The 64,419-nt window shown below is 42.3% G+C and overlaps 2 protein-coding genes across 10 annotated transcripts; both read right to left on the bottom strand.

Annotated features, from left to right (window-relative positions):
* Nucleotides 1-16,408: 16,408 nt before the first annotated feature.
* ASMT (acetylserotonin O-methyltransferase) lies at nt 16,409-25,688 on the bottom strand. The gene is made up of 8 exons (XM_074858916.1): nt 25,536-25,688; nt 23,604-23,778; nt 21,917-22,046; nt 20,509-20,577; nt 19,865-19,983; nt 18,969-19,109; nt 17,577-17,699; nt 16,409-17,010 (listed from the first exon to the last, which is right to left on the bottom strand). Exons 1-8 carry the CDS (start codon nt 25,605-25,607, stop codon nt 16,796-16,798), a joined length of 1,044 nt encoding a protein of 347 aa, XP_074715017.1. The 5' UTR covers nt 25,608-25,688; the 3' UTR covers nt 16,409-16,795.
* Nucleotides 23,639-46,139, bottom strand: AKAP17A (A-kinase anchoring protein 17A). 9 transcript variants are annotated; one of them, XM_074858910.1, is made up of 7 exons: nt 46,030-46,139; nt 44,469-45,682; nt 42,301-42,449; nt 40,940-41,180; nt 38,591-39,488; nt 26,296-26,449; nt 26,066-26,143 (listed from the first exon to the last, which is right to left on the bottom strand). In XM_074858910.1, the coding sequence occupies exons 2-6, from the start codon at nt 45,228-45,230 to the stop codon at nt 26,337-26,339; spliced, it is 2,163 nt and encodes a 720-aa protein (XP_074715011.1). In that variant the 5' UTR covers nt 45,231-45,682; nt 46,030-46,139; the 3' UTR covers nt 26,066-26,143; nt 26,296-26,336. The 9 variants fall into 9 exon arrangements, 6 of the variants coding, with proteins under 6 accessions (XP_074715015.1, XP_074715011.1, XP_074715012.1 ...); XR_012627561.1 differs by lacking the exon at nt 26,296-26,449 and adding an exon at nt 33,366-34,375 and having other exon boundaries at nt 26,115-26,143; XR_012627560.1 differs by lacking the exon at nt 26,066-26,143 and adding an exon at nt 33,366-34,375 and having other exon boundaries at nt 26,359-26,449.
* Nucleotides 46,140-64,419: the final 18,280 nt, after the last annotated feature.

A 64,419-nucleotide genomic window follows, 5' to 3' on the forward strand; every position in this document is an offset into this window, starting at 1 on the left:
GTACAACCCCTATGTGCTCAACAGTCAGTGATTCTCCTGACAATGCATCAGCTTACAATAGAGTTGACTGCCTTAACAAAAAGCTGTTGATGCCTTATCTCATTTCCTCACTTATGTATGCAAGAGCGCAGAAGAAAGAAGAGGGAATTATTTCCTTTCTCAAACAGCATCATAGAGTTTTCCTGTTCTCTTGACTTAAATCTCTCCAAATCCAGCTGCCTCAAGGAGCTTGCTGTATTCTGTTGCTGTCCTTCTGTCTGGACCAACATATTCATCGAATACAGTTGAGTTTCTAAAGGCCCACTTTTATCTTCATTCAGAAGCGATTCAACCAGCAGCACTCCACCGCCTGGTTGGATAAAGAGAAGTAAAACACACACTGAGCTCTGAGAAGATGAGATATTTTCAGCTGAGGGATTAGATCCTAACCTTTAGTTTCAGGAAGAAGCAGCCTCTACGTTAAGCCATATTTCAGCACCACAGAAGAAGACAATGGAAGAGCAGAAGCGCTGGAGCATGCCTCTGCTTAGCTACCTAGGTACTGATGTACCAGGGCTGAAGGGGATGCTATGGCTGGGATGGAAATTCCCATTTCCCCCAGCTGAAATCCACAGGAGCTTACTGATTTTGCCGAGAACTCAGCTCTGTAAGCAGTGTTTTCAAAGTTCCGAGGGTTCAATGTGATGCTTGATGGGATTTTTACTATGATGTATGCAGTTGTCTAACAGCATAGTGTTATGGCATATATCTGATGTTTCCTTCTGAGAGTAGCTATTTTAAAACAAAATGCCACAAACCATTTGTTCTGGGTTTGTGTGTGTGGCAGGGGTTTTTGGTAGCATGGGAGGGGACTACAGCAGTGTCCCCCTGTGAGAAGATTCTTGAAGCTCCCCCAGCTCCAGGTCAGACCCACCTCTGCACCAAGGCTGGGCCAATTAACGATAGTGGCGGCGTCTCTGTGATAATGTATTTAAGAAGGGGAATCTGGGAGGAGGAATGGGAGTTTTGAGGAGGAGTTGCTTGAGGACACCTGTGCGAACACCGAGGTCAGTGGGAGAGAGGAGGAGGAAGTGGAAGAGGTTTGCTGGAGCAGATATCCACCCAGCAGCCCGTGGTGAGAGGTCAGGCTGTGCCCCTGTCACCCATGGAGGTCCACGATGGAGCAGATGCCCACCTGCAGCCCATGGAGGACCCCATGCTGGAGCAGGTGGCTTCTCCCAAAGAAGGCTGGGACTCTGAGGGAAGACCTGGCTGTTGTAGTTCAGCACTGGAAGGACTGCCACATGCAGGAGTGATCCACGCCAGAGCAGCTCTATAAATGCTGAGGTGCGTGGGAAGGACTGAGGTCAGAGAAAGTTTTTGGAGGAATGTCTCCCATGAGAGGGACATCATGCTGGAGCAGGGAAAGAATGCAAGAAGTTCTCCCCACCCTGCCCCAAGGTGGAAGGAGAGGTGGGACTGACCACACCCCACCATTCCCTACCTCCTACACCACAGAGGGGAGGAGGTAGAGAAATCGCGAGCAAACCCGAGCCCGAGAAGAAGAGAGTGGTGGGGGGAAGGTGTTTTTAAGATGTGGTAATGCTTCTCACTGTCTTACTCTGTCTGTTAACTCTGTTGTTAATGTTTGAATTAAACTGAAATTCTTTTCCTTCCCCTGAGTCTGTCTTTTGCCTGTGACCATAACGGGTGAATCATCCCTCCCTGTCCTTAACTGGATTCCTGAGCCTTTTTTTTAATCCTTCCTTCCCATTCCTGAGGGGGAAGGGGTGAGTGAGTGGCTGCATGGTGCTCAGTTGCCCTCTGAGCTCATACTACAACAATATTTGTTAATCCTTCTGAGAAAAATGCCTTTTAAAGAGCTCATGTAATTGTCTTATACAGAAGGTACGAACACTGGTAGAGACGTTAGATAACCACTCTGTTAGCTTTTATTATCTTGAAAAACATAAGCTCAAAAAATGGCAACTGAACGTGCAGCATGAAGCCGCTGGAGGGTCTCTTCCCTCAGAGAAAGCTGAACCTCAACAGATGTGCACAGGGAGCCCTCACCACCAGACACGCAGACACAGAGTTCATGGGAGGAAAGAGACAAAAGCTAATGAGAGGTAAGGGAACTATATCACCTCCAGCCTAATGGTGACACTCTTAGTGACCCATGGCCCCCAGGAACAAAACATGACTCTGGAGTGTAAAAAGGGCTACTGCAGGCTAGATTTCCTTGGCTTCCTCGTTCCCCAGTTAGAAAGATGGGACATGAAAACCAGAGCCACTAAACCAGGTGCCAGGGAAGCAGTAATGGAGCCCATGAGGGAGCCTGACCCATCCCATGAATTCTGGCTGCGCTCAGCAGCGCTGGGACAAGAGACTGCAGACAGTCTCTCAACCTGACCGAAGGACAGGAGAGAAAGAGTCTGGCACCAGAAGAATGTATCGAGCAAGGCATGAACAGATGTCAAACTTACCACGTACACAAGGGGATAAGCCACTACTCATACAAATGAGACTCTGCAGAGAAAAGCATTCAGCTTCCTAATGCTATCACCACTCTCACATTTCTCTTTTTGACCCAATCAAGACAGTAAAATACTCCCTTTATTGCTGACAAGATTCTGAGATACGTCCTGCTTTCCATTGTTGTACCTGTCATATAATATAGGAGTTACTTTTCTTTTCAGAGCTTGTAAAAGTAGGCAGTTCAGAGGCTTGTTAAAGATCTACTGATGCTCATCTCCCAGGTCATAGATCTGCCTGAAAGAAGAAATGTCAAATGCAGCAAGAACATCTCTGCCACATTTACCCCATATTGAGTTCTGGTCAGCCAATGAATTTTAGCACTTCTTTTCAGCATTTCAGCATTAGTTTAATTTGGACACAATTTTTTATATCCTTCTTATATTATGGACCCCAAAACTGCACACAGTACTCAAGGTGAGGCTGCACCAATGCTGAGTATAGTGACACAATCACTACTTTCAATAGGGTGGCTAATACTGTGCTTAATATGCCCCATGATACAGTTGGTCATTTTGGCCACCAAGGCAAAGTGTAGACTCATATTGAGCTTACCATCAACCAAAACCCCCAGACCCCTTTCTGCAGGGCTGCACTCAAGTCTCTTGTACCCCAGTTTATAAGTGCATCCTCAATTACACCATCCCAGGTGCAGAATCTGGCATTTGTCCTTGTTAAATTTCATACAGTTGGTGATTGTCCAGTGCTCTAATCCATCAAGATCTCTCCGTAAGGCCTCTCCACCCTTGAGGGAATCAATGGTTCCTCCTAATTTAGTATCGTCAGCAAATGATTTGGTAACACCCATGAGAGGGAAGACTCTTTTACCTTCAGTAAGAACATGGTTGAGATTACTTCTCAAAAACATGACATGAATGTGAATTTTGAAAGCACTGCAGATTGTAAATGAGGAAAATTAAAACTGAAATTGAATAGAGGAATTTTATGCAAATGCACATACACACAGGAAAACAGCATCAGCAAACATTAAGGAAATTGAAACCACTGCGTGTCTGCCTTAATGATATGCTGTCTGGAAGAGAGTCATTATAACACACTCTATATTCACAGTCCCTTCCATCTGAAGGGACATAATATACAAACGTCATCAAACTCAGTCTGCTACATGGTAAATTTGGGGAGGGAAGAAGATATTTGTAAAATCTTGTTCTTTTCATGGTATGACAGAGGAGAAAAACGCACTTCAAGTCAGCCCTTTGTTCTCAAACTCCAAAAAAGAAAAGTGGGAAAAAATCCCAACACAGAAGGAACCTTCTACATTTGAGGCAGTCAGACAGCAAGACCTCAGCTATAAACCCCTGTTTCTTTAAAACTTCATGCAGAGACAAGGTCTATTCATCCAAGCCTCCAAAGGTCAGAGGAGTCTCAATAAATGTTAGGTCCATCCTAAGGGCCAGGTCTGCCTTGGTTTTGGTTTTTTCCTTTTAGACTTCTATCATGCCTATTCCAAGTGTAAAGTCAGTGTAGTATTAGGATGCTTTACTGTGAACTGTTTTCTTCTCAGAGACATTAAGCAAGGCCCTTGAGCATTCCAGTCTTAGACATCTATCCAAGACTGAATTCTATTTCTTACCTTTGAGACTAAAAATCCACTGCTGTATTGCAAGATGATTTGAGGATAGTCAAGGTCTTCTGTGGAACTCATTTTCTTTCTGGACTGAGACACAGATTCTCTGGACCTCTTAATTTAAATAAGCTTCTTTCCACCAGGCACAGAGCACACAAGATGATCCACTTAATCTTATTGCTTCTGAGGAACACACTGGTTACAAAATGCGTTAGCTAAGTTATTCGGCTTCAATGGGTCTTTCTACCAGGTTCAGCTGTTTCTTTGGCCCTTCCATCATCAAGTACAAGGCTAAAGAAGCGGTAACAGATTGAAGCTTGTATTGTCGGTTCAGCAGTCAGTTAACATGCTGGTACTTCAGAAGCACTTGAAAGTTTGTAACAAGCAAAACAGAAATCACTGCAGAACAGCACCAGGGACCGGAATTCAGTGAAATGTACCAGGAATTCATAAACCAAAGCAGAGTCTTACTTGGGGCCTGTTCAAAAGGAGCTCTGCTCCACTGGGCTGGCTTTTTGATGCTGGAAGACTTTGCAAAAAGAAACAGATGATAGCAAGGGATAGTGTTTAATAAGAAGAAAAGACAATCTATATTGATTAGACACGCGGCTTGGCCAGACAGGTGTGCTGATCAGCAGCTTTCAAAAAATTACCAATACTTTTTATTTCACCTCCTCTCCCTTTCTCTGGGCTTGTTCTTCCCCTACCTACCTTGAATACTCCCTTTTCTTGCCTTTAACCCTTTCTCTAAATACAGTAACTTTCTCACGAGCCCCACAGCCCGCTTAATTTCCTGTGATGTTTGTTCTCTCTCGTAAGCCCCCATGATAATCTTGTTTCTGCCCTTCTTCTCAGCTACAAAGATCCAGTTGAACCTTTTCATTGCTTTGAGGGCATCCTCCAGTGGTCCTCTACTGAGTGGCCAGGGAGTTCTGATGTTTGGCACTGTTGTCCTCAATGTCTGTTTGATAGCATTTGTGGAACTAGGTATGGTTTCTTAGTGCTTCTGTCTCTTGCCTTTGTCTGTTAGGCTGAATAGCCCTCAACCAGCTATCTCAAAACTCAGGTATCTTTACATTACGGGTACCTACATATTTTTAACATTTAAAATATCCTAATATATGCAACTCAGAGGCAGTACCTGTTCCCGAGGTTCTAACACCAAAGGGTCTCCTGCATCACCTGAGTACTAGTTCTGAACATAGTAAAAAAGTTAGAGCAAACCCCAAACTGTAGAAACACGTAGAGCTCCTCATCCTGGACAACATAGCCTAGAATCTGTGCAGCTTGCATTTAACAAGACACCATTCCTCCAAAGGAAAAGCCTAGACAACAGGTTTCAAGAACACAGCTATGTTCATAACGGTCATCTTCCCCTGCTATCCTCACCTCAAGGAGAGCGCACAAGCTCAGTTTCTATTTAGGAACTTTCATTGCACATGCGCTAAGTGAGAGTCTGCAGAGTGCATTCATTTGCACAAATCTAGACCCACTCTCACTGATCACGCTACAGCTTTTTCAGCTCCTCACACCCATTCCAAAGACGGTTCTACAGGAAAAGAAATATCTAAAACTTTTCACTAACTCTGTGCCTTTTACTAGTTAAAGTAGGAAGCAATGGACATCACTAGTACTTTCTTTTACCAGGGAATTTCTTGGGCCACTAGCTTTTACATGACAACGGTCATCCACAGAATTACAGGGAAGACCTGGTCTGAGGGTGCAAAACCCTTGATTAGGCACTTGGCTGGCAGATGGAGATTGCTGGTGAGGGTAACTCTGGTGCTACCACATCATTATCCCTTCATGTTGTATCACAAATAGCCTAGTTTCAAGGACAGCACTCCTGATCTTCCCATCCAGAGCAGGTAGAGCTCACTTTACAGCTGCCACAGGGCATATGTGACTAGCTTAGCTAACAATAAAAATAGAGTTCCAACCAGGCAGCCTTAGTCCTGCAAAAGATTAACCTACAGCTATGGCAAAGCATTTGGTTGAGCTGATCTACAAATTCATTGAGAGGCAGCAGGAGGTGTACAGAAAGGATAAGGCATGTGAGGGGATATCAGGTCAAATGGATTTTCTGTGCCGTGATTAAAGACAGAATGGTACACACAATTTCAAAAAAGCCTCCAGAGCACAGTACCAGAAGAAGTACAAAAAACAGAGGTACACTTCCTTTTAGCAGTAATAAAAAATACTTACACATATAAGAATACAAGCACTAGAGGGATCCATTCTGCACACCCAGTTCTGAACAAATGCAAGTAGCAAGTAGTTTGGGTTCATTGCTGCTTTACGTTCTCCCTCCAGACATCTCTGCAATGTGATCAAACATGGGCAGCTGCACTAGGCTTATACATAAGTCTACACATTTCACATTCTGCTGCAAAATTGTTTCTACTCACCTGTTGAAGTTGCATTTATGTGTAACTGATCATCTGTGATTTCAGTTTATATCCCTGGGCCCTTTGGTATTAACCTATCCTTGTATTTCAGAGGCCTTTGACAAAATTGGAGGGGCGGGGTTCAGCAGCATTCAGGATGTGACCTCCTGATAACTAATGTTTCATTAACAAAACTAGTCAAGTGTTCACCTCTGGTCTATAGCTGTTGAATAGCTTACACTCCCAAAATAATGATCCATTAGCAGACAGATGCAGATTTAAAGTTTTGATAATCACTTTCTACCAATATTGATTAATTGGGGTGTTGTGACTTGTACATCAGGAAAACTGCTTTATTGCAATGGTATACAGATGGAAGACATCCACAGACCTCACATTTGAGGGACTGGCATTGCTCTCGGGAAAAAAGCTGCTTTCTAAGTTACTTGGTATGAATTTGGACTCATGGGACAAGCTTAATACTTCTAGAGGAATTACTTGTGCTTGAGGATTTCCTGCACCTTCAAGGATTTCTTTATCTATCCTGTACCCCTGGGGAACATGTCTATCCTGTATCCCTGAGGCTGCCATGCCAGGACATGTCAGGACAAATGGTGACTCCAGCTTTTCAAATGTCAGGATACCTGAGAGGAACAGGCTGAGTATGCAGAACACCCAATCATTTCTGGTAAAGTGTGGTTTCCAACTTAGTGTGGCCTTATCATTAAAACGTCACAAGATACAGTACACGAGACAGATACTTTTTTTTTTTTCCATAATGACAAGGTACCTTTTGTATCAGAGTAATTCTTTAGAGCCATGGGTAGCTGCAGACATTTTTCTAGAACAGAAACACTACGATCACAGGTTTCTGAAAATAACCATTTTGCTCCATAATAATAAATGAGCTTCTCTATCAAACTGGTTTATGTTTATATGTGACAGACTCACGGTGTTTTGCTTATTAATATATGCCCACAGCTGAGGAACCTCTGGTTTCCACCAACAGATATTTCCTACCTTTTTTTGAGACAGTTATTTTATAAGAAGTTATTTTAAAATAGTCGTTACCGACCACTGTGCAAATGGCATGGTCTTCCTAACCACAATGTTGCAAAGCTATGCTTACCAGTATGTAATCTTCCAATGTACAGGTTGTCATAGAGGACATTTCCATACTTAATTGATCTGCTTTTATTTTTTTTGAAATAGAGTTTACAATTAGCACATTACATGATGGAGGTAATATTCCAGACAGAATCCTTCACTGTTTGTATAAGTTTGACATTTGTGGGGGCACAACCTTTGACAGCAACAATAATCCACCTCAGTCTGTACTAAAACTTGCACCATTTAATTTTCTGTGTGGAATCTTTAACCAGGTTATTGATCATCAGTGAGAATTTATTCCAGATGGTTGTAGGTCTGTGCTATTCATGATACCCCTCACTATCCCTAAATTGCCATAAAGAACTTAGGCCACTGTCTCTCCCTTTCTTTCCTCCAAAAGTGGAAGACTTTCCAACTCTCTGTAGTGATTTTGAATAGCTGAGTTTCTCCCCACAGAATTAAACTTCCTTCTAAATTTTTAATTGATCATTTTATTCCCTGAACTTTACTGAATCTATTAAAAGATTATGAATATCACATAGTTCACACCAAAATTGTTATCCTTCCTGTAATACAGCAAATAAGGAAAATAAACCCAGGGAATGGCTAGCTGTGGGGACTCCACTTCTGTGAAGTTTAGATAGGCAACATCAAAGCAGTCCCAAAATTTTTATTTTACAGTACCCAGAGTAAAGATTGACCACCCTGTAGTCATTTTACATTTCAGTGGAGTTGGGTTTTTTTATGGTACGTTTGCTAATTTTTACACTCCAGTTAGTACACAAGTCATTCTGAAACAATTCAGGGTATTTCCACCCATACAAACGTTGGGAATCAGTGACACATAAAGATACTGGTGTATTCATAATCCCAACATCATAGCTAAACCACCTGATCCTCTGTCTTGTTAGTCTTCAAATACAACCTCTTGAGTTGTACATGTCCACCTTAGATGAAAAGGCTTCTTAAGGGATCTGGGTATCAGCAGGGGTCTGTGCTAAAACAAAAGCATTTAACTTATGTATTTTTTTTTCTAAAGTGCTCTTCTATGCATGAGTAACCCAAACAGGGGCTTTCCAGGTCAAGACTACTTGGCCGGCTCTCCATGACAGCTTTTACATGCCTGCTTTCCTGTCTTGGTTTCTAACATTACAAAACCTGACTGTATCCCAATTGCTTGCCATCCTCCATAGGAGCCATCCCAGCAGAGCCCACAGTGAGCCCATTTGATCACTTGTTGCCAATGCATTTTAGACAGCTCATAATTCTGCTGTTTGTGCCTCTGCAAAAGGCTGAACCTTACAAGCAATGTAGGTACAACAACCTTTAAATGCACTGCTGCTCTTTCCCCAAGTACCCTTCCTATTAGGGTGGGAACTTGATCAGCCCATGAACTTGAACTATTATCATAAATGACCTCATCCTCTCTACAATTGCAGCCAGTACCTCAGGCATCTTGGCTGCTATAGGAGCCATCTGTGGGGTCACAGCACTTTCGGTTGCCACTGTTGCCCACCATCTGTGGGCTGTGTTTTGCCACCTGCTTTGAGCATAGGCCACACTGGAGATATTGCCATATACACTAGGTCACCGTACTCACCTGTAGCTGAACTCAGCTTTCAAGAGAGGCCACAGTCCTTCCCCAGCCTCCTTTAGTCATCAGCTCCAGTGTGGTGGGGCCGAATCTGGACCAGTAACCAGTACTTTGGCCTGAACTTTCCCTCTCTCTGATTTATATTCAGCCCATACTTGGAGAGATTTCTTTGCCTAGGAACGATCTAAGGTCTCCTTCTGGGTTGGGAGCTTGGTTTGCCCAACATCAATGGACAGTTGAAATCTGATTTTTCCTTCCACCAGTCAAGACACTGCATGAAACTGATTAGCTAAAGGTGAACGCTGAGTTATTTTTCCTTAAAAATGAGCTGCCGGACACATCATGCCTTAAATCCATTCTTATTTGGACACATAGAATCACAGGATGTTTGAGATTGGAAGGGACCTTGAGTTCATCTGATCCAGTCCCCCTGCTCAAGCAGGTCCACTTAGACCTGGTTGCACAAGACCATGTCTAGACAGCCTTTGAATATCTCTGAGGTGAGAGATTCTACCATCTCTCTGGGCAACCTGTGTTAGTGCTCAGTCACCCTCACAGTAAAAATGTGTTTCCTGATGGTCAGAGGTAACCTCCTGTGTTTCAGTTTGTGCCCATTGCCTCTGGTCCTGCCACTGGGCACCACTGAAGAGTCTGGCTCCACCCTCGTTGCACCCTCCCTGCATACAAAATACTTCTTCTTGCTGATTAGACATCCTTGTCTTCAGCAGCTGGAACACTGGGGCCTTAACATTTACTCCTACACATATTAATGCTATCACTTTTGCTGCCTTTTTAGCCTCCTTTGGTGTCCAAGGCTGTTGAATGCCACTTCTGACAGCTAAAGGCCTGAAAGAAATGTTTGTATAGTAGTGTTAGATTATCTAGTCTCCAAATAAAAATTAAATCCTACCAACATTTCAGTGTTTCCATATGAGATTTTATTTTTTTAAAAAAAATATTTTTAATAAGCATTAAGATGTGAACAGTTTTGTTGCACTTTGGCATCCTTAGCATTCATACCACAGCCTGGAACTGCAGTCTCCCTTTTGCACTATAAATGGTGAAAGAAGAAATCAGCAACATGTGCTACTGGCACTGCTGCATTTATCACACCAAAGGTTTATTGATTGAAGACTGTATTCCATTTCAAAAAGCATTACCTGTTTTAAAGCCACAAGAGATGGCACAGGGTAAAGACTAAATATGTGCCTTTCTAACAATGTGAACCTTAAATCATTCTCAAAACCCACCCTGAGACATTGGAAAGAAATACTGAGTTTTATGTGCTTTTAGTAAGCCCCTGACAGTCTGATTGCACTAATATGTAGCAGACAGACATATTTCCTATTTTAAGAAACCTGTTTTATCTTGGTACAATCAAATTGCTTTTGGCAAGCCTGAACATGGATACTGCACCCTTTCAGAGGCTGCAAGGTGTGAGAACATCCAGTTCTTCAGAAACACGCTGACCTTCTGGAAGTCACTCTACTGGCAGCCTTGCAGAAGACATTGTGCTCAAGGAGACAGTGGTCTTGGACAGGACATGTCTGCTCTACTGCACCTCACACTTAGGGCTTGAGAAGCCTGTATGCTAGTAATGTAATCTGTAACGTATAATAACTTTGGGAAAGGTAAGTTGCATGTGGATCAAAGGGTGGAATGTATTGATCCTGGCTGGGAGCCTGTTGAACGTTTAGGAGGTAGTGACCCGCATCACAGCTAAGCTGAGCAGGCTCAAGCCCGTGCTGCACCGTGCTGCATGTCCAGGGTGGTCTTCAGGCCCATGCTGTGCTGCTGACACCCCTGGGCCACGGGATGAGCTCAGCCAGCTCACCGTAACAGAAGAGCCTGCAGGCAGCTCCCTCTCAATGCCAGCGATTACACCGCCTGCATGATCTTGCCTTTATCTAACAAGGTAGCAACAAGTTCTCATAAGAATGTTCTTTTTCTTGCAAGACAATTATATAATAACTAAAATGACCCAAAATGAGGCACTTCCCTCCATGGACGGGATCTGTACAATGTACTGTGGGAAAATCCAACTGGGCTCCATCTAATGCTGTATGAACATGTGTGCCTGGCATCTGAAGGGAGGTAAAATTTACTTGCTATCTATATTCCTCTTCTTACTCTCATTAAAGAAGGTATTTTATTAAATAATTTGTTTTGGGCCTTCTTTACTGAGATCCACAAAGCACCCCCCACCGTCTCTCTCTCACCTCACCCTCCCATCCCCAGTTTAGAACATTCTCCAAAACCCTGCCGGAACTTAATTAAAAATGTTGCTCTTGCCCAAAACTAAGTTGGTTTGCAATAAGGCTTTTTTTTTTTGAGGCACTAGAGCATCAGAAGGGAGATATGTGCAGGATTTGTGGGGAAAAACACACAAACACTTATAGCAGCACATACAGTCCAGGACTACCAGTGGGCAGGTCCCAGGTCCCTCAAGGGGGCTCTAGGAGCACGCAGGTGAAGGGAGAGTCAGACCCTGGAGCCAGCAGGGAGCCTGGGTGCATGTGCCTGGTTACCACTGTCCCGCAATGCTTCTGCAACCACAGCTTCCGTGGTGGCAATTTCCCACCCTTCTCCCCTCTGTTTGAGGTCTACTTTGGCAAGGTGTTTCTAGGCAGCCCTCAGCCCCCAGCTGCTGCCTGATCCAGTTGCATACCGGGCTGTTGTTTTTTCTAGGCAAGGATTCCTTACTCTGCTCCTCCACTGTTTTTTCTTGCCAACTTACTGTTTCTTTTGTTTGCTATATTTGAAGCATTTTTTTCCTGGTGCTCAAGGCTGTGCTTCTTCAATGACCAATGACTGCTGGGGCACCTGTCTTCAGCCTGCAGCCATGCTTTCAAGGCTTATGTTATGATGGAAAAATCTAAGTGTGGGATGACAAACAACAAGAGACACTTGCTATCAAGCTCTGCTTCACATGGTAGTTTCTCAAAACAGCCAGATTAAAAGCCCTGTAGGCCAGAGCTGGATCCTTGTGAAGTCAACACGAGACAAAGTTAGTATAAGGCCAGTGACCCCTCACCAGCAAAGGCAGTTCTCTTCTCACTGACACCAGGAATCACTCTTATGGGCAAGAGCAACACCATGCAGAGCCACGAACCCACCTCAGCCAGTCTAATGAAGTCTTGAGATTTGAATTATTATTAGTCCAGATCTGTTTACCACTGAAAAAGAAACGACTGCTGTCACAGACAAAAATAAATTATACCAACAAAAATAATGATACATTTATTATTGCTGTACACAGATTCTGTAGGGCTATGGCTGGCCCAGCCACCTGGATGCGCTAGTAGATGATGGGGCCTTGGCCGGAGGTGTTGTTGGCTGAGTAGGAGAAGACCCACCTGGTCTGGAAAGACCAGAGGTGAGAGTTGATGACCTGGTGAGGCACAGAGATCAGACAGAATTAGAGGCCATGGTCATATTCAAGGGAGCCATGAATGCATATGTGCTGGTGGGCACTGAAAGCGAAGCTGTGTGCAACTCTCACTGATGCACCTTGGGAGACATTATAGAGCATCCTGGACTTGGCTCCTTTGCAAGCTGTCATGGTTTAACCCCAGCCAGTAACTAAGCCCCACTCAGCTGCTCGCTCACTCCCCTCCGGTGGGATGGGGAAGAGAATCAGAAGGGTAAACGTGAGAAAACTCATGGGTCAAGATAAAGACAGCTTAATAAGTAAAGCAAAAGCCGTGTTCACAAGCAAAGCGAAACAAGGAATTTATTCACCACTTCCCATCGGCAGGCAGGTGTTCAGTCATCTCCAGGAAAGCTGGGCTCCATCACACGTAACGGTGACTTGGGAAGACAAATGCCATCACTCCAAATGTGTCTTCCCCCTTCCTTTTTCTTCTCACAGCTTTATATGTTGAGCATGAGATTATATGGTGTGGAATATCCCTTTGGTCACCTGGGGTCAGCTGTCCCAGCTGTGTCTCCTCCCAACATCTTGTGCACCCCCATCGTCCTCGCTGGTGGGGTGGTGTGAGCAGCAGAAAAGGCCGTGACTCTTTGTAAGCCCTGCTCAGTAGTAACTAAAATATCCCTGTGCTATCTACACTGTTTCCAGCACAAATCCAAAACATAGCTCCATATTAGCTACTATGAAGAAAATTAACTCTATCCCAGTCAAAATCAGCACACAGGTACGTGGAAGGAAATTTCCCCCAGGGACCTGTAGGGTGGAGAGGCCTCCCTTTGAAAGGTAGCAGCCTTCAGCTTCCAGTCAGCATGTTAACAAGGCAAATTCCCTGGCTCCTCCTGCCCTCTGCTCTTTCATATAATTCCCAGGCCATCAGGCCAAGGCCCTGCTAGAAGCTTCTGTCCTACCACACAGAGTGGTCTTGGGGAGAGCTGCACTCACCAGCCCAGCTGGGTACAGCCAGTCTCAGCTCATGGATTATGCTTCCTGTCTGGTGCATTCTACTTCTGCTCTTGGCTGATTCACCCCTGCTATGGCCAGCTGTCATTCATTACTCCCAACTCATATTGGAAGCTAGAAAATTTATCTCAGCCTATATGGCTAAAAACTCCATGAGAATGGGAAAGAACTATGTTGACAAGAGCCATCTGCATCAAACAGAAAACCTGCCACCCCAGCACCATGAAAGGGTCTGAATTTGGGGAACTGCTTTCATTACCCAAAACACGAGTAACTTGGAAACCTCCACCTTATTGCTTTGTTCCTGTACAATCTTTTTTAACATTAAAATATCCAATGACAAGCAAAAAACACAGCTGAAAGACACCCTATATATCAAGATGTGATCAGAAATGCCTGTTGGAGCATGGAAAGCATAGACCAAATAGGGTTTTAATTTGCCTGCATACAGCAAAGCACTTGTTTCAGGTCTTCTTCAGAGTGTTTGTCAGGAAAAAAAAAAAAAAAGAAAAAAGAAAAAAGAAAAAAGAAAAAAGAAAAAAGAAAAAAGAAAAAAGAAAAAAGAAAAAAGAAAAAAGAAAAAAGAAAAAAGAAAAAAGAAAAAAGAAAAAAGAAAAAAGAAAAAAGAAAAAAGAAAAAAGAAAAAAGAAAAAAGAAAAAAGAAAAAAGTCTGATGAGACCAGCTATGCCTCTGCTTTGTCAAGGCAGGTCTTAAGCTCAGAGCATTCTGGGCTTACTCTCTCGCTCTGGCACTGACTTCTGTGCTCATAGAGAAGCCTTCTCTCTTTGGGTCAGGAAGGAAAGACTAAAGGATGGACAAAGGTCAAAGGTACATTGGAGAAAAGAGAGGTTCTGAAGGAAGAGGAGGTTAAACACACTGTGGAGGAAAGGGCACAGGGTGTGAAGAAGAAGAAGAATAGGAAAATCAGAACTGAGTAGATAAATAAATACTCTAATGGAAACAGCACAAGTCCTGTTATTACATTATTTTGTGTTTCCAAAGGTCTGGCCTCTGAAGGTGAATATAGAATGTTAGGATCTTCCTTATGCATATTCCAGTATTTCCTTGGTCATCTAGCATAAGAAAGTAGCCAAGAATGCTTTAGCATGCCCCCAAAAGCTGGATGCTCAAATACCAACTAGCAGATAGGAATGAGCAGCCGAAGCTGGAGGTTCTGCTTCACACAGTGTGATCATGTGTTGGTCTTTAGCTGCTCTGACATGGCATCACATCTGACCCTTAAAAGTAATTTTAATACCAGTGATCTTCAAATTCTGCAATCACCCTTCTGCACTTCATTCATTTCCATCTGTATTCCAGGTAAGGATGAGTCAATCCTGTTCTTTAAAGACCCAGTACCTTTGAACCTTGATGCAGCTAAAAGACATGTTAGAACCAGGTGTGCATCTTGCGAATACAAATTGTGCCCAAGCCACTCACTGGTAAGTTAATGACATGCAGAGTGTGTTGCAAATCAACTCAGTGTGGAAGTACTGTATTTAAGAAGCTTGTTTTGACAAACTAAAACAGCCTGCTCATTTGTTTTTCAAGTCAAGGGCAGATCTACCACTGACACCAGATGAGACAGGAATTCTCTGACTCATCAAGGTTATATGATGTTTCAGTTTATATATGCAGCTGCAGCATGCTGGCCATGACTGGCCTGTCTGCTGGCTCAGGAAACAGCGCGACTACGTGAGCAACCACCAGTCTGTGGGCATGCAACTTTTTTTGGGGGAAAAAGCATATCAGAGAAAGCCCAGACAGGAGTTTGTTTTTTTTCCCCCCAGCATACTTCATTGGCTGCTTGGTACAGTCAAAGCAGCAAAATTTCTCTGAACATTTGGGTTTTTTTGGGGTGTGGGGGGAATTAACAAAGACCGGGTCAGCCTCATTTCATTATTGCGTTCGTGCCTGGCTGCTGCAGAATGTAACACCTTGGTTTGCCTGGAAATCGAGCAAGCATTCAGAACACATTACTCACAGGCTGCAGCTCCTGGCAAAGTCACCTTTGTGCCACATAACTCGCAGGCAGGGAACATTGCACAGTGACTGCAGCTTATGGGAACTCTCCAAAACCACTTGCCCAACTCCTGCAACATCCTGTCAGTATCTACAGGGCAAGATCCTACTTGGACATAAACCCACTACCTGCACAGTGGCTCATGAACTGTGCCCTATTGTTTTTAAGGATGAGAAGGGCTGTTACGGCCTTGTGATTTGATTTTGATATCGCAAAACATGACACAAGGCCAACTTTTCCCTGCTGAAGCTACTTTCTCCCTATTCTCCTCCTACAATCAAGGGAGGGAAAGGCTCCTGTACACAGCTACTGAGAAGACTGTTTCAGGCTCCTCTAGTATTCCGCTTAATGTGCAAATGCAATTAGTGTTCAAGCCACAACTGCAGAGAATGACCTTCTGGTGCCTTCTCCAAATCTTTCTCACTCCAGTAATCTGTAATTCTGCTTCCAAGAAGTGGGTTGGTTATGGCAGGTTGTGCATGATCAAATGATTTAAAGAAACAGCAGGAGGCATCTAATAAGGACTTCCCCGGTATAGAACTGAATGACTTGCATGCATCATTCTCTCTCTCTGCTGTCATCTCAGGGCCTGCCCTGTAAAGAGCGTTCTTGTGCTTCAGCCAGTCATCAAGACACAAAATTCTTTTTCATAACTTAAATCAAAATCTAGATATAATAAAACTTTCATATCATTTTTCATGCCAAATTCTCCAAGGCTCAGACAGGATTTCTCCCGGAACTCTGAAAAGCTTAAGGCTTGTTTATACTATAGCAATTCCTCAGGAATAAAAATTCAGGTAATGGAGCTTAGTACAGCGATCAGTTTTATTTTGCAGGAATTCAAGTAATAATTCAGCTTTGATTTTGTCAGATACAGTGTTAAAATTGGAAAGAATGAAAAAATCTGAAGCAGACACACTGCATATTTCTTTTGTGAGTTACTTCTTGTGGAACAAGTGTTGATTTCTTTCTCTCCCTTCCAGATCCAAGGGCAAGCCCTAGTCAGGCTGCCAGACTCACAATCCATGCATGCTCAAGACCTATCATTAGTGATTCTCCTGACAATGCATCAGCTTACAAAAATATTGGCAACCTTAACTAAAACCTAAGTTGATGATTCCCCTCTAAGAAGAGAATATCACATTTCTCCACTTTTTCTATCTTGTTAGGCACATAAAAGAGGCACTAGTATTTCCTTCCTAAAACAGCATCATAGAGTTTTCCAGTTCTCTTGACTTGAATCTCTCCAAATCCAGCTGCCTCAAGGAGCTTGCTGTATTCTGTTGCTGTTCGCTCTTTTCCTTCTGTCTGGACCAACATATTCATCGAATACAGTTGAGTTTCTAAAGGCCCACTTTTATCTTCATTCAGAAGCGATTCAACCAGCAGCACTCCACCGCCTGGTTGGATAAAGAGAAGTAAAACACACACTGAGCTCTGAGAAGATGGGATATTTTCAGCTGAGGGATTAGATCCTAACCTTTAGTTTCAGGAAGAAGCAGCCTCTACGTTAAGCCATATTTCAGCACCACAGAAGAAGACAATGGAAGAGCAGAAGCGCTGGAGCATGCCTCTGCTTAGCTACCTAGGTACTGATGTACCAGGGCTGAAGGGGATGCTACGGCTGGGATGGAAATTCCCATTTCCCCCAGCTGAAATCCACAGGAGCTTACTGATTTTGCTGAGAACTCAGCTCTGTAAGCAGTGTTTTCAAAGCTCCAAGGGTTCAACCTGATGCTTGATGGGATTTTTACTGTGACGTATACACCTACCTAAACAATACCCCAAATCCCCAATCCTTACACCTAAATGTCTTGAAAGAGGGGTCCATGTAGAGGGGACTAAAACTGGAAGACAGATAAACCCCTGCACTGAAACTCTGCCTCCCAAATTAAGCATTGAGACTGGTGTGCTTCACATTATTGATAGGTGAGAGTTTCCCTGCTCTTCAAGAGCTTGTACCTACCAGGTTTGCAAGCCTTGTAGACTTTTGCCAGCAGTTGCCTGCATTTGTCATCATCCCAATCATGCAGTATCTTAGATAAAATATACAGTTCAGCTTCTGGAATTGAATCATTAAAGAAGTCTCCTGTAAAGCAAGAATACACATATTATACAAACCCCCCAAAACACAGAGGGATGAGTTAAACAAATATTTTCAGTTCTGTCCAGTTCTAAAGACTCTGGGCTTGCCATGTCCATCACCCACATCAGACAGCAACAGAGTTACCAGGTAAAAGTCCTCTGTGGCACTGCAAAGGGGATTTTGTTCTTGTTCAATCTCAAGAAGGTCTGAAATGTTTAAAAGCAGCAGCTCATCTGAAATAGCCTTTGATGCACAGGAACGAATCTGCATCTAAGTTTTCTCCAACAACAAGAATTCAGATTCGTAAAGTGTTAAGAAGAGAAGACAGTTTCTCATGGTTTCTGTCATGGAAAAAATGGAAGAATTTTCCCTTACCTAAGCAAATTTTCAAAGACCTTCAGTAACCATAGAGCTACACCATAAATCCATAAGGAAAAAAATTCATATCTCTCACCTCCTAGCACTAGCTTCGTCATCATGCCTTTTGTTCAGCACCTGGAATACTCCATTCACATTTTTCTCTCTGCGTCTTTATCATTTCCGCTCCCATTTCTTTGCACCACTGGCACACGTAACATTTCCCATGTTTCTCCATCTTTGTTTTTATATACTCCCTTCCTTCCTCAAGGCTTCTTTCCTCTCTCTGGGCTTCAAGTAATATTCTCATTCAACACTTTGAAGGCTTTTGTAAACATTAAAAATTAGATCCCCCTACACTCATTTTCATCATAGATCGTGGAAAGGCCATGCAAGATCTATGGACTGGGCAAGAGGAATATGGGCTAGCTCACCCACATTCAAAACTTGAAATATCTTAGGACTTAAAAGTCAATCAGTCATGACCAGAGAAGGAAAAACCCCTGCTCAGAGCAGTCCTGGCATCCTGAACATCTGCCAGGAGGTCTGCACAGGAGAAAAGGGAGTGTTAGGAAGATTTATAGTATGGCATAGCAGTTTTTAAAAATTGCAGGACTTTTTTGTTAAAGTACCCCTGTTCTGAAAAATCAAATAGTTCTGTTCAGGAGTAAAGAGCTTCTGGGTTGCTGAATAACCAAGTCATGTCTCTGATAGAAGGTAGTTGCAAATGCACAACTGGAACAGCCCTGTGGTAGCAATGAACTGCAGACCAGGGCTGGGGAGGCTGCAATCTGGGACACTCTGCCCACATAAGGGGCAGCTGGAGACCTGAGCCTCCAGTATGGTACCTCTGAGCAGAGACAAGGGGCTCAGGAACAACAGCTGTGACAACACTACACTGCTGTCCACACCTACCTTCATGGAAAGCGATCCGATGTTCCTCGGGGGGAACAAATTGCTCTTTGGCCATCTGCACGACTTCTGACAGGTCATAAATCGTGACTGTGGAATTTGGGTACAAAGAAACACACTCCTGGGCCAAAGCTCCTCCACCTCCTTTGGGGAGAGCAAAAGAAGGTCAGCACTGACACAAAAGCAACCTGTTCAGCAACATCCCCATGAAGCAATGCAGGCAATAGTACATTCAGCTTCATGGAAGCTGGCAAAGTACATCTGCTCCCCATGTGTTGCCGAAAGGGAAGAGAAGGGACAGGAGAGGACACTGTCTCTGTTTCCTCTGCAGGAAGCTCCAGGGCACCCAGGCCTGTGGGGGCAGTCCCAGCCCTTACAGGTCTTACACATCCCCTCGGGCAGTGGCTGCTGGAAGGTGGGAACTGAAAATCAGAGCCACTAAACCAGGTGCTGGGGAAGCAGTGATGGAGACCACGAGGGAGCCTGGCCCATCCTATGAATTCTGGCAGTGCTCAGCAGTGCTGGGACAGCAGGGTGCTGCAGGGTAAGAGGCTGCAGACAATATCTTAATGACACTGACTGAAGGGCAGGAGGGAAAGAGTCTGGCACCAGAAGAATGTATCACACAAGGCACAAAAAAATGCCAAAGCTGCCACGTACACAAAGGGATGGGCCACCACTCACAAAAATGAGACTCTGTAGAGAAAAGCATTCAGCTTCCTAATGCTTTCACCACTCTCACATTTCTCTTTTTAATCCAACCAAATCAGTGAAATGCTCCCTTTATTGCTGAGATATGTCCTGCCCATCATATAACACAGGAGTTGTTTTTTTTTTTTTCAGAGCTTATAAAAGTAAACAGTTCAGAGGCTTGTTAAAGAAGATCTACTGACGCTCACCTCCCAGGTCATAGATGTGCGAGAAAGGGGAAAGGTCAAATGCAGCAAGAACATCTCTGCCACATATACTCCATACCGAGTTCTGGCCAGCCATGAATTTCAGCATTTCTTCTTCTGATCTAGTAATAGTAATACACAGCACATAGAAAAAGTAACTTAAAATATCCTTGCTGATTCCTATCATATAACTGTTATTACAAGTTTTAGTTTAAACACTAATCTCTGTTTTTATTGACACAGAATACATTCTCTTCACACATAAACCTACCTTGAGTCTTACTGTAGCAGAAGGGTACAGCTATGCTTTCATGCATTTAAATAGGGAATTAAGACTAGTGAAGTCCAACAGCATATTATGCTGCTAATTCTCAGGCTTCCAAGGGACACTTTTTCCTTCAGCTACCATTGCCTCTGTGCCAGAGACCTGTGATATATTTTTCAGAATAGGAAATTATATATTTCTGTTCATAGTATCAGACAGTGTCCCAGTAATGGATATTGTTGAGAAAGGAAAACACTGCATGATGGTTCTGATGAGCAGGATTCTTCCATCATCATATTTAATTGTCCTGAGCCATAATTAAAAACATTAATTTTATCTACAATGAGGAGAACAAAATTTCTCTAAATATACCAATAATTACCTGTACATTGCTCCAAAAGGGTCTTTAGATGAAATGCCAAAAGCTCTTTCATATTGGTTTCTTCCTTCTCTAAAATAGCAATGAAAAAAGCATATTGTCGGAGTCACCATTAGCCGGGGTCCTTATTTCTCCGTGCAGGAACAGAAACGACGCAACACCAATGTGATGATCAGGTCGTCCATCTTTTTTATTATATATCATTGTCATCTATTCTATTCCTTTTCTGGTTACATTTATACTCTACTAAGTTCCGTACACGCACTCATCTATCTTCTAATAGGCTACAGGTCACCTACATGCGCTGTTCACGCGCCTCTACAAGCATTTGCATTGGTTAATTGCAATTAGCACGTAAAGCCCAAAACTTGCCAAAACTCCCTTATCTCATACCCTGTTTTGCTCAGACTTGTGTGCTTTTGCTGACCACAGGTGTTTCTCACTTATCTGCTATCTTGTGTGTTTTTGCCAGCCTTATTTTGCTGGCCTTGTCTTCGTCCTTGCATTCTTCTGTCTGCACTAACTTTCCCCCAGCGTGGCCCAGACTCCTACAGCATATGAGTGTGGATTTCTTTTTTCTTTTACCCCAAACACACCTCAGGGCTGTAGTTTCAGCTAGTTCATCGCTGTGAAAGGTGATCAACTTTGTACAGAATATATGCCAGCCTGTTTGTAATGGCTATAAAGGCACTCTCATGTGCCACCCCAAAATATGCCGATATATTTCTCAACCTTTCACAAGAAAGACTGGTTCTTTTGAACGTCAGGTTGGACAGGGTTTTGAGCAACCTGATCTAGTGGAAGGTGTCCCTGCCCATGGCAGGGGGGTTGGAACTAGATGATCGTTAAGGTCCCTTCCAACCCAAACCAATATATGATTTATGGGAACACATCTCAGGTAAAGGTACAACACTGGTGTATGCAGTCATCACCATCACACACGCCATGTTTGATCATCAGTTGTACGGACTGGAACAAGTGAGACTCCAGACCTGTATTAAACAACTCCTATAAACTACCCCTATAAGCCCCCTACTCCTATAAACTACTCCTTTGCAACAGAACTATCCTTAGCCATCATTACTCATCGTTTCCTTTATTGATGCCTCCTCAAGTAAGAGCCACTGTAATGATCAAATGTTTTTCTGAAGGTTATACCCACAGAAATCTGATTTATAGATCATCTCTACCATCAGAAGGGAAAGGAAAACATGAACCCACACAAGTGGAAAACAAGAATAAACAAGAACACATATTGGCCTTGTTAACAGCCCAAATGATCTGTTGTTTTTCTTTCTGAGAACCAGCCACCATCTTCGTGGTGCCCTTCCCCAGAAACACAACACTCAGAGCAGCCACCCAGATGCTGCAAAGCAGTCTGCAACAGACAGCTCACAATACTCCTCCTTACCTCACAGCATCAGCCAGGTAGTGCCAGCACAAGTAGACAGTATCGGAGTAATACATCATAATATGATACTGGGACTTGGGACTTGATTTTGTAAGGTAGATGTTGGAAATTTCTGTGTTTCTGTAGAGGGCTAAAGGGTGAAATAAATATATTTACTAACACGTATGATATACCACTTTGCCAAACCTATTGTACAGCATGGTATTTATCACCAGAAGATGTCTATATGACCAAAGACACAACCGCATTACTTCTACAATCAATCCTTCCACTGCAATGAGGAGTGGGTAAGGGCTGCTGAAATGTGTGTTGCTCCATTCAGTGTGAGTAAACACTACCTACCTACACTTATTCCAGTACCAAACATTCAAGAATAGCAAACATTCAAGAAAAGCCTTACAAGTGTCATTTACCTATAGGCTTCTGCTATCAGAAAAAGCTTTTGCTATGCTCTGTTTAAACGAGAATCTCTTGCAAACAAGTCTTTTTTTCTGATCAACAAGGCCAGCAAGTGGGAGACAAGCCCCCAAATCAGCATGCCAACCACACCTACCATCTCTCAGTTCACTAGGGCAGGACCTTCTGCAGACAGATGAATACCTAAAGGACTCACAGAAACCTCCTCCGCTTCCTCCAATGCATCTGCAGTGGCATCACTCACCCACAGGACTGGCATACAAAAGGAATATAAAAGATAGAACCTTCTTTCCCTAAACTCATTGGGCAACTACTTAAGCCCTAAAACAGGGCAAGGCAACACAAGCCAGAGCAGGGGACACAACCTGCAAGACTGGCTAGTCCTGACCAGCTGTCTGATGGTCGCAGATCCCTTCTGACCATGTGGACTCAACGTCTCTGATGTAAGGGCAAACTCGCATCACATTTCAGTTCAGGTCAGCAACCTAACAAAATACTTCACACGGTGGTAAACCCCAAAGAAAAACAAAACGTGTTTTTAAATCATGCTGTGGCCCATCCACCCTGGCATTTTGTTTTAAGGTTTAAAATCATGCCCATACCTCAGAGTTTTTTTGAGACCAGCTCTGTAGACACCCTGAACATCTTCTGCAAGGTCACATGAGGCTCTTTCACAAAGAAGTTTAGGGATATAGGTCCCTTCACCTGGGTTTTACTTTACACCTTTAACCACCATTGTCCTGGTTTAACCAGGATAGGGTTAAGTTTCCCCAGCAGTGGGGGGGGAGCTCTAGCCGGGTTATTCAGATACCATGCGGATGGACTTCACATCCTGGCAGGTCACATTTTCCTGGCGCGGGAGCCTGGTGCACTCGTGGTTTTGTACATCGTGCTTCAAACTGCTGTATTTGGTAGCTATTTTGCTCTGTTCATTGCTATCACTATTACTGTTATTGTTATTGCTTGTTGTGTTGCTATTGCACTGTTGTATTAAACCTCTCCTTATTTCAGTCTTGGGGCTTTGTATTACACTCCCTTTGTGGGGGAGGGGCAGCGGCCGCGTGGTCTCAGACCCGGGCAGGGGCTAAACCACCACAACCATGCTGACATTTTCTGCTTCTCTTTCAGCTCAAGAGGGGATGACATTCCCAAGTGATTCTGTAACTGGCCTAACACTAGATATCACCTCTCCCCACATACCTTGCCTCACTTTCAAAACCATCAGACGTTTAAGTCTTTTAGTTTCTCTCCCTTCTTCTGTCTTTATTACCTCCTTCTTGTGTCAGCTCTACTGTCAAGAGCTTCAATCCCACACAGGCATCCAGCAGTCTTTCCATCCCCGTGGTGCTGGTACCCAAGCGCACAGCAATAGCATCTGAAGACAGAGGCTCTCCTGACTCCAGCAGAAGATCAAACACTCCCAGCTCACAGGCAGTGAACATAACCTGGGGGTAAAAAAAGGAGGGAGTGAGGGATCAAGTGAAAGCACCACAGCCTACTGCATTTCTAAAGATGCTTTGTTGGAGAAAATATACATATCATAATATTTTTTTCATGTAAAACCAGATTTCATGTAAACAAGTCCAGTGATTAACCTGAAGTTTCTCTGAACACTGATAATACCATACAGTGCTTGCAGTGCACCTTTTTTCATTTGTTTTGCTTTCTGGCAAAGCCAACCAATGCTTTTGACTCACAAAGTTTCACATTTAGAGACCAGGTTTTGGCTGTGAATGATCCTGCCTCTTCCTTAGTTTCAGAGCACATTCTCACAGCCCTCCTTCCTTTTTGCCTGGAAAGCATAAAGGCAAGTCTGTGTGGTGGTGAGTTTTGTTGTTGATTTTGTTCTTTAACTGAGGATCTAATGTATGCTCCAGTGAACCCTGGAGAATCTCCTGTGGCTTCCAGGGCGGATATTCCACTGTATAGCCCCTATTTTCAGGGACTGATGTGCGCAACTACAGTGGTCTCCCTCAGTCAGGGAGCTTTCTCTCATCCAGAACGACTGCCTCATTCAGGCCAGCAGAATTGCCCTGTCTTTTCATAGAGAAGGTATATAACATCTCCTGGAACAACCCTCAACCTTCAGACAGACATACGTAACCATACATGGGAAAAACATCCTTTAGCTGTACAAAGTCAAGTTTACAAGTATTAGCCTATTTCTCCAGTCACACAAACACTCCTAAAACAGTAACAAAGCCATCAACTTAATGGACTGCCTGTATCTACAATGACCTTATAAAGTCCATGGGAAGCTCCTTTAACCCTCAGTAAGAACATGGTTTAACCAAAGTTGAGATCTTTTCTCAAAAACATAGTACCAGTGTTAATTTGGAAAGCATTGGGCACTCTTCTTTCTCACCAAGCAAAAGGTTTTTTCATTATCCATTTCTCTCCTCTCTTTACTATCACCTCTGCCTTCAGGAGCCTTAGGATGCAGCGGTGTTTGCACAACCCAGGGAGCATTCCTCCTGTTACCATGTTGGCTAGAGGTAGAGTAAGGGACAATAGGAAAGGTAACAAAATCATAAATGAGGAAAAAATCTCCGCTGCACTGGATACATAATTTTATGCCCCTGTGCTTACACACAGAAAGATAAATAAAATCAGTAAACAATAAGGAAAGTGAAACTACTAGTTCTACCTTTGTGCCTTAATCAAATGCTGTCTGGAAAAACAGTCATTATACCAGACAGAAGTTCTCAAGCTCAGCCTTCTGCATAATACATACAGACAAACTATGGGAGAGGAAAGGAAATTCTTTGAGAAGATATCTGAAAAATCTTCTTTGCATGGTTTAACAGGGAAGGAAAAAGGTAATTCAAATCAGCTGTTTCTCAAACTCCAAAAATGACAAGTGGGAAGAAATCCCACCACCTTCCACATTTGAGGCAGCCAGACAGCAAGTCCTCAGCTATAAACTCCAGTATTTTTTTATAAAGCCTCATGCAGAGACAAGGTCTAGTCATCCAAGTCCCCAAAGGTCACAAAGGTCTCAATAAATGATAAGTCTATTCTGAGGGGTTAGGTCACTTTAAAATCCTTTTTCTTTTCAAATTTCCTTCCTGCCTAAATGAGCAGACAGGACGCTTTGGATGAGTTTTTGTTCCAAAGACTTATGTTCGGGACCTAAAGTGAGATCCTTGAATATTTCTGCATACCCTGAGACATCTATCCAAGACTGAATTCTATTTCTTACCTTTGAGACTAAAAATCCACTGCTGTATTGCAAGATGATTTGAGGATAGTCAAGGTCTTCTGTGGAACTCATTTTCTTTCTGGACTGAGACACAGATTCTCTGGACCTCTTAATTTAAATAAGCTTCTTTCCACCAGGCACAGAGCACACAAGATGATCCACTTAATCTTATTGCTTCTGAGGAACACACTGGTTACAAAATGCGTTAGCTAAGTTATTCGGCTTCAATGGGTCTTTCTACCAGGTTCAGCTGTTTCTTTGGCCCTTCCATCATCAAGTACAAGGCTAAAGAAGCGGTAACAGATTGAAGCTTGTATTGTCGGTTCAGCAGTCAGTTAACATGCTGGTACTTCAGAAGCACTTGAAAGTTTGTAACAAGCAAAACAGAAATCACTGCAGAACAGCACCAGGGACCGGAACTCAGTGAAATGTACCAGGAATTCATAAACCAAAGCAGAGTCTTACTTGGGGCCTGTTCAAAAGGAGCTCTGCTCCACTGGGCTGGCTTTTTGAAGCTGGAAGTCTTCCCAAGAATAGAAATCCTTACATATCTCAGTCAGCTCAATGATGTGACCCCAGAGGAAAGATGACAACTTGGCAACACAAGTCTTCAAGTGAAACGTGGACATTCCCAGGGGTTTAAGAGTGAAGAAATATCAGCTCAGATCAAAGCAGTCACAGCATACTCCTGGCCAAGCCTGGCATCTCCCACAGCCCTAATTCCACTGACCCCTCACTCAAGCATATGCACAGCACTTACCTTCTTGCTGAAATAGAGACTTGTTCAGCTTCGGGCTCCAGTCATGCACCCAGGGCCTCAGACCTTACCCACGCAAGGAAAATGACAGGCATAACTGCTAGATAGCAGGCAAGAGCTGCCGAGGAAATAATCTGAGCAGAGTCCATACATGGAGCTGAAGGAAAAGAAAGCATCCCACCACAGTCTGTGCCTGCAGTAATTTCCACCCAGGTGTGAAAAACCTGGGTGTGCTTCCTGGTTTGGTTTGCAATCTGTGCCCACAGAAAGGATCAAAGAAACACAGGGGTGTAGCCAGAGGTGAGCTGAAACTTGCTGTGATGGGCACAGGTCCAGGTGACCCTGGGGCTGGCAGCAGCATACACCCCATCCCTAAGAGCAGAAGCAGCCAGTCCAAAGAGAAGCTGTAAGAACCTGTTTGTTGTGCTGCTTTATTGCAGTGACTGGTTTGCTCTGACAATGGTTACTCAGGTGAAGTCTACAAGGAATTAAATCTACTCTTGTTCCTTTTCTGTATTTTGTAGGTCTCCCCACATACTGGTTTAGAAAGCAATGCCTGTTTGATGGTAGCACCACAGCAGGGGCATCCTACTTGTGCTTTACCATGTTTTGGCGGAGCAGGGTGCTGAGGGATGACAAAACACTACATTTTCCAGCTGGTTGCCACAGTCACAGAATCACAGAATCGTCTAGGTTGGAAAAGATCTTGAAGATCATCTAGTCCAACCATTAACCTAACACTGACAGTTCTCAACTACACCATATCCCTAAGCACTATGTCGACCCGACTCTTAAACACCTCCAGGGATGGGGACTCCACCACCTCCCTGGGCAGCCCATTCCAACGCCTAACAACCCGTTCTGTAAAGAAATGCTTCCTAATATCTAGTCTAAACCTTCCCTGGTGCAACTTGAGGCCATTCCCTCTTGTCCTATCGCTTATTACTTGGTTAAAGAGACTCATCCCCAGCTCTCTGCAACCTCCTTTCAGGTAGCTGTAGAGGACGATAAGGTCTCCCCTCAGCCTCCTCTTCTCCAGACTAAACACCCCCAGTTCCCTCAGCCGCTCCTCATACGACATGTGCTCCAGACCCTTCACCAGCTTTGCTGCCCTTCTCTGGACACGCTCGAGTAATTCAATGTCCTTTTTGTAGAGTCTTCCTCCCCTTCTCTGCAAAACTAACCAGGGGCATGCAGAAAGTCCTTGGGAAGAAACAATGAAATGACTGCCAAGTGCCAGATGTGGCACAGATTTCAACTTCACACACAACATACCTCATAGGTCTTTCATCAGAAAATTAAAACCCTGGATTACTTTCCTGAAACATCTCTGCCCCACTGTCTGTTACTCCAGCTTGTAAATGCCTCACATCTTGCCTTTTTTGGCAGATGCTCTCAGGTCAGAAAAGACCCTTTCCATCAAGGAAAGACTCACAGTTTTTATATCACACATTTAGTAACCCTTCAGGCCTGACTTAGATAATACAGTGATGGCAAACTGTTACAAAATAACACTCTTTCAGTGGTAGCTTTCTCCACACTTCAGCGATTAAGTTAATGGGAAAACTTGAGCAATACAGTGATCAACACACAGGTCAACATTTTGTGTGCAGTAGCATGGTGTATGTTTAAAGACTGCACTTTACAATTTTGTCCCAAGCCAACATTTTAATGTTCTCTTCTTTTCATAGGAAGTAGGCTTGTATTTATACGCTGCTGTTGAAGGTTAGTTCTGTTAGTTCTGCCTTATTTTAGAAGAAACAGACCAGTATAAAGTTTTCCACGTTCCCTCTGATCATTTTGTAGATGCATCGAAACTTTCTTAACTGAAAGGTTTCACTGTATAATCCTTCTGTGAATCTGTTTTTTCTGTTCAGATCCTTGCATTTCAACCAGAAGATATTGTATTTCTTTTAGCCAGTAGTGAAATAGCAACCTACTTTAAAAAGGAGTAAGTTGTTAAAGTTAGCTAAGCAGATGTCACAGTTATCAGCCTTTTTCCCCTCTGTAAACAACTCAGAAATAGTACCTGTTCCCCAGGTTCTACCACCATGGGGTCTCCTGTGTTACCAGAACAGTAGATCTGAACATATAAAAGTTACAGCAAACACTTGTAGAAACACTTAGACCTCCTCATCCTGGCCAACATAGCCTGTACATATAGTGCTACTGTCTTGTTAGCGCACTAGACTTCACTGTACAGTACAAGTTAGACACTAATATTCTGTTTATTTTGTACTGTGTAGGCTGGAGATCACAACACACCTCTCTGTCGGAGTGACTGTGAATCTCTGCAGCTTGCATTTAGCAAGACACCGTTTCTCCAAAGGAAAAGCATGGACAATGGGTTTCAAGAACACAGCTACGTTCATAATGGTCATCTTCCCCTGCTATCCTCACCTCAAGGAGAGCGCACGAGCTCAGTTTCTATTTAGGAACTTCCATCTGCACATGCGCTAAGTGAGAGTCTGCAGAGTTCATTCATTTGCACAAGTCTAGACCCACTCTCACTGATCACGCTACAGCTTTTTCAGTTCCTCACACCCATTCCAAAGACAGTTCTATGGGAAAAGAAAGCTCAAAAACTTCTCACTGAGTTTCCATCCATACGGATAACCAGGTCAACTTCTCTCCCTCAACAGCTTTTTCTCTCCTCCGATTAAAAGAGAGAAATAAATTGTACACAGAAAAATATCAGTAGCCAAGGATAAATATTTTTAGCCAAAAGATGAGAAAGGTGTAGGAAAATAAAAATATTTCTCTGGTAAAGGCCAATTCTGCATGCCTGCTACTGAGAAATAAATCATTGCAATTTTGCCCAAGCATAAAGATTTCTTATTCCCAGGATCATGACAGCAATTCAGATCCAGGCAATCAACCACACTGGGAGCAAATTCTTGCCATACTGGTGTATACACTTCTCTTCTGTTGAACTAAAGAAAACAAAACAACCCTGGGAAGAGCTAGCTGCTGCTCACCAGATTACAGACTTACTTTCCTCAAATGACTCAGCCACAGATTGGTAATCAGATATTACAGTGACATTTAGTACAGCTGCATTAAAGATTCATGAGTACAAAAATGCTCAACCCTTGATTCTTGTAGTTTTGACTAAATAACAGTTATGTGCACAACTGTAGAATAGCATGCCCTAATGGGCCATAAATTTACTTTACTTAAGGCAAAGTTATAGGGTACAAGAGGCTCTGGTAATAAAATGGCCACACAGTTAATTAAACCCACTTGAAGTACTTTTTCAATTAGGACTAAATCTGTCTGTAGAGGACACCAGATGTAATCGTCTAATGGGATTACTATGAGTAGCGAGACATAGAGGAGGAGGGTTGCAGATAACCCACACCAGATTGATGCAAAGCCACACACAGTGCACTGCTGTTTCCAAGTAAATTGTTAGTGAGGCTTAAAGTCTAAGCTCTTTTAAGCTACAAATGCATTCATGACGATGAAATTGCAATGGCTTGCTTTCTCTGAAAACCCCATCAGGGTTTTGTCATAGCGCTTAGACCACACACAGGCTAAAGCTGTTACTTTACCCCCATGGTTCTGTTTTGGCGATTAATTTTTCTTTGCCTAAATGACTCACTACAGACATATACTACACAAAAAATAATTGTCATTTTTGTGTAACATTTGAAAGTAAGAAATGATCTATGAACATAGCGGATTTAGTAAAATTAATGTGTCTACCAGTGAGAAATGGCAGATGACACTATTTTCACACATGCAACCTTCCTTATAAGCAACAAGTATAAATCTCAGGGACATGACTATGAAGATGAGCTTCAGTAATGCCAGTATGAAAACAACTGTGCCTCGCTATCATTATTAAGCCTCTAAGTGTGCCCATCTTATATCACATGGCCTGGAAGTGCACTAAGATAATACAGTTTGTGCCCTTCTATTTTTAAAGAATCCTAAAAAAACAAGATAATCAGTATCATACTTTTTTCTTTGAGACAGAACATCCAGTTTTAACAAAATGCTCATTTTCTTCTTTATAACTTAATTCTCATGTTTTATGATAGATGCATTTCCCTAGTAACATGACTATTGCTTCTGTCTGGTTTTGACATCAACTAATTTTTTTTTTTCCTGTTTACATCACATATACTATTGGCAGACATTTGGAGTGGGCAGAAAATTCTGTATACCCAGCTCATTCTCTAAGCAAACCTTCCCTTCTCCTCAGTCTTCCTGATTGTAAAAACTCTGACTGAGAATGTCTTTTGAAGGCCACCACAAACAATCCAGTGTTGTTCTTTGTTTAACTTTCTGGCCTGCAAATAATCTCTCAACAAATAATTCAACCAAATAGTCACTGAGATCTCTGTCAGAGGAAGGTCCCAGCAGATAAGAGACATAGTATCCCTGAGGACAGACAGGTTCACAACCTAAAAATGGGGGAGACGGAAACTTTAAAGAGAGAGAGATTCAAAAAGAAAACCAAGACGGACAGCAGCTGAGGCAGACTCTCATGTCAGAAGTTACTTGTGCTCTGCCAAGCATCACAAGGGCAACCAGTGGGCACAGAACTGCCTTGAAAAGGCCACTTGTTAATCTGATAGTCCTCTCCTCCATTTTTTCAAAAAGAGCTTCAGAAAGAAGCTCCCATGACTTGGCATGGGCAAGCACCCCTGAAGTCCTTTTACCTGGTGGCTCACCTCAAATGTTTTTCACAGCATTATGCTGTTTGCAGGTGTGCTGGTTTTGGCTGGGATAGAGTTAATTTTCTTCATAGTAGCTTGTATGGGGCTGTGTTTTGCATTTGTACTGGAAACAGTGTCAACAATACAGGGATGTTTTTCACCTATTGCTGAGCAGGGCTTACAGACTCAAGGCCTTTTATGCTTCTCACACCACCCCACCAGCAAGGACGATGGGTGTGCACAAGAAGTTGGGAGGAGACACAGCCAGGACAGCTGACCCCAACTGACCAAAGGGATATTCCACACCATATAATCTCATGCTCAACATATAAAGCTCCGAGAAGAAGGAAGGGGGACATTTGGAGTGATGGCATTTGTCTTCCCAAGTCACTGTTATGTGTGATGGAGCCCAGCTTTCCTGGAGATGGCTGAGCACCTGTCTGCCAATGGGAAGTGGTGAATGAATTCCTTGTTTTGCTTTGCTTGTGTGCACGGCTTTTGCTTTACCTATTAAACTGTCTTTATCTCAACCTGTGAGTTTTCTCACTTTTACCCTTCTGATTTTCTCACCCATCCCACCTGGGGGGTGTGAGTGAAGCGGCTGGGTGGCGCTTAGTCACCAGCTGGGGCTAAACCAAGACAGGAAGCTATGCCAGGTGTAGTGAGCAGAAGAGAAAGACTTTGCCAGCCCTTCCCTTTTCCAGTTATGGCAGAAAGTAAGACACCACTAAGTAATTCCTCAGACCACTTACAGACACGTGTCTGGGATCATATGCAGAATTGCAGGGAAGACCTGTTCTGAGGGTGATCAGTTCCGGTTTAAGCCACTTTGTTGGCAGGCTGAGACTGCTATCTGGGAGTGACTGTGGTGCTACCACACCATTATACCTTCATGTTGTCCTACAAATAGTCCAGTTTCAAGGACAGTACTCCTGGGCATCCGGATCATCCAGAGCAGGTAGAGCTCACTTCACAGGTGCCACAGTGCACGTGTGACTAGATTAGTTATCAATTAGAAAATAATTCCAAACAGCCTTCAAAAGTTTTATAACCTACAACTATGGCAAAGCATTTGTTTGAGATAAGCTATGATTTTTTTTTTTTTTTTTGTGAGGCAGCAGGAGATGTATTCAGGCAGCATGTGAGAGAATCAAATCAAATTCATTTTCTGTGCTATGATTAAAGAAGAAAGGATGGTAGTGCATACCATTTCAAACAAGCTTCAGGAGCCTGGTATCAGATTAAATACCAAAAAAAATAGAGGTACACTTCCTATTAACAACAATACTTACAGATGTAGGAATGTAAGACAGTAGAGTGATTCATTCTGCACACCCAGTTCTGAAAGATCAACTGCAACTAGACTGCTGCTTTATATAAACACTAGAGAATACTCTGCAAATTTATTGTGAGGCAGCAAAAGATACATTCTGCAAATAACATGTTCATTGGGCTGGGGAAGGGCCAGATCAACAGAATGCAACATAAGCTTAATGAGATGGGTGTTGTATCCCAACCTCAAAGTCAGTATACCAGATCAAAAAATAGGTAATATATATATTTCCTCTTAATTACGATTAAAAAAACCCCTTAACTTGTATAGCAATACAAGACATCAGTGTTCCATTTTGCTCACCCATTTAGGAATTAGGGGATCTGCCAAACTAGTTTATTTAATTGCTATCTTATATAGAATCTAACATCTCCACTTCTGCTATCAAACATGAGCAGCCACAACAGTCTGTTACACAATCCTATACGTGTTCAAGAACTGCCCTAAAGCCGACAGTGGTGCAATGTCCAGGTAGCACTGATCAGTGATCAACTCTCATTGGTCTGCATTTATAGTCTTGCGGTCCCTGGTACACTCCTGCACTATTTTGGGAGCCACTGTAAAAATTCCCATTCTCTCTAGCAGCTTTCAAGATCATGCTTCCAGGTAACGTATCAAAAGTTTTTTATATGCATACCTAATCACGCATATGCCCTTATTCTAGGTCATTGAATAGATTACTCTACAAAGGCAGAGTCAATTAGAAAAAACCATGGGTATGGTCACAGCTTTGGTATCCACTTCTTATTAATATCAATGATTTCCAGCAATATGATTCATACATGATCAAAATTACCACAGCAGACAGTAAGCAGATGGAAAGCACCTAAACAATCATATTGAAGGGCTTGGCCTTGCCCTTGTGGAGATGCTGTAGTTTCTGTTCATTAAGCTGCTTCCTGAGTCACCTAGTGCAGGCTGAGGCCAGGAGATAAGAAAATTGCAGGCTGAAAGGCTGGTAAGCGCAGAGACTCATCAGCCCTCAGGTAGAAACAGGAGACATTCTTCTTTAAGGATCAGAACAGGACTATGTGGTAACACTGACCATAGCAACAGGAACTTGGATTTCTTACCCTTTCGAGGCTCATGTTCTTCTTTACTTAAGAAGGGCTGCAGGAAAACCACTCTTGGCTGCCAGTGCCAACAGCCGTGGTGAGGCAACATCACATGCAGGGACAGCACGCACAAGCTCCTGCACGGCACAGGCAGGCTCAGGAGCTTTGGTCCACAACCTTCCCACCTGCCTCAGCTCAGATTTGCTGCAGGCGGTCTGTGATAAGCAGTGTCCTCATCCTCAAATGGGAAGAGGTCACACGTTGCTTTGTATCATTAGATAATTAATACACTTCTGAACCCTACAGATCTTCAAAAGCAAGGTGGGCTACCACTGGCTTGATCCTGTTCTCCTGGCACCTCTATGAGGACAAAAGGGAGACACTGTTCTGTGGTGACAGATGTGAAATCTCTCCTGGAGCTGCAAGAAGAAAGGTGCATCCTCACAACTGCAAAAACTGTCCTGTCTCATTGTGTGACTTAAGACCCAAGAACGGAGGCAGAATGTCAGAAGAAACCCTGGGCATTTCTTGGGACTCAGTAAGCGGAATAAGGCTCAGAGGTCTCTCTTGCTTCTGCCAAGACCTTCCAGTAGGCATGAACACAGTGCTGTACTGCGGAGTTGCCCCATCCATGGCTTAATGGGATTAACACCCCATATACCACACCAGTCCTGCTCACTGAGGAAATTTTTCCACTACTGAAGGAAAAAAACATACCAACAAAGAGTAAATCTGACCTTTCCCCAGCTTAAAATTGACAGGTATGACTGCCTGACACAGAGCAGGAAGTTGGAAACTATTTGAGCTCTTGGCTGTGCAATGGCATGTGAAGAGCTCCAGAGTTTAAAAGCAGGACAAAAAAAATGAAGTCAAATTCATGGGATAAGCTTAACACTTCTGGAGGAATGACTTGTACTGAAGGCTTCCATCGTCTTCAAGGATTTCTTTCCCCATCTCTACCCTACTTCTCTGAGGCTGCCATGCGTTCATTCAAGATGAAAACTGACATCCAGGCTCCAAATGATAGTCTAATGGAGAAGAAACAAAGACTTATAGTCTCACTCACCCAGATCCTTGACATTCTGATAAAAACAGTGAATAAATCCATATTCCTGCTTACAACCCAGGGGAACAATGCCACCAAAACAAAACCAAACCCTGAATATTGGCAGACAAATGGAATAAGATATGTCCCATTGCATCAAAGTTACATAAGTAACATGCAACTCATGACAAGCCTAGACAAAGAGAGTCAGGTTACTACTAGTACTTAATCCTCACTGACCAGTTTCAGCAGTAAATAGGCAGGTATCTTTGCAGACATTCTCAATGAATTAGATTTTATCAGCTAAGGGTCTGAAAGTAGAGGCAGCATAGTAGCTAAGTCAGACTCTATCCAATACTCAACCTTATCAACATAAAGTCAATGTTTCAGAAGTATTTATTACTTCGGTACGTCTTTAATAATTTATTAGTTGCTAAATCCTATATTCTTCAATTTCTTTAACACTTATATCAGAGCCTGTGACTACAGTGTGATTTAAGCACTGCAAATTTAATAAAGAACAGTAGTGTGGATTATTGGTACTCCTTCATTAATTCGGCCAAAGTTTGTTGACCAGAATTTGAAGTCCATTTCAAATGGACATTACTTTAAAGCAGCTAAAAGGATAGATATTAAGCAGCAAAGGATAGACATTAAATACTTATCTTTTCATATGAACTCAAGGTTTTTCAACAGACATACACTGAAATGGAAGAAAAAAGACCAACTCATTTTATCTGCTTTTAGATAGATCCTGAAAGTCAGTCTTGCAAATCCAAGCAATCAGGTAAGATTTAAGCAGCATCACAACATTCTTCCAGAGTAGAGAAAAATATCAGTAACTTAAGTACTTCGGCTTCTAGAAGCCATTATAAAGCCTGCTGGTATCCTAGGTTCTTTAATTTGAAACACTTGAGACCCCTAGAAGATACTTGGTAGAAATGTACAGACTTACAATAAATAAAGAACAAAGAGCAACTGTTTACTATCAAAAATTATATTCTTTAAGTTATTGTATCAGCGAGGTTTTTGCAGTAGTACAAGCACGTACCCCAGCCATAATAAAAACCTGGATAAATTATACTGGGTATGGTATAATTTATATTTGTGACCTTATTAAAAGGTTACAGTTTCAACTCTTTTCGAGTTTCCTTGCAGTTCAAAGTCCATCATCAATGAAGACTGCAAGTAAACTGATGCCCAGTCCGTCTTGGAGCAATGGCTACCTCAGTAAGAGAAAAGCCCCCATTTTTATTGTTGAGCATGATGTTACATGGCACAGGATATCCCTTCAGTCAGTTGGGGTCAGCTGTCTCAGCTGTGTCCCCTTCCAACCTCAGCCTACCCATTCGAGGGCTGTGCACAAAATGTGAAATGGAGGCGGCCTTGACGGCGCGCAAGGACTGCTCTGCAATAGGTGAAGCACCAGTGTGCTATCAACACTGCTTGTCACAAATTCGAACACAGCACCATACCAGCAGCTATGAAGAAAGTTAACTCCATCAGTCAGACCCAGAACAAGGACACATGACGTAATATCCATTTCAGAGCATTCAGCACTGGAAAGATTTTGGGAGAGCTTTGATGCAAAACACACACCTGAAGCAACAATATTGCTAAGTGTCAGACTAGACAAAACTCTGAACTGAGCGGTTACTGGGCAATTTTAGGTACTAGGAGTTTTCAGAGATTTTGATCAGGTTCAGATGGCTGACTGAAAGCAGACTTCTTCCACATTCCCTCCGCATTTTGGCAAGTAAGCGTTTGCAAGTAGCTTCAAAGCACTTTCAGGCTTTTCTTCCTGAAGCTGCTGTGAAAAGAAATAACACAAGCACTATAAACAACTGAGTTACTTTACGTTACTGCACTTTTAGGACACTGTATGAAGCCAGTGCTAGATATGGTGTGTTAAGCTGAATGATTATGAAAGCCTGACAGCTGAACATTCTTCCCACAATTATCTTCCCTGGACTCAGAAACTGCCCTAAATATCAGGGGAGCTTACAGAATTTAATCATTTCAGGGTGGGATACAAAACTTGCTCTTGGCACCTTCTCTGGAGCAAAAAAACCTATACAGCACAGTCCTTTCTTGTATCAACTAACAGTATCTGTTGGATTCTTCTAGTATGACTCCAACACTTTTTGGTGACTGCTGTTGCTTTAACTGCTTCCACTCTTGGCAATGACACTGCATTCATAGCTTGATGACTTCCTGAAAGTAGCATTATAAACTAGCATCTCCCCGATTACTTACATAATACATCAAGACCCTCACCCAACATATCAGTCCCAGTGGAAATCCACAGTAGAAATATACTGCAGAAATACTAGTAAGAATCTAATCCTGAGCTCAGAGACACTGGTGCTGACAGCCATCAGTTAAACTTGTCACATAATAGTGACAACAGTCTATCACTGACTGTGTCAGTATTTAAGAGCAGGCTAAGCAGAATTGCATGCATTTACAAACAGGCATCCCACCAGCCTTATCAAATACTTGCAACCAACATCAGATTGGATTTTAGCTAACTCATTACCGAAGATGAACTTATCTTCAGGTAGATAGGTTTTTAATACTTTAACAACGATAGTAGAAAAACGAACTCTCCATGGAAAGCAACTGCTCAGAATTTAAAAGACTGGTGGTGTTGAGATGATTAATCAGTCTTGCTCTTAGCCCTCAAGACAGCGGTGAAACTCAGAAGAGAAGTCACAAAAAGCTGAGAAGTAACAGAATTGGAGATCTTTAAAAACATGAATTGCCAGGAAAATAAGAGTATGTCTACCTTTTCTTTCCACAGCTAGTAACTACAAAGATTTCAACAGCATGGTCTAGTAAGAAGCAAACCTCACATGGATTCACTGGAAGCAATGCAGACAAACTCAGCCAGCCAGGCATCCAGCTGAGTGAGCTGCAGCACCAGTGTGCTCCTCAGGCACTCCAGGAAAGGGATGCACTTTGATTTGATGCATCAGTGTGAGGAAAATGTCATCTGAAGGCTGTACATAAAGAGCACATGTCCCGCTGAATTGACAGTTGACATTGCTGTACGTAACAGGACCATCAAGAAGTGTGGCTGAGCTTCATTATTCAAATGTGTCGACTGCTTTTTTCAACAAATGGGTTCTCATACAACACTCTTCAGATTTTAATACACTGACATATGAAAACAGCAACTTCAGTTCACTGGAAAGTTTTCTTTTTAATTTTACCATAAAAAGGCAAAATAAACTCTTTCACTGTAATATTATAGCTTTTAATATTCCTGAGCTGCATTTTAGAAGCAAAGGTATTTGTAAATGGATTTAACAAGAGACACTGCAGCCTTACTTTCCAACACAAGTAAAAATAATTTAGCAAGAAGGCCCCTTTTTCAAAAGACAATGGCTAGCTCTGTATGTACCTGAAAAAATGCTTCAAGTGGCTCCGTGCCACCTGAAGTAATTACAAAGCCATATATGTCAACAAAATAACAGAACAACTTTTCAACCATTTTACCACTGCTTCCTACTTCCTACATCAGTGTGCCTCTCTTACATGGAAAGTATTATTATACAAATGGCATTACATGCCAGAATAACTTGGGCCACAAAGCTTGGCACCATACAGACATATGAAGGAATCAGCAGTTTAAAAGATATCCTGCATATCTTTATAGTCAGTTTTAAGAACTATATGAAAGTCCTGCTATGCATCTCAATCAGCAAAAACTCTACTTTGTTAAATGTGATTTCATTGAATGCACCAGAAAGCATTTAAAATCAAATCTGTATGTAACAGCTTGTCACGTCTGGAGCTCCTGTAACTGGCACACATGTACTTCTCAAGCCAAATTAGGTGATACAGAGATAAATACTAAATCAACTAAAATTAAGGTTTAGAAAACTGAAAATCAAGAAAACAGGTTGGCTTTTAGCACTGTAGGAACTCAAGCACGAGCACAGGTGGTTATACCTACATTGTGGTAGAAACCTAGAAAGAGACAACAAAGCACGAAGGAACGTCAAAAATCAGGCATCTATTTTCTTGATTTGAGGGACTAGATGCAAGTTAAGCATTGGTTGAAACAAACGTGTTTTCTATAGCAGTCACACCGATGAGGTCTCATTTACAACCTTCCGGCCCTTTTGTCCAACCACAGCTTTTCCAAGGAGCCAATGCCTCCACTACCCACTCCAAGTACTCCTTTGCTTACTCAGTGATCTCCTCCGGTGCCTTCGCCTCCTGCTCACGCTTCTGCGACTCTGACTTCTTTCTCTTCTGTCTCGTTTACGTTCGCTACTTCTTCTGTAGCGTGAACGTCTGGGGCTTACATTTCTTCGACGAGGACTATGGCTTCGTCGAGGACTGTAACTTCTGCTAGAGTGTCTATAATACCTCCTTTCTTTCGTCCGTTTTTCATCCTGATAACTTGCATCTCTTCTGTGTCTGCTCCTCTCTCGTTTACCCTTACTCTCATCAGTGTTTATGCTGCTACACGAACGGCTCTTTCTTCTCCTTGGCTCTGTGCTGCGTTTGCCCTGCTCACAGTGTGAGTCCTTTCTGCAGGTATTCTGGTCATAGCTAGAGAGGTTCTTCTGCTGCTGGTTATTGGCAGGAGCACATGAAAGTACCCCTGAACTTCCTTTCTCAGAACACCTCTCAGAGTTTGTGGTATGAAGTTTCTGACCTTCTCTGACATGAACTTTGTCATGAATGTTGCCATTCAAGTACTTGCATTGAGTGTGTACATTCTCAGGGGATGCTACTTCTCTTTGAGAGTCAGGAGCCAGTTTGCCTGTAACAGCCTGCCCTGAGGTAGAAGTGATGCAGCTGGATGACACAGTGTGTGGAATACTACTCGGGGTTTTCGGCATGTCAGACTGAGATGCTTCAGTTTCTTCTTTGTTTTGATCAACTGCATCCATTTTCTTGCTCAGAAGATTGTTCAGTAGTTTCTCCCTCAGTTCCTTTTCCTTCCTCTGCAAGCCCAGTGCTCTCTCTTTTTCCTCTTCCACACGTTTGAGTTCAGCCTCCTGAAGCTTTCGTCTCTCCTCTAGCTGCTGAAGCCTAATCTTTTCTTCATTATGTTCTTGCTCCAAAAGCTTTACTGTCTGAAAGATGTTCAAAGAACAGGTCAGAGTAAACAAAAAATATTTACAGACCTGCTCATGTTTCCAAGTTATACCATAACACAAAATCAGCAATATGGCAATAGAATAAAATAAAACAAACAGAACTTAACCATCCCAAAATAAAATTGTTGTTTCCCTCTTAAAGCGAAAAAATCCAAAACCAACCCATCGAAAAAAACCCATTAACACACAACTGATCTAAGGTGAAACATTAGCATTAGTCCACAGACTCTTTTGAGTGTTAATTTCTCCTAGCTGTTTCACAAGGCAAAACCAAAGCTTGGTCTTTGTGGCTCCTTAATATGACGAGAGTAACACACAAGCTAAAACAACACATGAAATTTGAAGCATTAGACTACATTTATCAGGGTCAGTACTTGGAAGATTTCAGTCAAATGTAAAACATGCATTTCTCTTAAATTGCAATCTGTGGTTCATAGATGACTTTACAATGAGTCCATAAAACCAGCAAATAACTAAATGCACACATATTATGTGGAAAGTTATTCTTGTCTTGTCAACCACTTTAGAAACTCACGATACTGAAAAAGATGGTTTAAGCTTTTTTTTTTTATTCTGACCAGGACTAACAGTTTAGTGTAGACCTCAAAACTCAGACTGAAAGAAACACACTGGTCTATTTTATCAGACGACTCTTCCATTTCACAGCTGCAAAGTCACAAAGCCTACAAGAAGTATTACTGCCTTCTCCTAGCATATAACTGACCACATAGCACTGTATGGGTTCAAAAACACTCCTGAGGAAAAAAAGGAAAACTGTGCTTTGCCACACAGTTTTTCATTTTTACAGAAAATACTTAACATACGTTACATTACACCCAAACATGGCTTTACTTAAGTCTTAAGCAAATGACATCCTGTTTCAATGAAAAATAACAATACTGTTAGAGAGACAGGATCTAACATTAGAAACCTTAGCTGACAGTGCTTTTTCTACAGAAAAATCATTCTGCACATTTTCAAACATCAAACAATGAAAGCTCATTCTCTGAAACTGCAAATAATAGTTAACAGAACTGCTGAAAGCCAGATGGGAAACAGCATCAAAACTGGAATTAGAAATAAGGAGTCTTAGCATCTTATCCTCTGTGTTTAGTTCACTTTATCTTGCTTACACATTCTTTTACTGGACTTAAGAGCAAGTCTGTCAATTAGTTTACAAGTAAAAAAGTGCTACTCAGGACTACAGGTTCAAGTTCACTCTTGCATTTACCTATATGTGCATATTTTTACCAAGGCTGAACTACTGTTTCATTGCACTTTTTTGAATTTTTAGTTTAAGAAATAGCATCTGGAGAGGTATTAAATCTGTTGGTTAATGAACAGCACTCCCCACTCCCTCTCAAGTCAGTAAAAGGCTTTGTTCTGCTGCGTTTTTCATTAGCTTCTGAAATAAATATTGAAGTTACCTTTGCCCTGCTTAGCAGTTCTGCAATTAGTCTAATGGACTGAAGATTTCTTTGAGCTAACAGGAGCTTCCTTTCTTCTAACTTTATCTTCTCTTGCAGTTTTTTTTGTTCTTCAGCTTGAAGCTTTTCAAGCTGTTTTTTGTTTCGTCGAACTTCACGATCTTTCTGTTTCTGTTCTCTTTTGCGCAACTTTTCTTCTCTTTTTCTCTCTCTCTCATATTCTTCAAGCTCCCTCTGCTTCCTAAAAAGAGATTAATAATTTTTACCTTATCTAGGGCAGGTAAAAGTTTAGACTTCCACTGTATATAAAAATATATTTTGTACTTTGAGTAAATTTGTTTCTAAGTAAGTCTTGTTGATTACTGAAAAACAGAAGTAGAAAACAGTGAACATTTTAACCACTAGTTTTGATAGCAAACAATCATCAGCCTGTCAATACTTAAAATACAAGTTGGAATCCAAACATAAACCATGGCTACAACAAAAACATTTTTTTTAACCAATTCCACCAGAGACAGTAACAATGCATCATGCAGCTGGACAGTAAATCATCACAGTGAGAAGGAAATTACCAAGCCAATTAATGTGTGCAGCGGTTGGTGTCCTTTATTTCAGTCATTAGGACAAAATGGTAGCTTATGTAAAAGGCTGAAGGTTTCTGAGATCAGGTATCTAATGGCATGATTTTTAGGAAATTGAGTATTTTGCAGATTTAATATTTTGAACCAAACACAAGCATTGGTGACAATAACCCTACAGTTTCAGAAACTGTTTAATATCTAAACATTAAGCAATGAGAATTTATACACCATCAAAGCAAATGGACACCATACAGCCTCTAAAACAATTTGATCCATTTGTGTTTATATTCTGAACGGCTGACTTGTGACATCTGCACACCTATATGTTTTCTTAAAATGTCAGTGTTAAGATATGCCTGTATCCCATCCCTTTCCTAGAATAATACTGATGTTAAGAAAAAATTAGATTTATAATATCGAAGTTACTAGTAGTAGAACTAGTGCATTATTTTCTATTCTCCATTTAGTGCATATTTTTCCATCAGAATGACTACACATCATGTAAATTCCCAGCTCTTGGAATTACAGTTCAAGGAAAAAAAAAAAAAAAAAAGTGTACAACACTCTCCTCCAAATCTCATAATCCCTGAACCCTATTTCCTCAAAAACACCACAATATTCTCACTCAGTTTTAAGTGCTCTGCCTTAGCTACAGGAGTAAAACTTTGAAAGGAAACTTGTCTTTAAATATTTTCTATTTATTGATGCTGATATAGTGGAGCAAGCAGTTTTGCTAAGCCTGATTGTTAAAAATATAATTGAGCAATAAACGATAAATACCTTTCTTCCTCTTTTTGTTTTTCCTCAGCTTCCTTCTCTTTACGTTTTTGTTCTTCTCTCTGTTTTTCAAGCTCTTGAAGCTTTTGCCTTTCAAGCTGACGCTTCTTAATTGATGCATCACTGAGGTGTTTTGTTGAGTCAAAAGAAACCTTTACAGGATACAATTGAAAACAGTTTTAAGTGGAAAAAAGAAAAAAACCCTGGACAACCTACACAATCCCCAACCATTTTAGCTTAGCACAAAGGTATCCAAATTACAGTGTAAGTACAATCAGAAATATAAAACCTTTTCCAAAGCAAAGCAAACTTCTCTTTGTGCCTAGAGCAAGCACCAGAGTACTATAACAAGATAACTGGGAACTAAATCCCTGCACACCAGCACAATCACGTACCAGTGTACATTTTGTGAGACATCCAAAAGTAAACCCTAGCGTGGTTTAGGCCCTGACTGTCCAATGTTTTCAACCTGTCGGAACAGAAACATACGGAACTCATTCAACTCACGTATGCTGTTAGGGACTGTACAGGACTAGGTAGAAATGGGCCTAAATAAAGGCCTCCCTTTCTGTCTAAAACTATGATCCTTACGTTCAGCAGAGGAAACAGTTCACAGTTCTGAGCAATGGGACCCAGGAAAACGCTCGGCTCCGAGGACATACGAGCACACCTTGCCCATGTCTAGCTGAATGATGGAACAGGACACCAGCATACATCACATTACACCCCTGGTGTCCTAATCTCCCATCCTAGATACCACCTGTGCACAGGCAGGCAGGGGTCTATAATACATTCCCACAGGTCCATCGTCATGAACCATGGGGCAGAGAATAAGGAGCACATATTCTGCAGTTTAATTACCCTGGGCTCTATGTAAAATGATGTTTCACTAACAGGCTAAAAGAACAGACAGCTAGAAACAGACAAGGTGTTGTGACCTTTTGTATAAAAGAGGTCTGTCCTGACAGCGCAGTCCAAACACAGCCCTCTCTCTTTCCTGTCACTCCCCAGGGCAGCTGCCAGGAAGGGCCAAACTAAATTTGGGAACCCTGATCCCCTCCATGTATGTGACAGTTTGAATTTCACATCCCCTTGAAAACCTTGAGGGTCAAAGTAGAAACAGTTTCTGTGCTCCAACTGAAAAACTCTGATAACAAGATAAAGGATTACAGTATTTCACTTCTAATGACTAAACTACAATTTGAATAAATATTTGCATGTTCCCACATTACACAAAGGAATACTCAAGCTTCTTCCTGAAATACACTTTCTGATTTAATGAATGACTATTGAACATACCAAAATACACCCACAAACATTTCATTCAACTGCTACGTAAATGCACAGACCACCTCCAAACATATCGGAGCAAGTTTTCTTCAGGTCATGCTTTCACAGATACTACATCTGAACAGACTGTCTTGTCCTCTCCTGACTAGCTGTATTTTCTAAGACAATGAGGTTACAGAGAGAGAGATCTGGAAAACTCAGTATGTAAATATTATGAATTAAGTGTACTGCACTCACAGGAAACTGTGCTACAGATTAACATTATCGTTTAAATCTTTGTGAGGCCTTTCTGTAGGTGAAGAATGATTAACTGTGTATTCTCCAGGCCGTACAGGCCACGTGCTACTGAATTTCACAGTTCCGACACTTGTCTGGTGGACCTCATTATCAGTGCAGGGACCAGATACTGAGGCTGTGAAATTCTCCCCCAAAATTTCTATCTGTAGTGAACACAAGAGAGAACAATGCACTTTAAGGTCAGCCTTCTGGTGAAATATGTCTGAACTGGTTCAAAATTAAAATTTTAAGTGAAATGACAAAATTTAGAAATAAATATTAGTTTCTAAAAACTATTTATGTAGGCCATGTTCATATACTTGGTCCTTCTATCAAGTAGTTCTCACTCCTAAAGCGGTCTTGTTAAAAAAAAAAAAAAAAGCAAAACCCCACTCACTTTGTTCACATAGTCTAACAACACCTTTTTCTTCCACCATTTTCCTTTAAAAATTCTACTATGGCTGCTCCATAAAAGTAGTGCTGTTACTGTCACCTGTTGTCATCATGACAGTATACAGATGTAAGTTTTAAGCACAAGGGAAATAACAGTTAGTTGTACTCGGTCTTTCACACAGGTTCCCATAAAAAAGCCTGCAGTTTCTCACCTTTATATTGCAAGCCACTGCTTTGCCATCTTCGCCTTTATACATCAGCTTCATCCCTCGCAGGGCGTTCATGGCTTTAATGAAACCCGCGTACTCTCGATACTGAACATAAGCTTCAAAATTTAAATGGCCTCCAAAACTGAAAGTGTGAAAATTTCTGCCAGTCATTTCTTCTCTGTAAGGGTCCAGCATGGGTATGTCCACATTACGTATTTCTCCAAAGTTCTTGAAAACTTTTATAAGGACTTCTTCGCTTGGCTTTTCCGAGCCAGAGTCCTTTGCTGCAAACCACTTACAAGGTAAGCCCTCTAAGTGAATAGTATCTGGCCTTTCTCCTGGCAAAGTCTCATTCATATCTTTTGCATCACGGAAAAACGAGTCCCAGTCATGTCTGGTAGGAAAGTCAATCTTATATTCCGCAGCACGGACTTTTAAAATGTCAGAGAAGCCGCTCAGCTTTATTGTTTTGCCATCAAGGCACGCCAGAAAAGATTTAACCAAACTTTTGTTTTCAACCTCTCCTTCAAACCGGATGAAATCCATTGTGCTTTTAGAAATTCGCAGAGTGGAAAACTGATGAGTCTGCACCATCCCTTTCAATCTTTCCATCACTTCCCAGTTCGAAATGGATTTTCCCGGTTGTTTCAGCTGAGGAAGTGCCACACTGATGGTCATTTTTGTAATGGGTTTAAGGTATAACCCACAGGGAGCACAGAGCTCTACAGCTTCTGATGTATCATGAACTATTGTTGCAGCAGCCATAACACAGAAAAAGCATAGGATAAAAAAATAAAAGATGCAAGTTTAAGTTGCAGGCCAACAGTAGTCAAATAAAATAGCCCTTATCCGTAAGTAATTTAATTCTTTGGCCATTTAACCATTCCCAAGTTAAAACAATGTTTCGTAATACAAGAGTCAATTAGACAGTTAAAACTGAGTAGTACAAACATCTTAAATTACTTTATAACCACTAGAATCTATAAGTAATTAAACCTCAGTAAGGCCTCAGAAAAAAACCAAGAAGCTGATGACAATCTTAGGAATACATGAAGTTGGTATGTGATGGCTCAGAAAGCAGCTACCCTTTCTCAGGAAGGAAGGGCCTGGCGGAGCGACGTCACACTGCTTTGAAGTCTACTTAACAACCAGTAAACCCCAGCAGGCTAGCGCCGAGGCGGATCCCACGTTCTCCAGCAGGAAGACCTGGAAGGTGTCTGCAACGAGAGAAAAACGCCCCTTTCACTGAAAAGCCTGAAGCCCCACCACCTTCCCTGCGAGCAGCGCTGAGCCGCCCCGGCGGTACGCGGCGGAGGAGCGCCGGCAGCCACTCCGCAGCCGCGACCACCGCCCGCCCGCCCGCGGGAAGGCCGGCAGCGGGAGGGACCCGGCCGGCTGAGCGACGCCCCCAGAAGACGCCAGTGGGGAAGCGCCCCCGTCCCCAACCCCGCCGGGCCGGGCTACCCGCACCCTCCGCCGCCAGCTCCCCGAGGCGCTCCCCGGCGGCCAGAGCCCGGCGGCGCCCCGCCAGCCCCCCGGAGGATCCTCCCGGCGCCCGCCTCACCCGCAGCCGGCGGGCTGGGCTGGGCCGGGCTGGGCTGGACCGGACCAGCCCCGCGCGCCGCCGCCCCGGCCCGTGCCGGACCCTGCCCCTCCGCGCGCCGCCGGGGCCGCTTCCGCTTCCGCGTGGCGAAGCGCTGCCCGGACGGCGGGGAGGCGGCGCGCGCTCGGCGGGGGCGCCTCTCTATGGCCGCGGCGTCACGGCGACGCCTGGCGGCGGGGCGGGAGAGCGGAGGCTGGCGAAATGCTCCTCGGGGCCGCGTTTCTTGCTTGCTCACAGAGACGTACGCTGTATGGCGCGGTTCGTGGGCACACACCCAGGGCGTATGAACAGGTGTGTTTCCCAGTAAGGTCATTTCCATCATTTCCTTCCAACGGCCTGACGCCCGAGCGCACAGACACCCTGCCGAAAGCCACCTCACCGAGTGGAGAGCAGAGCTGGGGTGTCTGAGGTCGCCAACTCCCAAGGAAGATAGCCTCCAACTTGCTGCTTACCACACATTTACAATAGTTTGTGCTTTTTTTGTTGTTTTTTAAAACAAACCCTAAGTCTGTATTTATGAAAGAATGGCACAAATTAACAAGACATAATTTAGTTGCATAAATATGAGTGACTAGTGCTATTTGAGATGCTGTAAGATATCCAGGCTACATACATGGGTCTGGAAAATATGCCACATGTCCTGCGGGAAACCTGGCTACGCTGTCAGCTGGTGGTTATGCTGGATACCGTACAGCATCCCCAATGGCAGTAGGCATGTGAGTCAGACAACTGAATTCAGCCTTCAGTGGCCTCTTAGGGGCTGCGGGTTCTGGGTCCTGCTTGGCTTTCAGCTGCTGCTTTAGGAGGGTGTGAGTCTTCTCAGGTCCTGAGTTGAGCCTACTGCACATTAGCTGCCATCTCAATACCCTAGAGCATCTCGATAGGCTCTAAGTCCCTAAGCCAGGAAGGTGAATTCTGTTTCTAGTTTACAAGCAGCTATCTGCATGCAGACACATGAATTCACAGGTCCAAGTCTTTAACAGGATGATATTCTTGGTGTTCTCAGTATCCAGGAACTGTTTAATCAACTGGCATCTGAATGGGAAAAGATTTCCCTTTCTTCTCCCCATCTGCATGAGGAGAAGAAAGGAAAATATGGAAAGTATTGATGTGTCTTTACATAATTGTTCACCAATAAATATTTAAGGCGTACCAAAGCACATCTCTCAAATATGCTCTCATCCTGCACTGGTCCTCCGTTTATTGCAGTGATAAAAAGGGGTTTAAGTTGCAGTAGTGGGCACAGGAGGCAGATGCCCATTTTATGCTTGTTCCTTTTTATGTCTGCTTCACCCACCGAACAAATGAGGCAAAGTACTTGATAGATCAGCAGATCCTCAAATACAATTCTTACATAATCTTGTACTATTTTGCAGATAACACATCAGAGCTTCTCACTGTAGTTTTACCATCAACAGATTCCTCAGACTTGGGTTTGCTGCAAGTGAAGGATGCAGAAGTTGCCACGTACGCACGGGAGACCTCTGCCTGCCTCCATGCCCTGCACCACCACCCCCCTCCAGATATGTGCTCCCATGTTCTCAGAGGACCCCAGTTTCAACACTGGGACTGTAGTTGCCTGCCCCTGCCTACCTCTCTCAATTTCCTGCTGCTCATCCCTAGCCCACGACCTGTTCCTTCAGCTGCTGCCAACCTCCTGCCCTCATGCAGTGACTCACCCACTACAGCACCTTCCTGCCCCTGCTCCAGTGTTTTAAAACAGGCACCAGGTCCCACCTCGGATAAACTCCCACTGCTTGAGAAACTGGGACTGCGGTAACTTTCAATGACAGACTGCTGGTAACCACTGTGTGGGAATAATGACTTTGCAGCATCAATGAGAACACCCAGCGCAGGAGGTGACGATCAATGCAGCAGCTGCAGCAAGACCACAGCTGTTGTACAGAGGGGCTATTTCACGTTGCAGATGCTGCTGACTGCTGGTCCTACTCTGTTTCTTTTATGGTTTAGTTAAGTACTAGTGTAAAGGGAGAATCGGGAACTACTGTTACCATACAACAGTTTGAAATAGTTTGTGCTTTGTAGTCTGAGAGTCCCTGCATAGTATGTCACAACTTCTTCTACAAACTTCCACTTGGGAGTGCACAAAGCAGATCTAGTTACATTCCAGAAATTTCAGCAGCAGCGCAGTCAGACACTACGTATGGCAAAGATATTGAATCCTGTGCATAATGATAGCCCCACACCCCGAGACTGTGACAGAAATAAATATTCTGTATTTTAAATTAAAAGAGTAAATCAGTGCTCTGAAGTTACAAAATGCCAGAACTGAGGTTACCCATGCTTTGACATCAGCCACAATCGTGACAGCTTTCATAGACTATTTTTCTGATATCCTTGAAAGAACTGTTACAAGCATTACATTTAATAATGTTGTAAAACATACGGGCAAGAAGAAGTAGTGATAATGGACATAACTTTTAAAAGATGTAATCAAGCATCAATACTTCAGTGCGGCAAAGGTAAACAGTATCTCTGCTCAAATGTAGTCCTCTGCGTTGGGCAGATGTGTTGGTTTTATTTTATTTTTTTTTTTCACTGTAGTGAGATACCTAAATGAGTAAATGAAGTGTCTCCCTTTGGGTTTCAGTCTGAAGTGAAGGTCAGTATCATACCTACCAGGAAGACGAAGGGTGAACAGGCAAATTAAACGTCAGTAAGGGACAGTATCCAAGTGTAACAGTGTCTGTAAATCTGTTTTTTACTGTAAGACATTGTCTCTCCCCAACTCTGACAAATACATTGCGCTACCAACCTTGAAAACCATCTAGCATGTCTCAAAGCTTGTACCTTCTTTCTAACTTCAACAGTGTAAGAGATGTCACTTCTATACCTTCACTAGTTACAACAATGAATCACACAGAAGTTCACTAGAGGGAGCGCTTGTTACTTACATACGTATAATAGAGCTATTCATAAACACAACTAAAATAGACTATAAACAGCAGATACTAGGTCTTGTATTCATGCCAGAATACAGACCATTCTTCCTTTTTTGGAAGAGGATATAATTCTCCCAACTAAGCATGGTCTTATCTGTGTACTTCTTCTGCTCTTCCTGAAGTGCACCATTTTCTTGACCTTAATGGTCATTTGCGGTAATGCATGCAAGATGTTTTGTGGGTGTTTACATAAAATAAAACAACAACCCAGTATAATTCCATTTCCTTTCCGTCCATTTTCCTTCCTCTCCAAAATACACCAAAGAAGAAGAAAACCTCTTTTTAGTTTAAAACTTAGCTGTATCTGTTGGAGAATGATTTATCTCCCGTGCTCATCTAAATCTTTTCTACTATATAATATCCAGGAATACTCCTAGTACATATCTTTTTAGAAATAGAGTACATAGCATCCTGTGGTTACTTTCAATGTGATTTTTGTTTTCTGTTGTCACTAAACAGGGGACATCTCTTTATTCTTTCTCACACTGAGATTTCTCACACAAAATAATTCACTGTGCAGTCGAACAGTTTATGAATGGTATTTGGAGGTGGAGGCAGCAGCACAGAAGAATCTCTTGGACGAAGAGATTGCACAACTGTCGAAGAGCCATTATAATGTTGTTTTCAGACTCTATACAGCCTCGTCCCAAAAAGCAAAATTAATCCCTGACGTGGGTAGGAACAGAGGAATGAACCTGGAGTTTATTGTTTCATTTCCCATGGTAAGAAACAGCTCCGCAAATCATTCAGTTTCCTTTTATTGTCTCTTTTTTTTTTTTTTTTAATCTGACTGAATGCTGTGTGTCAGTAACGTGTGTGGGTGTGATGGAATGTCTACCTCGAATACATAACAGAAGTAATACATGTGCTGATAGGGGCCATTTCATTTAACTGAAATTAATCATCGCTTCCTGTGGCTGGTTCTCCACAGGCCTAATTGTTGTATTCTGTTTAAAGCGGTAGAATGTGACAATATACAGAGACAGTTTCACCCTCCCTAACTCATCCTTATGGCAGAGAATTGGTCTTGTTAGCAGAGATAGGAGCACGCAACGCAGAGCAGGCCCTTTCTACTAAATTATCTCAGTGCACTGTGCCCACTGCCATCTATCTTACACTAAACATAAATGGCAAAATTTCTGCTTTTTGCTTTCACCAAGGAGGAATTAGCGTCTGTAGCGGTACTGGTTTATGAACTGTCTGGTCAAACCGTAGTGTGCCATAGCCTATAAAACATAAAAATTAGATTTAAGTTGCAAAGACACATTGTACTATGCTTGCTAGCAAGCTGTATGTTTTAAATAATTGTAGTACCATGCTGTCAGATGCATTACCGATTTATTTTTTTTTATACAGGCACTCATGAGATGCTTTCACATACGTACAGAGTTCAGTAGCTATCACTTAAAATAAGTCCAAATCTAGAAGATTGGGAGTTTTTTCTACTTTCTTTTCTATTAAATGTTTAGGGGGAAATATTTGAATGTGATTCAAATTAACACTTGAAAATTAAGTATTTCCTTCACAGTATTACATGTTACAGATTGATACCAAACATAAAAGCATATCATGTTTTTATGTACACTTTTTAAAAACAAGATTTTTCTTACCAATTTATCAGGTGAAATGCAAGAGCTGTTGGCCTATGTCTTCACCTACTCCTGAAGCAGAGAAAAGCAACAGGTTAATACTGATAACCTTCCTCTGTGGTATATTTTTCTTTTGTCAAAGGGAAGAATTTCACAAGAGTCAGTACTAGTGCAATAGTTAACGCTTTTTTTAAAAGAGGTGAAACTGCATTATTACAATTGTAGAACTATGAATTTCTGAAGAGCTTTTAAGCAGACAAGATCCCCTCTGTAGGTTCAGCCTGCCCTCCCCACTTATGTTTCACCTAATACAGAAAGACCAGAGATATTTTGGTAGATCTGGCATAAGTATAAATGACTGTGGCATCAGTTCCATGTTTCAGCAGCAATGCCTGTAGCCCAGCTTTGCTTTCTAACGCATGCATTGGGGAGGCCAGGGGAATCAGTGGCAGAATGCTGTGCTGAATTTTCATTATTGCTTTTTGCTTCTGGCAATCCTTCCTCCTCATTTTCCAGGGTCTGACTGTGAAATCTGAAAAGCTAAACAGAGGGAGGATGACCAAGCCATATCACATTTGATTTGCTCATAACGCTGCTCTTTTCATACTAACAGATACTGTCAATATGTCTCAGAATGTGCTGCCAGAGATCATTCATTTTAAGCTTTGCATCTTAAAAAATATCTTACTTTGTTGACCTGATAGCGGGTTTATACTAAGATGCAGATTATGACAGCTGAAATAATCATCAGGTGGCCTAAACCACTGACAAAGTTTTATCACAGTTTGTTTCTGGCCCATAATATGTATATACTTCTGTATCTATCTCTATACATCTATCTATATACACACACACATACATGTATGTATACGAACTGTACTATGCAAACTGATTGCCCCCTAAGCTCCCTCTGCAGCCAGCAGAGATATACAAGTTTGTGTAGGGAAAGTCCTCAAATGTTGTGGTGATTCTGTGCTAGGGGATGACAAGCCACCCTAGGATGAATTTGTAAATACTCTCCTCCCTTCTCTCCCCAGATATGTCAGTAGGTAGAGAGAGCACTTCTGAAGTGTTTAGATATGAAAAAAGCCTTGATGGTCAGAACGAAACTCTTAAGTTATGTAGGTACCACATATGGCTAATACTGGACAGCAGTCAACTTCCAGCCAGAGACTAAAAGCTCCCCAAAAGATTAGGTTGTTGGACTTGCCACAAACAAGCAGATATTCACATACTGTTGCTTGAACACATCTCAGTGGATATCAGGCAGCCTAAATTGCCTACACTGGAAAAGCCTCCATCACGCTCCTGGACTGAGGTAAAACTGCATGTTTCAGCAGCAGTTTTCTAATTGTGGGTTAATTCAGGATATTTATCCTGTGATAGCTATTTGACGTAATTTCCTATCTCTACTTCCTTTGAGTTTAGCAACTGCCACATCAGGCTGTTAAATGTGATGCTGGAAGTGTGGATCCACACTGGACCATGCCAAAAGTAGCATTCAAGTTCATTCAATCTGCCACCAAGATATGAGAACTTGCAAAGATCCTCATGCACGTTCCTGTTCCAGGTCTTCCCATTAAATCATGGGAAGAAGTAAGTGATAACTCAGACTACATACACTGAGAGCAGACAGAGTTTTGGGGAAGACAGCTACAACATTCTCACCTGTTTTGCAGGAGAACAATTGGGATTCAGGAGTAACAATACATAAAAGTGACAGTCTGTGCAAGCTGTCTCTGTAAGCAATTTACAGGGGTTAGGACAAACTCAATCAAGGGTTATAGGTGAACTGGCAGATTCAATTTAGGGCAAAGCTTCTTGCACATTTTTTTATCTCTATAATAGTTGTATTTTCTCATGAGAACCCATCAGCAATGCTGTCTATATAAAAGGCTGCTGTGAAGACTCCAAAGAAACATGATGTGGCTTTGGATATCAAGAAAAAAACCTTACATAGGAATTTATAAAATTCAGATGGTCTTTTTCAAGGGCCTGGAGTGTGTCAGCAGGCCTTAACTGCCCTTACCATCACCTGGGTTCCCCACTGGTGGATCCTCTGCCCAAGGGCCACATCTGAGCCATGGTGTAGGTAGTCCTGACTTGCTGACTGGATTCCTGGATTGACCTTGGAATGTACTTGGCACCTCACCCTGTATGATGATCACCAGGCAGTCAGAGGAGCCTGGCCCCATTACCAGCCTGGCCCTGTTTGGGCATTGTGGGACAGTGCCCTGACTGCTGAAGGTGTTGCCCCATCAGTGCTGCAGACACCTGTGTCTCCTCTTGCCTCATGGAGAAACTCCAGTCTTGCTGTTCCCTGACAGCTGTCTCAAGCCTTGCATTTGAGATAAATAAAGATTCTGGTAAGTGTGTTCAAAATAAGCTGTGACAGAAAAGGTGGAAAGGGATTTGTTGAATTTCACAACTGCTGATAATATTCTATTTAAACTCCACAGAGAACTGGATGAAAATTGAGCTGAAGATGTCCTCTGAACCTTCAGTTTATTGAGAACAGCATGAAGCAATGACTCTGCTAAATACTTATCTGTGATAACAAATTCATAGACTGCTTTCTCTTCAGCTCTCATTAGGCTCTTTGATATAGTTCCCACATATAGATGACTGCACATAAGTGGTAAATTACAACAAGATTCAGCAGTTTTCTAAAGTGCTGGTGTAACTATCTGGTGGTCAAAGCTGCTATTGAAGAGCGGTGGCATCTTCTCAAAGAAGAAGGATCCACAGGTGCTGACCATCTACCAGAACCTGGAATGCTAGGAAGGGGTGAAGTGCCTCTCCCTGCCTCCACCTTGCCTGCTGGGCCCTCTCTTTTTCACACTTCCCCTTCATTTTCACATAAGAAAGGCAAGCTAAATGCCTTGTCATGAAGGAGGACTTGGATTCAGAGGCACACCTCCTATGTGCAGTGTTTTTGTCTTTTCTGGGATGCTTGACTGCATTCACAGCAGAGGATGAGCTCACTGTAGAAGTTCACCAGGCTGTTTAGTAACCTGCACCTGACACAGCATTGTGCTGACACAGCCTCCGTCAACCTGAAAGAACATCCCCAGTGGACCACTGCAAGTATTGATACTGTGATCAACCTGCAGCTGGACATGGGAGCTGCTGGAAGATGAAGCACCTAATTAGTCAGACCTGCCAGTGGCCCATAGTATGGACAGATGTGGCCAAGTTCGTCTGGGCCTGTGACTCCAGTGCTTGTACCAAACGAACTTCTCAAACACTGCAGTGTTTCTTGCAGCCCCTCCCCAATCCCAACTGTCCTTGGTAGTTTGTGTGTTGACAGATTTCATAGCAGATCTGTACCTCTTGCCGGGCGTCATCCTATTTCACCAAGGTGGGTCACTTCACCCTCCCACCCCCACCAAGAATTTGCCATGAACTGTCTGATTCTTCCTGCAACACTTTTATCTGATGCTGTGGTCTCTCAGACAGCATCTTACAGAGAAGTTCACAGACACATTTTAAAGGACATCATGGGCCTCCTCCTGGTGAAAAACCACTTTGCAACACCCAGAGATGAACGGAACTTCATGACTTATCTCAGGTTTTGTTTCTCACTTTGTCTTGTCTAATGATCACTCAACAGTTGAGGGAATCTGTCCCCAACCTGGCCCTGCTCAAGTGCTACAGGACAGTGAGGGCTCTGCTTGCCTATGAGGTCTGAGTTAACATTGCCCATCTCAGCTTCAAAAGGAAAGAACTGCAGGCTCTTCATTCTGAGTCAGTTTGTGGCATTTCTGAAATATTTCAAAGTAAGACACTGGCACCATGCATCATGGAAGGACATTTACAGAAAATGGCAAATGATTATGCAAAGTTTAGGTACTATTCTACCAAACCTCTGTTTGTAACATAGTTCTGATACATGCTATTAAATCCCAGTGACTAAAATACATTTAGTAGTTATCTGGTTTTGGGGTTGTGCTGATTTTTATTTCATTTGTAACAGTAGTAGCATTCCTTCTGCAATATCAGGCAACATAATTTTCTGCAAGGAGAAAAGCTTATCTTCCATTTTCTTTCCATGTTTTCAATTTTCTTTCCTTCTTTCTGTGACTGATATTCAGTGAAGACTATGGAAAAAACCCCTTGTATTCCAAATCTAGTGTAAAAGTCATCACTGATATTCTTAAAAGGCATAGTTGTGCTGCTTTTGGCTGGGATAGAGTTAATTTTCTCCACAGTAGCTAGTATGGGGCTATGATGTGGATTTGTGCTGGAAAAAGTGTAGATAACATAGGGATGTTTTAGTTACTGCTGAGCAGGGCTTACACAGAATGAAGGCTTTTTCTGCTTCTCACTCCATCCCACCAGCGAGTAGGTCAGGGGTGCACAAGGAGGTGGGGGAGGACACAGACAGGACAGCTGACCCCAACTGACCAAAGGGATATTCCATACCATATGACATCATGCTCAGCATATAAAGTTGGGGGAAGAAGAAGGAAGAGAGGGGGACACGTTTGGATTAATGGCATTTGTCTTCCCAAGTCACTGTTACACGTGATGGAGCCCAGCTTTCCTGGAGATGACTGAACACCTGCCTGCCGATGGGAAGTGGTGAATGAATTCCTTGTTTTGCTTTGCTTATGCACATGGCTTTTGATTTACCTATTAAACTGTCTTTATCTCAACCCGTGAGTTTTCTCGCTTTTACCCTTCTGATTCTCTTCCCCACCCCACCGGAGGGGAGTGAGCGAGCAGCTGGGTGGGGCTTAGTTGCTGGCTGGGGTTAAACCATTACAATATTGTAGGATATATTGCATATAAGTACAGTGGTCCTTGGTATATATAGTATGAGCTGTTTCTTTGTTGAGATCTTTTAAAGGCTCTTCCTTTCAATTTCTTCTGCACTACTGTTGCTGATTCAAATCTCTTCAGTTTCACTTACGGCTTTTTGTAACAAGTCTGGAGAACATGGAAACTGTATTCTGTGTTTTTCTAAATTGCCCATTTCTATGGTTAAAGCAGCAGCTTTGATTCTGTTCCTTGTTTTGCAACTGATTCTAACGTTACTTTGAGCAAAATCTGAGCCTATCTGATCACTGTTTCTTAATGACTTTATCAACCAGAGTAGACCTGAAAGACGCGAGGCAGAGGCATGTATTTTCATTTTGCAGGTTACTTTGAGGTACATAATCAAAATCAAAAATAAAAGAGGTATCTAACATTGTTAAAAAGTTTCTGATCCCTGTGACAAATAAATGAGGGGATTTCTGCAAGATTTGTATGATAGAGCATGAGAAATCACCATTGCATGTCCCAGTAACAATTCCTGCAGCAGTCAGTAATATATTGAAGCCTATCAATCATAAACTGCTAGCCATCTTTATCATGGGATAGAGCTATGAAGAAAGACATGAGTGCTGTAAAAACTAACCTGAGTAAGAAATGATGTGTTATCAAGGAGTGCCAGAAATTGTAGGGAGAGAAATTTTCAGTAAGAAGAAATAAGGCTAATAACTCCATTCTAGTGACTTCAGGTATAATGTAGTTTGTCTTGACCTGCACCACAGGAAAATCTGACACATCATCTCTGTATAGAATTTACTTATTCTGCCAGTGTCTAGATACTCACATAAATCCTGGGAGTTTCCAGTATTCTGTCTGCAAGACACACAACATCACTGCGGGTGAGATATTTTTCCTAACTGATGATTCTGCAACAACTGAATGGAATAAAACTTTTTTCATTAGTTTTCTGTTTAACCTGCATTTTCCTGTTGTGTTTGTACTAATATTATAGGCATGATGAGAAGAGGAGCCAGAAGGAGAAGGAAATTATTATAGGTTGTCTTTCATACCTTTGGGCAGTAATGATCTCTGATATAATGACAGTCCTGTTTGAAGGATAAAGGGACAATTTTCTGCAAGTGGGGAGAAAATAAAAATATTCTTATCAAGTAATTTTAATTATAAAAGAAGTAATTAATTCTAACTTAACAGTGTATTTTCATCTACATACACTATACTTTAATTGTTGTCTCTCTTCTAATTTCTTATGAAGTAACCACATGAAACAAGCTATGCACTAAAGGAAAAGTTATTTAGGTTAGTGCAAGGGAACCTAATTATGAGTCATAGGACATGATTTACAAAGGGAAAATGTCACAGTAGCAAGATCCTTTGACCTATAGAAAGGGAAAGTCATGATAGTAACCAGATTGTTTTGTTTAAAAGACTTTGTAGGAAATAAATCTGTCTGGGCAAAGCTGCAAAGTCTAAGAAATTTTTGTCTGTAGCTTCAGTTGCCCACTTTATCCTTTACCCTTTGCTGGTAAACACAGGTGGTATAGGTGTATAGGTGGCTTTCAGTTATATTTCTCTGGCTTCACAAGCTTGCTAGCATTCCAGAACACTTCTCACCTCTTTTAGAAAGGCTTTGCTCATTGAGGAAAGAGCTGGATTTTTTCATGTTTCTTTCCTTCTGATCATGCTTTTAAATATTTTACATATATATGGCTCATTGTATATTGTGGATTATGGTATTGTAAGAGGATTTGAAGAATTTAGGCTATTCTGAGATGGGCCACAACAACCACATGCATCGCTACAGGCTTGGGGAGGTGTGGCTGGAGAGCTGTCTGGAAGAAAAGGATCTGGGGGTTCTAATTGACAAGCAGCTGAACATGAGCCAGCAGTGTGCCCAGGTGGCCAAGAAAGCCAACGGCATCCTGGCTTGCATTAGAAATAGTGTGACCAGCAGAAGTAGGGAGGTGATAGTCCCCCTGTACTCTGCACTGGTGAGGCCACACCTGGAGTATTGTGTCCAGTTTTGGGCACCTCAATACAAGAGAGATATTGAGGTACTGGATCGAGTGCAGAGGAGGGTAACAAAGCTGGTGAAGGGCCTGGAGAACAGATGCTATGAGGAGCGATTGAAGGAGCTGGGACTGTTTAGTTTGAGGAGGAGAAGGCTAAGGAGAGACCTCATCACTCTCTACACCTACCTGAAAGGACATTGTAGAGAGGTTGGTGCTGGTCTCTTGTCACGGGTGATTAGTGACAGAACAAGGGGGAACAGCTTTAAACTGCAACAGGGGAGGTTTAGACTGGACATTAGGAAAAAAATTTTCACAGAAAGAGTGGTCAGACAGTGAAATAGGCTGCCCAGGGAGGTGGTGGAGTCACCATCCTTAAGGGTCGTTTAGATGAGATGTTGGGGGATATGGTGTAGGCGAGAACTTTGTAGAGGAGGGCTGATGGTTGGACTCGATGATCCCCAGGGTCTTTTCCAACCTGAATGATTCTGTGTGATTCTGTGATTCTGTAATTTAAATTCTATGTCACTGATTATCTACAATTTTATCATCCTTCCCTACAGAGCTGGGCTACCCCAATATTCTTTGCAAAGATGGATGTTGTTGCTGTAATCTCAACCAGTTTTTCAGGGACCATGACTCTTTTTATGCAAGTTCTGATGATCACAAACTTGCAGGAAAGTATCACGTTTTAGGCAAATATTTTGCAGTTGCCCCAACTCTCAGCTCAGCACTTCCTTTTTGTGCTCTGCTTGTCTTTCACTGACATTTTCGCCTGGTCTTACTAAAACCGTGAGTTTAGAGACATCAGTCTGAGAGTAAAGCAGCATCCTTGTAAGAATAAACTGTTGAGGCCTGCCACGTCCAAGTGCATGACAGCTGATAGTAACTCTCTGCAGTATGCAGAAGAAAGCAATTTGGTAGTTGAAATACTTGTCCAAGAGACTGAAATTGAGTTTCCCTCCCTGTCAAAACATCTGTATAAAACCTTTCCAGCTAAAGGAATGACGCACAGTGATGCTTAAATTTTAGGTGTGAAGCCATTGCTCTGTATGGGCACACCTGCATACAGTGCATGGAGGGAGTCAAACACACTAGGTGAGGTTCTAAAAATCCAGTTGGAAGGAGACTAAACTAGTCAAAACTGAAGTCAGGTATGGATTTTGGGTCTTCACTTCAGGAGGCAAGTGCTGAAGCTTTCTCTCGCAAGGATCAAGCAGTTGCTTTTTTCCTTAAGATCCTTCGGTGGAAGGATCACAGGACCTTCACAGGATTCATAGGCTCCCTCAGGTGAGGCAGGAAGCCTAAGCTCATTTCCCATCTCAGCCCGAAGGGAAACAAGCCCACGGCCAAAATCATCAGGGCACATTTTGACAACATAGTTAAAACAGAATATTCTTAACACTGAAGAAACTGTTCACTGTTATGAACCTGAGGTGTTTGTTTTCTACCTTTCAGTTCAGGCTCTGGGCACCAGAAATATGATAGTGTTTACTGCTGTTCAAACTGATGAGTTTAAAATATAAAGGAAATTGGGTTTAACACCTAAATCGCCCAGCATGCAAAAGTTGTTGTGAAGGCCTTTCTCAAAGGTCTGTTGCTCAGCCAGAAGTTACTGATGTCAAGGCATGAATCAGTGGGTGATATTCTACAGCCTGTGTGATGCTAAGGTCGAAGTCCATGTGGTACTTGCAAGAAGTACTTGCAGAAAATTTAATTTGCATACACAGTGTTTTTCAATTATTTTCACATCAACTTCATCTCCTTCGCAGGTATTTTTATTTTAGACAGGGTCCAGACACTGTCTGCTGAATTCAGTGATGCTGGTCAAAGACAACCGTGTTCCCTGATCTGTCAGCAAAGCAGTTCCTATGAGTGCTCTCCCACACAGAAGGCAAATGCCAGTCAGCCAGCTCCAGCCTAGCTGACCCAAATGATTTTATCTACGGTCATGGGGAGCCTTGCCCCATGCATTCTTATTCCCCCAGCTGCTGGCTGGCAGTGGGCAGATGATAACCAGTTCCCCAGCCAGAGTTGGGCAGAAATCGTTACCTCAGTTTAAGATGTTATGAGCAGCACCTATCTGTTTGGCTCCTCTGCTGGAGATTGAATACCACAAGCAGAAGCAGAAAAAATCTATATTTTTTCACACCTCTGCTGTCCTCATGCACATCCCAATTTATTTAACTATGCAAAAGCTGGGGGCAAATGCCACATTTTAGTCTGAGGCAGCCAATGCTGCAAGAGGTCGTGTGTAACCCTTGACACAAAAAGTGCACTAAACTATATATGAAGCAATTGAGGTCAATGCTTCTGTATGTGACTTTGCGTTCTGCACTGCTGCCAGATTCAGAATCACTTTAATTAAATTGTGCACTAGTTTAAAGTAGATCTGAAAAACAGCAGAAAGACAGAACTTATATAGTTCTTTCTCCATCTCTCTCTCTCACCACTTCTCTGTGCAGGAAACTGCCTGCAAAATTTGATGTTGCACCAAAGCAAAGCAAATGGCTTGTATAGAGCAGTGTCTTTTAGGAAGGCTTCTGTACATAGAGTATGTTGCTCTCTATGTTGACCTCCATTTATAATCCAAAATACACAAGAGTTCAAGCAGTGTGCCCCACAGTAAGTAGGCTCTCCCAGCAACAGGTGAAAATAGTTGTATCTGACTTACGGTAAAAAAAGAAAGTGAAGAGTAATGAAATACAGGCAATGCACAAAGAATTCACAGATAACAATAGTATAAAATTTAGCTTATATAGATAATGACCAAGCAAGAAAACAAATATTAATATTCAAACCTGGAGTTTCACCTTGAAGATCACCAACGGGAGAACAGCCTAATAAGGGAAAAATCGAATGTAACTTAAAATGAGAGACTAAACTTCAAAGAGGATCTTGAGGAGTGCTGGGCGCTGTAGCATAGACACTAGCCCAATGAAAAAGAGAGGGGCATATCTCCAAACAAATCACCTCTTTTTCTAAATCAGAATTGTATTAATTAGAGCAAATTATTATTATCACCACTATTTTTACCAAGTATTCCCAATTGTTATCAGGAGTAATACACCTAAAACTAGCATAGAGTTTTCTATTCTATATAAATAACTCTGGATATCTACTGGTTTTAATCATCACACTTTCTGACTTTTACATCTTGGAAAGCCCCAGCTTACTTCTCACTTCCGAATCTTCTTACCTCTGATGTTTTCAGGTTGTTGTATTTCCTGTTAGCATGAACAAAGCCAAGCTGGACATACATAATTGTTTTCATTTTTTCTAATGTCGTGAAAGCTGCTATGTATATTACTACCCCAATGTATTTTGCTATTTCCTGCTACTCAATATATGAAGTTTTCTTAGAGGAGCTTATGTTGTATGATCTATCTGCTAAGAAGCAAATGAATAGCTGAGGTAATAATTTCTTTCAGCACCCCAGCTGGACCTTGAAGAGCACATCCTGTTCCCAGTCCCAGATGTCTGCACCAGTCAGGAGTGATTCTTACCAATGTGGTTAGCATGGGGCACTACTGCCAATGCAGACAAGTTCTCTGGTTTAATGAAAGAGGAAAATAAATGCAAAAAACTATCTTGTAGAAAGAAATCTTAGCATAGGAATGGATTTTACAGGGACAACAGAGATCTGCTAAGGATCCTGTAGCCGCTGTTAGCATTATCTAATGTGACATCTATGTCCCTTGCCTCCAAAGCAGGGTGCACGCACCCCAAAGAGTATGAAAGACAATCCACTGGGGTGCAGGAAGAAAATATTTTTGTACTACTAATAAATAAAATAAAAATAGAAGTCTTTAAAATAGCATTTATTTCATCTTTATTTCATCCTTTTAATTTCTGGTTTTTGTAGGTTTTATAATGTACATAATACATTACTGCCATAGTACATGTATATAACTTATTTATAAATAAACATACATATATTGGGGGAGTGTGCTCAAAAATTTTTTTCTGTTATACGTGCATGATCAAAGAAGTTTGGAGACTACCGCTCTGTGTCATGTTGTAGCCGCCTTGTACTGGATGTCTGACCGCGTGCAGAGCATGAGTCTCAGTACAGTTTAGGACATCCTTATGTGGCTAATCTCGAATGAGTAGCACTATTGAAACAGGTTACCTATTTTTTCCACTTTTTTCCTTGCTTTAAAGAGAAGGTGGATATACATTGGAATGTCAGCATTGCAAACCCATATGTCTGTTCTGGAAAAATACCTCTGGTGGTGACTCCATCATTTGTGATGCAAAGTGAGTGAAACAGCCATACAGTTCTCCATGAATAATGGCTGCATCTTCCAAAAATAGATTTGTGAATTGGGGAAAAATTATGTATCCTTTTAGCAAATATTCTAAAATAGCTTTGTCAGTGATAAAAAGAAATGAAAAGAGGAAGTAGGTGTTACAGTATAACACATGATTTATTGGCATCTTACAGCAGAAATGCATTCAGTGAGAAAAGACTGAAGAAATACAATGTGTTCTAAAAAATCAGGTAAGAAAGTAATTTATTTATTAAGAATTTATAAAGTCATTAGGAGCAGCAGTAACTCTTTTCATGGTTTGTTTGACTGACGGGAATGTTTGATTTGTGGTGGTATTTGTTCAGTCTTTGTAGTTTGAAGTAATTGAGTTTGTCTAGCTGGGAGAAGAAGAGTGTTTGGAGGGCTTATGTAGGAAGGAGCTCATTCTCTGTGTTCAGGGTGGGTAAGACAGGAGTCCCAGGCTCCAGACTGGGTAAAGAAGAGTCACATCTGGAAGATTTTTTCTTTTTTCTAATTTAAAGATGGCACTTGAACAAACTGCCTGAGGAAATTATACTCCCCATCATTCTTTCTAAGAAGATGCTAGATAAACATTTTGTTTCAGAAATTGAACTGATTCTGCCATAGGGAAAGGATATGAACAAATAAGACCCCATACAGCCCTATTTGTTTTGTAAAACTGATTGCTACATTTATTACTGATTTCTTACATTTTATTTTGAGTTATACAAGGCTAGATCCAGGTTTTGGTCTACCTTTACTTTGTCTGTCAGTGAGACAAATTCCAGAAGAGCAGAACCCCCCAGACGAATATTTGATTTATAAATTCCCCCAAAGTCCCATGGATTGTAAGTGATGTCCTTTTGTTTAGCTATATTAATTGTATGATTATGTAAAACTGTGTTGAACTGAGTACTATAACAAGCCACATTTATTGAAAATGTCTGTATGGAATTCAGGCCTGACCACGGTTAAATAAAGATGTGAAAAACCTTTCTGTTTAAGGCAACAGCTCTTTTCTGAAACAGGATTTCAGTGCTATAACTACTGATCTAGTTAATTTATTTAGCTAAGTATGTATTTAGCTCTTGCTTGATTGTGTATTTCCACTCATGTTTTATGATGCCAAGAACTTTACATACATATATGCATCTCAGGAAAAGGCTGACGTTTTCAGAACTGCTTACGTAATTTAAGAGCCCACGTCAGATCTTGCCTTCTGAAGTCACTTAGGCTTCATAAAGAAACATTTTACTCAGCATCCCTTTCCAAAGACTTGCTAGTGTGAAACGTGGGCGAGGTGCCTGCGACAGCAGAAGTGAGTAGGATGGGGACTGTGTAACAACGAAAGCCAAAAGTCTGATAGCTGCTCAGTTTGTTTTCCTTGTGCTTCGTGGGTTTGCTGCAGGGAGAGGGACTGTTCCTGTCCACCTGCATGCACATGCATTCAACAAACTGCTGAGAAGGGAATTGAAACTAGCGTGGTGAGAGTGAGGGAAGGTGGGTGAGATGTGCACTCTGGAGGGACAGTGGAGTGGTGGAAGGTGACCTGGACTGGTGTTGATGCACCGTGGCCAGCTGGTAAATGTGGGGAGAAAATGGACTTTTCTGTGGAAACCTTTCACTGTCCTAGACAGACATCTGTGACTGTGGACACTGTGAAGAGGTATCTTCAGATTTGTGCAAAGCTGGTGAAGATGTTGCTGAATACTCACTTATTGCATTCAGAGCTTATGAATACTCAAGTTGACAATATAGAGAGCTTTTCAACTACTTCAGATAAAGCCAATCAATTATAATTAGGCAAAAGTTTCTTTCCACAGAGAAACGCTATTACAGAAGTGGTGTTTTTGATGGGTCTTTTCCCTGTGGAACAGTTAGTGTGAAAAAGTCTGGTTTCTGTCTTCACTGTTTTCCTTACAGGGCACTGACTTTACAGTTTAGGATAAGCCCCAGGGAGCCACCGGAAAAGTCCAGTGGTTTTCAGTAGTTTCTGTATGACTTTTTGGAGAAGGATGACATGTTATGCAAGGAAATTGATATCTTCTGTAGAAAGTCCCATTAAAGGATTAAAGCAGAGCCTGAAGTCTTATAGCTTTTCCTCTCCACTTCTGTTGGATATGATTGCATAGCCAGGGAGTTCAACATCGTAGCCTATTAGCAGTACTTCTCTACTGAAAGAATAACTCCTAATGAGAAATGTCCAAATTACTTCCTTTTCTGTTCAGTTGTGATCTTTTGATCAAATGCTTGCATCTTCACACACACACACAAACACAGTAGCTGTATTCTAATTTTTTTCTCAGTTTTGTGCCCTGACTTTTAGTTAGGAAATTATTGGATCCTGTAAAAACAAATTAGAGTAGCTGAGAAGTGAGCAGAAGAGCACCCTTATTGCTCTCACTGTGCCATAAGGGTGTCACAGGGGCTATGAGGGTGGGCTGCCCCATAGGAACAAGTCAGGAGCCAAAGGTGGCAGGAGTGAGGTTGGCAGAACCATGCCCTCCCCGGCCCAGGACCATCCAGCAGCACCCAGAGAGGAAGCAGGGATGGGATGGGGATGGTAAACAGGGCCAGACCAGAGCCCTGCAACTGCCCAGCAAGGCCACAGTGATGGGGTTGGTGCAAAGTGCAGCGGGGTGCAGTAGGTGATGGTCAGCAGGTACAAGCATGTACTGTGGTGTAGCTCAGGCAAGGACCAAGGCTGAGTATCTGGTCACAAATGCAATTCCCAGGAAAA

Source organism: Strix uralensis, chromosome 2, assembly GCF_047716275.1.
Source record: "Strix uralensis isolate ZFMK-TIS-50842 chromosome 2, bStrUra1, whole genome shotgun sequence".
Taxonomy (NCBI): Eukaryota; Metazoa; Chordata; class Aves; order Strigiformes; family Strigidae; genus Strix; species Strix uralensis.

What these genes read in the sequence shown, in the direction of transcription:
- AKAP17A (XM_074858910.1), bottom strand. Translation starts at nt 45,230, where the DNA reads ATGGCTGCTGCAACAATAGTTCATGATACATCAGAAGCTGTAGAGCTC. An exon ending in CAGTGGCTTGCAATATAAAG is followed by an intron (nt 42,450 to 44,468) that starts GTGAGAAACTGC and finishes TATCCTGTAAAG; the next exon opens with GTTTCTTTTGACTCAACAAA. An exon ending in AACTGCTAAGCAGGGCAAAG is followed by an intron (nt 39,489 to 40,939) that starts GTAACTTCAATA and finishes AACATCTTTCAG; the next exon opens with ACAGTAAAGCTTTTGGAGCA.
- ASMT (XM_074858916.1), bottom strand. Translation starts at nt 25,607, where the DNA reads ATGAGTTCCACAGAAGACCTTGACTATCCTCAAATCATCTTGCAATAC. An exon ending in AGAGCTGACACAAGAAGGAG is followed by an intron (nt 22,047 to 23,603) that starts GTAATAAAGACA and finishes TTCACCCTTTAG; the next exon opens with CCCTCTACAGAAACACAGAA. An exon ending in TCGGATCGCTTTCCATGAAG is followed by an intron (nt 17,700 to 18,968) that starts GTAGGTGTGGAC and finishes CTTGCTTTACAG; the next exon opens with GAGACTTCTTTAATGATTCA.